The sequence below is a fragment of the Andrographis paniculata genome, unplaced genomic scaffold (assembly GCF_009805555.1).
Source record: "Andrographis paniculata isolate CXL003 unplaced genomic scaffold, ASM980555v1 Contig59END, whole genome shotgun sequence".
Lineage (NCBI taxonomy): Eukaryota > Viridiplantae > Streptophyta > Magnoliopsida > Lamiales > Acanthaceae > Andrographis > Andrographis paniculata.
Genome location: NW_026137594.1, coordinates 4,761,307 through 4,833,395, shown reverse-complemented (window position 1 = coordinate 4,833,395; position 72,089 = coordinate 4,761,307). Strand labels below are relative to the sequence as shown.

Genomic DNA, 72,089 nt, shown 5'->3' with positions numbered 1-72,089 from the left:
TTGCATATGTTAGAGAGTACTGAAAATCAACACAGTGCTGATTTTTCAATTCAGAATTCTAACTGTTCCCGTATCAATACACTTATATATATATGAAAAGTTGTAGGATAGCTACATAAGATTACATTTCTGCCCCTTGACCATATAACTTTTTTTAATCTTTAGTTGTCTAAATTTGTGATTTATATCACACCCGTGTCCAAAAATTCAATTCAATTAGTCAATGTCCCTTTGATCGAACTCACTTTTTGTCCGACTTAGATGAAACTACCGTTGACCTACTTGTTTTTAATGCTCCTCTTTTGACCGAATTGCTCGCTCAAACACCCTTTTTGTTTTGCATATTACCTTTTTTTTTTTTTTTTTAATGTTCATATATTAAAAAAAGGAAAACAATTATAAATATAAAAAATATCAATATGCATAGAGAATAATTATTTCAATATATTTCAGCACCACGCTGAATTTTCAAATCAGCACATATAATATATATATAAACAACACAATACATGATGTGTGTAATAAACGCATGTGTTGTTTGTTTAGAATTATATGTGTATTATATAAAAGTACGTGATGTACTAAAATCAACTGTTGTGTGTTGTATGTGACTATAGTAGGTGCAGTTAATTTATGTGTTGTATTTGTAATATATTAATATAAGAGATGTGTGGCCAAAAGTAATATAGTGTGTTGTTTGTTATTACATTGTGTGTTGTTAGTTTATGTGTTGTATTTTTATTATATTAATATAAAGGATGTACTACCAGAAATAATACATTGTGTTGTTTGTTGTTATATGGTTTGATGTTCATACTGTAGCCGCCGCCTATATTTATAATATCTTTTCTCTACGAGTAATTTTGTGAACTATTTCTTTCTTTCTTTTTTTTTTTTTTTTAATTAAGAAAAGAAAGTGTTTTTGAATTGATTAATTGAATAATTGACCAATTATATAATAATCAATATATGTTGGTAAGTAAATATATATATATATATATATATATACACGGTTATGATGGGTGTGTGAATATTAATATGTATAATATTAATGATAAATATATGTAATAAATATATATGTATGTATGTGCATTTATTATGTGTGAGTGAAAGTGAGTAGAGACAGACAGACAAACAAGTAAGAATAATGATAGAATGTTAATGCAAATGTAAGATTTTCTCTCATTTCGTAAACTCACTGCATATATATATAGGCATACAATTAATGCTTGAGTGAGTATAAATGCATTCACGTTTACAAAGCGTATGAATTATGTATTGACTACAAAACGCTATATGTATATTTTGTAATACTCCTTCTTGAATGTTTTTATACAGAGAATGTGCCTTATTAAAACCTTATTATGAAAAAAATGAGTGGAAAAAAATCATACTGAAGGAAAAAAAAAAGTACATCATTCTTGTATTAATGCGCTCCCCCTGTTTTGGACTTTATTTGATGTATTTCATTCGACGCATTTCAATTCCTTGCACCAGTTTGTTGAATGTTGCAGTTGGTAGCGCCTTCGTAAATAAATCTGCAAAATTTTTAGACGATCGAATTTATTTCACATTAATTTCACCACTTATTTGAAGATCGTGAGTGAAAAAGAACTTTGGGAATAGGTGCTTTGTACGATCGTCTTTAATATATCATCCCTTTAATTGAGCTATACAACTTGTATTATCTTCGAATAATGTTGTAGGAGGTAATATATCATCAGAAATCAAGCCACAATTTTTCTTAATATGGTGAGTCATAGACCTCAACCAAACGCATTCAGGACTGGCTTCGTGAATTGCTAAAACCTCAGTATGGTTTGAAGAAGTAGCTCATGTTTAGAAGATCTCCAAGAGATTGCGGTTCCACCACAAGTAAACAAATAGCCAGTTTGAGATTTTGCTTTATGTGGATTAAACAGATAACCAGCATCAGCATAACCAATTAATTTATTTCGAGATTCACTCGAATAAAATAGACCAAGGTCATGAGTCCCCTGAAGATAACGAAAAATGCGCTTGATACCATTCTATTGGCGCTTTGTTGGGGATGCGCTAAACCTGGCCAGTAGATTTACTGAAAAAGATATATCTGGTCTGGTACAATTTGCAAGGTACATTAATGCGCCAATAGCGTTGAGATATGGTACCTCGGGGCTAAGTATTTCTTTATTTTCTTCTCTTTGCCTAAATGGATCTTTACTGGGATCAAGAGATCTGATCACTATTGGTGTACTCAAAGAGTGAGATTTATCAATATAAAATTATTTTAATACATTTTGGGTATATGTTGATTGTTGAATAAATGTCCCATTATTAACATGATCCACTTGTAATCCCAGACAATATTTTGTCTTTCCAAAATCTTTGATCTCAAATTTTTTCTTTAGATATTCAACTGCAATTTGGATCTTTTCAGGAGTTCTAATTAAATTGAGATTATCAACATATATTGTAATAATGACAAAATTTGATCCATTTTTCTTAATAAAGATGCATGGGCATATTGAATCATTAGTATAACATTCTTTTATTAAACATTCACTAAGACGGTTATACCATATTCGCCCTAATTGTTTAAGTTCATATAATGACTTTTTTAATTTGATGGAATATAATTCTTTTGGGTTTATTTTGTATGCTTCAGGCATATTGAATCCCTTGAAAACTTTCATATAGATATCAATATCCAATGAACCATAAAGATATGCAGTAACTACGTCTAGAAGACGCATATCGAGTTTTTCTCGCATTGTTAGGCTCACAAGGTATCTAAATGTTATTCCATCAACAACTGGAGAATATGTTTCATCAAAATCTACTACAGGCCTCTGTGAGAATCCCTGAGCCACAAGACGGACTTTATATCTCACAATTTCATTATCTTCATTTTTTTTTCGTACAAACACCCATTTGTATCCAACTGGTTTTATACCATCTGGTATTTGAACAATTGGTCCGAAGACCTCCTTTTTGTTTAATGAGTCAAACTCTAATTGAATCGCATTTTTCTATTTTTGCTAGTCATTTATTTTTCGACATTCATGAACCGATTTTGGCTCTTGATCCTCGTTTTCTTCCACTATATCAAGTGTTAAACTCTATGCAAAGACATTATCAATAATTGCCTTTTTTCGGTTCCAATATTTTCTTGAAGTGACATAGTTAATTGAGTTTTCAATAATCTCATCATGTTCTTCAAGATCGTGCTCTTCTGGAGCAATTATTTCAGGGTTGACTTCCTCATTAAATTGAGGTTTATCAATGTTATTCATGATATTTTCATGATTATCATCATTCATTCATCTTTTCTTTTGAGGATGTTTGTCTTTGGAACCGAGTGGTCTACCACGCTTTAAGCGTGTCGCTGATTCATTAGCACATTCGTTCCTCTAACTGGAATTCATATTTTTTGTTACGAACAAAAAACAGAGAAAATATGAACAATAAGAATGATCAAAATTCGTAAAAAAAAAAAAAACATGAATTCCAGAGCAAATGAGTATAAATTAAAAAAAAAAAAGAATAAATTAGACATTGATCTCAAATATATAAATATATATGTAGATAGAATATAGATCATGAAAACTATATCATCTCACCACCCATTTTCTCTCACCGCATCACCACTCTATCACTTTTATCAAATTACTGTATTTTTTGTTTTATTAAATTAACTTATAAATATATTTTATTTTTTTATTAATATAATCATACAAATATAAATATAAATATAAATATAAATATTAATAAAAAATGATTTAAATTAAATAAACAAAATTGAATATAATTATAAATATAAATATAATACTTAATAAAGAAAATGAAGTAAATTAAATAAACAAAATTGAAAGCATGAATATACATACAAAATTAATCTAAAATTCATTAGATTTTTAAAAACTTTAAATTTAAATAAAATTTTTTAAAAATTAATCTAATTTTTTTTTAAATTTAAATATCACATGTTTGTTACTATAATTTTATTTATTTATATATGAATTATAATCTAATAAAAAATAAAGTAATTAAATATAAAAAAATTATGAGAATTTTATATAATAAAAATACTTAATTATAATACTAATAAGTGAAAATAAGAGAGTAGTAAATTGTAATTCTAAAAAACGGTACAAAAACCAAATAAAAAAGAAACAAAAAAGTCTCAAAATTTCAAGATTGCAAGATTGCAAAACTTTTAAAGAAAGTGGGATCTATATATACATATGATTAGTAACAGTTGATTCGTTCATCAGGAGTTTCACCAAAAACTATTAAACATGAATTTTTCATGGCGAAGTTCTACAAATTCCACCGGTTCTTGCCGATAACGGGATACCAACTACTAAAGATTTTAGAAAAAGTATACACATTCAATCTGATAATGATGCAGGACCTTCAAATTTGAAAAATGATCCACCTGAGGCATCAATTGGAAACAAAGAATTTAGATATATTGATATGATATGTAGATTCAACAATATGCTCCAAAGATGTTGAAAAACCACTTTATGCATATTGTGATGGAGAAACTCAGGTATCTATTGTTACGGAATTGATGTGCATTAAGTCCAATCACAACATATTAGAGTCAGCGTATGATGATATATGTAAGTTATTTGGACGAGCACTTCCCAAAGGTCATCAAATGCCTGTCAATTTCTATGGATCAAAAAATTTAACAGAAAAAATGGAGTTACCCACTATCAAAATAGATTGTTGTCCATAAGGATGCATATTGTTTTGGAAAGATGATGCGGCTTTACAAGAGTGTAAATTCTGTGGCGGGTCACGTTGGAAGCATGGTAGCGAGCAGAAGAATATTGTTGCATCACAGATGATATATCTTTCACTAAAAAAAAGACTGAAAAACTTATATGAGTTTGTTGAGACAACGAAAGCAATGACGTGGCACTATCATCATCGAAGCGAAGTTGGATTGATGAGCCATCCATCCGATACAGAGGAGTGGAAATATTTTGATCGTACTTATCCTGATTTTGCATGAGATCCACGGAATGTTTGATTAAGATTTTGCACAGATGGTTTTACACCTTATAGAGCATATGGGACAAATTATCATGTCGGCTAGTCATTCTTATCGCATATAATTTTCCTCCAGGAACATGTATGCGGAAGGAGTATATGTTCTTGTCCATGATTATTTCGGGGCCACATAATCCAAAGAATTTGATTAACGTATACTTACAACCATTGGTGGAAGAGTTGTTGCATTTATGGACAAATAGATATGTTGTCTATGATGCATATACTAAACATCACTTTCGGATGCGTGCTGCACTTTTATGGACGGTAGACTCTTCCCTTCCTATGGAATGGTTTCAAGATAGAGCATGGCGGGAATGTTAGGTTGTCCAGTGTGCATGGATAACAATCCAGTCTTTCGCTTAACCCATATGAGAAAGGTATGTTATTTTGATTGTCACCATCGTTTCTTACCGCAAAATCATTCTTTTCGTCGAGATAGACAAAGCTTCATTAGAGGAAAAATTGAGGATAGTGTATCTCGTGAAAGGCTCGATGGTCGTACACTACATGAATGAGTTTCTACAATGCCTTCAGTAGTGGTCAACTCAAAATGTCCTGAGCATGCTAGTTTTGCGGAGCACCATAAATGGACAAAACAATATGTTTTTATGGGATCTTCCTTATTAGAAAGATCTCCGTGTACGCCATAACTTAGATGTTATGCATGTGTATAAAAACATTTTGAAAATATCATACATACCCTTATGGATGTTTCGGGGAAAAACAAAGGATAACCTTAATGCTCGGAAGGACATGTCGATTATTTGTGATTGTCTAGAACTTTCTGTCGAGCCAGATAATGATGGTCCAAAGAGGAAGGCCTCTTACACATTGAATCGAGCATAATGCCGATTGCTCTCACTACAAAAAAAAAAATATATTTGTAAGGGAATTCCATCCCTAAAGTTCACGTAGCTAACGTAATTCCGTTCCTAATTCCGTCTCTAATGTCACTAGTAACGGAAAAAGTAGATTTAGAGACAAAAAAGTTTTGTTACAAAAATTATTTTTTCTTGTAGTGTCTGTGATTGGATTTTTCAGTTAAAGTTTCCGGATCAATTTATGTTCAACCTTAGGCGCTACTTGAATAGTTCTCGAGTGAAATTAATAAAAATGAAGAGTCACGATGCACATATTTTTATGCAACGGCTAATTCCTATTGCTTTTTGGACTTTTCTTCCAAGCTATGTGTGGGAGTCTATTAATGAGGTAAGTCTTTTTTTTCAAATAGTATGCAGAACTACTTTATTCATGGAGCAGTTTAAAAAAGTTGCACAAGAGCATACTATTGGTACTATGCAAGCTTGAGAAATTTTTTCCGCTGACATTCTTCAATAGTATGGAAAATTTAATGGTCCATTTTCCAGAGGAATGCATGTTGCCGAACTTGTTGTTGAATGTATCTTTTGAAAGGTAAATTTACTATTTATGAATTTTGGCTCTTAATTCAATTAAATTCATAATTAATTGAATTTTATTTTTTAAGAAGATTTTTACATGATTTGAAGCAAATAGTCAAAAATAAGACACACGTTGAGGCTTCCATTTGCTTAGCTCATGTTGTTGAGGAATTTGCAATGTTAGCTAGGATGTACTTTTTCCAAAAGAATGTTGAGCGTACTCTAAATTATAGAATATCTCCGTCAACAAGTTTTTCAATCTTCAATCATGTCGGAGTAGCCTCGGGGGGGGGGGGGGCAAAAAACAAGTATGTAAATGTAGAAGAAATTAAGACTGTTGAGATTTACATTCTCACAAATACTCCTGAGGCAAAAGAATTTTACCGGTATTGATTTAATTTACCTATTTGAATTTATTTTGAGAAATTGTATGATATTAATAAATTTTTTATATTGGATGAGGTTTTTACCGTGATTAGCTCGTACAACGTTTTAGGACGGATGAATGTGCTATTAAAATATGCATTTTTAAAGGCTATATATCTTGGTTTAAGTAATTGGTATATATATTTTCTAAGTCACTTTAAATTGAAATATTTTTATAAGTAATGAACATGTAAGTATGTTATATATTTTATAAATATTATAAGTCAATCAGTTTGATGCTATCCAGACCTCACCGGTGATACAAGCCTTAGCAGCAGTCATATCTATTAAGGTTATGTATTACAAAGAGTATGAAATAAATGGATTCTCTTTTAGTACATATGGCCGGAGAGTTGGTATAGATTCGCAACATTATGGTGTGTATGTGGTTACCGATGTTAGCTCTAGAAACTCCATGGAATACTACGGAATAATTTATAAGATTATTGAGTTTTCATGTGATTTCCATCGCATGATAGTAGTATTGTTTCGTTGTTGTTGAGCAGATCCGACTCGTGAGGCAAAAAGACATCAGACTTACAATATAGTTGATGTGAATTTTAGACAAGTTCTACGGACGAAGGAGCACTATATACTTGCACAAGAAGCTAGACTTGTATTTTATGTGAATTATCCAATGCAACTAGTGAGTGGTCTCATTGGCAAGCTGTTGTGCATACTCGACCATGAAATATTGTTGAAATACAATGGGTTGAATCTATTTTTCAATTTGACCAAGTTGGAGGAATGTCGATCTGGACCGATACAAATGAGCGATTCAGACTAGTTGATAGTTAGACGACTTTTGTAAATAATGTGTTGACGATGAATCACTTTAATGATTAATTTATGCGTGGTTTATTTTTTAATTTTGTGATTTTAATCAATTATTTATATTTTAATTTTTTTTCGAAAAAAATTAAAATAAATAAAATTTATAAATATTGATATACTCCCTCCGTCCCGTAACTAAGTATCCATTTATTTTTGCGTGTTGATATTTGAATATTAATTATTATATCAAAATGTATTATAAATCAAGGGTAAATAACAAAAATACTTCTACTAGTATCTTATAATATTAATATAATGATATTTGTACAAAAAATTATACAAATATAAGAATATTATTAATATTAAGTACAATGACGCATTAATAAATAGATACATTTTTATTGGGACGGAGGTGATATTATTTAAGTAATAATATAGTAATTTAAATTAAAATTATCCCTATGAATTTTTTTTAATATAATAAAATAATTTTCTTTCTTCCTATTTTTTTATGTTGTTACTATTATTATTTTTTAAAATTCAAATGAATTAACCCTAATGGATAGGAACGCAAATCTCCCGCTCCTAAAATCTTGCAAAAATAAAATTCATCCGCGCCGCAATAGACACCTCTTTCTCTTTTTCATCCATAGACGTCCCTCAAATTGAGCAAAAATTCATCCCCTGACGCCTGACTCTTCTTCATCCCTACTCAATCGACACCTACAACCGCCCCTTCCTCTTCTTGTTCAGCCGCGAAGCATAAGTTCGAAAACCGCTAGGCTCCACCTTCATCGTTGACTGTCTGACGCACATCTCCGTTGTCCAATGAGTCACTCCTCTTTCGGTTCCAACCTCTTGTGTTAAAGATTTATTCTCCTATATGCTTTTTTTTCTTTTTTACTTTTCAACAATTAATTATTTATTATCTTTATAAAATATGAACACCATTTTTGCATATACTTATAATTGTGGAAGGTGCAACACAAGGTATTATATAAAATACCTTTAAAATTGTTCATATATATACAGAGAATATAGATTATGGTGATTTAGTTTATTATTATTATTATAAATGCAACCACATTATAATGCTTAATGCATCATTATCTACCTTGGGTGATTTTTAAAGAATATATGATTTAGCTAATGTATTGAGATTCATAAATTTGGATAGGATTATTTGTTAGATTATCTATATTTTGGAGCCGGTTATAAACTATTGATTGAAAGTAATTTTGAAGTTCTAGATATAAGTAATTATTTTCTATTAATGAAGTAATTGGGAAATTAATCAAAGAGTTGTGTGTGGTATGGTCTGGTGTTGTCATGTCCTATTCATTTTTGGGAATTTACATTTTTCCTCTCAAAAAACGAAGGTTATGTTTACCTTCTCCTATATATAATTAATGCATTATGTTTGCGTGGGATCAAATGGAATTGCATTTTGATGTGTTAGTTTATTATAAGTGAAGTAAGATATTTTATTATATTTGTGATTACAGTTTTGTTTGTGTTTTTGTTGTGTCACTCTATCTAAAATTATGATTGTAATCACCTAATTTTATTCTTAAATTGGCTTAGATATGCAATTGACTCTGCATTAAGCATTAAAAATCATCTAAAGTAGAAATGTATAATCATTTCTATTTTTGTATTGCAAAAAATATAGATTATATCGATGAATAATCAACCACCTTTATTTACGATATCATCATTTGAAGGTGGAATGAAAGTAATAACTGCAAAGAAAATCAAAATGGTGATGAGGAATTACTTATAATTGGACACGGATTACAACGAGTACTTTTGAGTGAGTTTTAAAATTATGTTGTCATCTCTTTAATATTATTATTTAATTTTTTAATTATACATTAAAAATATGAATTCTAACAAAATGCAATATTTATTCTTTTGTAGTTCAATTCCAAGTTTGATTGAAAATATAGAAAATATATTTGATCCAAGTTTTCTGAACCATAGATTTTTATGAAACAAGTATCTAATTAATAAACAAAGAGACAAATGGTTTGAAATGTTTAAGGTATATGTAATATTGAGTGTGTTTTACTAACTATTTTATTATTGAATTTTTTTTAACTATTAAATTTCAACAACATTTTTATAGGTGAGAACTTTAGTATGAATCTGAGATTCGTGATTTATTTTTAAATAAAGTTAGTGAGTTATTAGGGAGAAATTTAGAGTATGCTCGAAAAAGAAATACTTGTCCGAAATGGATTTCTCTTGAAATTTGGGATAAAATGAAAGAGCAATGGGGTTCTAACGAATTCTAGGATATGGTTGAACAAAATAAAAAAAAAAGAAAAAAAAATCCGGCAATAGTTGCAAATCAATACCGTCGGGGCGCTCGATGTGTTGATTGTATTCAAAAGATTATTGTAATATTTGATTTAATGTAGTATGCAGATATAAATTGTTTTATTATATACTCCCTCCGTCCCAGAACTATAGTCGGGGTTGGGTTTGGCATGAAATTTAAGGAATATTGATATTATATTGGTAGTGGATAAAAGTATGGGTAAAAGACTTTTTTGCCCTTGTGAGTGTATTAGTGTAAAAAGTAATGACAATTGTGTAATAATAAAAAAAAGTAAGGATAGTTTTATAGTGATATGATTATTTATGGAAATGAGACTATTGTTTTGGGACGGACAAAAATGGTAAACATGACTATTGTATTGGGACGGAGGGAGTATATATCTCATAAAATATTTAATCATACTTATTTTGCAGAGCGACGAATTAGGACGCACACCAACAGAGATATAACTTTATTGCCACTGTTTAGTAAAAAAAAAATGAAGAATCTACTCAAGACATTGCAGCTCTCGAGAGTTATATTATCCTCAAATGACTAGTACATTTGATCCTTATAAAATGCGTACAGAGGAAAGTGGGAGTTGGACTAGTGAAGCGAGCGGAAATGAGCAATATTATGACAACAAAGAGGATGGTGAATACGAAAAAAACGATGATGATGTAACTATTTCGCCTACTCATTACTATATTTTTTGTATAATATTGTTTTCCTTGTAATGTATTTATATTGACATGAAAATTAATTTGAATATGATTTTCTTGTTATTTACTATTCGAAAAATATTAATATGAATATTTAATTTTATTAATTTAAATTAAATAAAAATTACGGTTTGCTATTTTGTTGCAAAATCCTGTGATAATTTGAGAATTTTGTTGATGTTTTGTTGCGGAAAAATGCAACAATTTGTTCAACATTGTTTCAACATTGTCGCGGAAGGTTGCAACAATTTGTTGCGGTCTTCTACAAAAATGTGTCATTAATGCTCTTAGCAATTGTCACTTGCAACAATTTGTTGCGGTCTTCCGCGACAATACCAATTGTCACGAAAAATCTAGCCGCGACAATTCCTCGACACTTAATTAAATTTTTTGTTGAACCATATACTTTCCGCGACAAAATTTTCCTGCAATAATAGTATATTTTTCTAGTAGTGTAGAGCATACACAACAGAAAATTCCTCATTTTCCTATGTGTCATCTAACCAAGTCAAATTCAATTGCCACCAAATCAATAAACACATAGTAATCTTCAAAATTTTTGCATGGCTCACAACTTGGATGATGTGTTATTTACACCAGATACCATTTATGTTGCCATACTTTTTTTAGCCTCTATAATTTAGTTGTTGTGTATAGTTTTTTATTGAAATTGATAATAAAAAAAAAAATCTCTTACGGGCTTTTATATATCTCTCATTGTATAAGCTAGAGGCTAGAGCAAATGCAACAGCTTATAAAAGGAGGTTATTCTTTTCATTTTAGTTGCAGCCATTGAAAACTCATACGCGCATCAACCCTCGAGTGGAGGAGGGAATTTCGACATTACTCCCTCTTGTCTCTTGCAGTCGAGACAATGTTGAAGCCAAGAATATTTATCTCTCCAATCATCTTTCTCTCTATTTCGCTCACTCATTCTCTTCTTCCCCCAACCTAGCATGTCTGCCTCTGATCTCCTTCATTTTCTTCTCCTTTCACTGCGACCGCCGGCCTATCCCGGCCGAAGCTTCTTCAGCCTCCATCAGAGTTGAGTTTTTTTTTTTCAACGGAGGTTTCTCTCATCGTCTCCTCTGATAAGTTTTCTGAATTGCAAAACAGGAGAAAGAGAAGGTGAAAAAATAGGGGAAAAAAATAACTGGGGAAAGGAGGATTTGTGAAGAAAGAACACGGAGAAATCAGTTTGATTTTGAAGCGAGTAAGGCCAAAGAGTGAGATTTTAAGAGAAAGAAATTGGGGAAGAAAATGACTTAGGTAAAAGTTATTATAAAACTTAAACCAAATTCATCGAAAATACAATTCCTTCGCCAGGATAAATAGGCAAAATGATGCATTTTTGCAATAAATCATTGTGGTCTCTCTCATATGGCAGTGCAACCGGTAGGGTGCACAAAATTATCTGTGTAAAAAGAGTTGCGCATGTTAATTAATTATGACTTTGAAGAAATAAAATAATTGTAGAAATGAGATGTCATAATTGCTATTGTATACAAAAATCTTTATATTCTAAATCTCACGATATCTTGATGAAATCGATTGGAGAATAACCAAGGTTTTACTTAGGGCACTTCAGAAAGCCCATAAGTGATATTTGATATTTGCGAAAATAGAACTTAATAGAAAATCTGTTGATATAAAGGAACAAGAAAAAGACTTACAAATAGAATTTCATTAAACCTGTAAAAGAAAGTACAAACAATAAAAAAAAAGGGATAAATATGCGGAAAAGGTAAAATATTGAAATATAAAATACTAGAAAAGTAAAGATAAAATGCTAAAAATATTTTGTTAATCAGATACACTTTCTTAATCTTTCCTCATCGGTTTATATAGTGTCTTTATGTAGAAAGATTTTCTTTCTTAAATGTTTGTAACATCCATCACCATCAATGCTTCTTACATGTTCTTTATAACCGTTAGAGCTTTGAATGAGTCATTATTTCCCTCAATTATATATTCATCATATTCTTATAATAGATGTCAAAATCTCTCTTTTTTCAATCATAACTTCATAAAATTCTCGTGGCTCTTAGATATCGCCACTTAAACGATAATATTTAATGTCAAGATCATTCTCAAGCCAATTAACACCCTACTTCTTTGATAGTCATTAAAGCTTTCGCAACCATTACCAACTTTCTGTAGGACAATAGATTTTTTTTTGCAGTGGGTTGAGTTTTTTTCAATGGGCCAGATCCTGAGCTATTTACTCTCTTTTTGGGCCTCTTCCGATTTGGTCCTACTCTCGACAATTGGGCTTTTTACTTAAGCTTTTCCAATCAATTTTTATCTTATTTTTCTTGGCCCAACAATTATTATTATGTAAATTGAAAGTTTTAGTTATTGCATAATGTAATTTATAAAATTATAAATATGATAATAACAATTCATTTAATACGGACTGAATTTCATTCCATTTTCCTATCCGACTCGAGCTTTTTGTGCGAGCACATATTAGATAATTGTAATTTGCTACTATAATCTTTTTTTCTTTAGATAATTGTAATTTGCTACTTTAATCTTTTTTTCTTTTTTTTATTTATTTATTCTTATATACTCCCCCGTCCGACTTTAAGAGTCATATTTACCTTTTGTGTCATTGTACTTAGCAATAAAAATATCTTTATATTTATATAATTTTTTGTGCAAATGTCCTTCTATAAGAGACTAATAGAAGTATTTTTACAATTTTTTTCTTAATTTGTATTACGTTTTGATATAATAACTAATATTCAAATATCAACACTCAAAAAGTAAATGAAACCCTTAGAGCCGGACGGAGGTAATATATAATTTCCAATTTTCTTTGAAACAAGAATTAGGGGTGTCAATTTCTTTTTTTTTTTTGCTCATGTTTGTATCGAGTTGAGTCATGAGTGTAACAAAAAAAATGTCAATCTGAACCCAAAATTTGACCAGAAACCCTAGAGCCGAATACGATATGAGTTGTTTTGGCTCGAATTCAGGTCAACCTGATTTAGTTTTAGGTCACTCGAAACCCGACAAGAACCCCGATACGAAACAAACTTGAATACCTGATTTACTATTTTATATTTTTTTTTGTAATTTAAATTTTTTTATATTATTTTATTTTTAATATAATATAAATATTATAAATTGAAATAAAAAAATAAATAAATTCTAGTCAATTTGAAACTTGAAATCCAAAATTCGACCTGATTTTTATATTTGGGGTTATCAGGTCGACCCGAATACAATAAAAAAAATTTTTCGTTTCGAGTTCGGATCAATCCGATTTTTTGTAAATCCGAAATATATAAATTCAAACCTGAAAAGTTTCAGATCGAACGGATTCATTTTTCGGGTCGGATTGAATTTTGACACCCAAGAATTCCAATATTTAATATGGTCAAAAGTGGACCTACAAACTATACCGTGAAAAGAGTTGCAATTGGTGGAAGAATTGCCAGGAAACAAAATCGATATCTAAACTACATGGTGGAATATTTGCGAATTTGGTTCTTTCCATACTACAGTCAATATGATTTTTGGTCTATCTTCGTATACAGTTCTAATTTTTTATTTTATATATATATAAATTTTTAAAATATAGTAATATTAAATTTATAAAAAATTATAAACTATTTATTTTTATTGTGATATTATTATAGGATTAGCCAATAGAAATATTAATTATCTCTACTGCTAACTACTATTTTATATAATATATGGTGTATATAAATATATGTATATATATATATGTATGCAGTAGATATATGTATAATATATATATACACGTTATGCATAATGTATGCAGTGTGTGTGCGTGTGTATTAGATATGGGTGTATAGGTGTGTGTGTGAATGTAGCATTAATTATAGAAGTAAAAGTGAAGTGAAGTGAAGGGGTGTGTTCATTCATTTCATTCTTGGTCCATGTTATACACACAACGAAACCCCACAATGAAGGAAATAAAAGCATACAATGACTACGTAGCATTTATGTGTATCGTACGTAGTTATTATAACACTCACAATTGGATGCTTTTATACAAAGAATGTGCCTCGTTAGAACCTTACTAGGAAAAAATCCTAGTGAAGGAAAAAGATTATAACATTCTTGTATCAATTTGCTTCCTCTGATCTGAGCATTATTTGAGATCCCTTAACCGACGCATCCCAATTTTCTTCACCAGTTTTTCATATGTTGCCGTCGGCAATGCCTTGGTTAATATATCCGCCAAATTATTATCTGATCGAATTTGTTGTACGTTGATTTCACCATTTTGTTGTAGATCATGAGTAAAAAATATTTTTGGTGAAATATGTTTCATTATATCTCCTTTAATGTAGCCCCCTTTTAATTGTGCTATACAAGTTGTATTATCTTCATACAATGTAGTTGGTGGAATTTTATTATCAGGTATTAACACGTAATTTTTTAGAATATGTTAAGTCATTGACCTCAACCAAACACATTCTCGACTAGCTTCATGTATTGCCAATATTTCAACATGATTTGAAGAAGTGACAGATAAAGTTTGTTTCATCGATCTCCAAGAGATCACTGTTTCGCCACAAGTGAATATATAGCCAGTTTGAGACTTGGCTTTATGAGGATCAGATAAATATCATGCATCGGCAAAACTAATCAATTCATCTTTCGAGTAAAATAACCCGAGATCAATTGTTCCTTGGAGATAGCAAAAAATGTGCTTAATCTCATTCCAATGTCGTCGAGTAGGCGATGAACTGAATCTTGCCAATAAATTTACAACAAATAATATATCAGGTCGGGTGTTATTAGCAAGATACATCAATGCGCCTATGACACTCATATATGACACTTCTGGGTCAAGTGTTTCTTCATTTTCCTCTTTTGGTATAAATGAATCATTTATTAGATCGAGTGCTCTGACGATCATTGGGATACTTAGCGAATGTGACTTATCCATAAAAAATTGTTTCAATACCCTTATGGTATAATTTGATTGGTGGATAAAGATTTCACTTTCTAAGTGCTCAATTTGCATATCAAGGCAAAATTTGTTTTTTCCAAAATCTTTGATCCCAAACTTCTTTTTCAAATATTCAACAGCTTTCTGAATTTCATAAAGAGTTCCAGTTAAATGAGATCATCGACATATACATCGATGATTACAAATTATGAACCATTTTTCTCTATGGAAACACATGGACAGATAGGGTCATTTATGTAACCTTCTTTTGTTAAGCTTTCGCTGAGACGATTGTGCCACATTCGGCCCGATTGCTTGAGCCCATACAAAGATTTTTGTAATTTGATGGAATATGATTCTTTTGGCTTTAATTTGAATGATTCAAGTATAGTAAACCCTTCTGGGATTTTCATATAGACATCATTGTCTAAGGAGCCATAAAGATAGATAATAACTACATTCATTAATCGTATATCAAGATTTTCGCGTACTGCCATGCTCACCAAATACCTGAATGTTATTCCATCCATGACCGGCGAATATGTTTCTTCAAAGTCAATGCCCGGTCTCTGGAAAAAACCCTGGGCTACAAGCCTTGCTTTATATCTTATGATATCATTATTTTCATTTCTTTTTCTCACAAACACCTACATGTAGCCAACAGGTTTTACATTTACAGGTGTTTGGACTATATGGCTGAATACTTGTCGTTTATTCAATTAGTCCAATTCAGACTTAATTGCGTCTTTCCATTATGCCCAATCATCTCTTTGCCGACATTCATCAACTGATTTAGGTTCATAATTCTCGTCACCTTTAATTATATCGAGTGTTACAGAATATGCAAATGCATTATCAACATTCGTTTTCTTTTTGTTCCAATATTTTCCATTGGTGGTATAGTTAATAGAAGTTTCAATAACTTCATTATCATTTTCATCAGAATTTTTAGTATCAACTTCTTCAGGGGTTGTACTGACCTTTTCAAGTATATGATCATTGTTGATCTCTTCACCAATATGTACAATTTTCTTTTTTCATGTATCCTTGGAACCCAACAGTCTACCACGTTTTACGCAGGTAGTATGTTCATTAGCACTCGGAATTTTCCCTTATGGGATTGTTACGCACGAAATTTAGAATTAGGTTAAAAGCCCAAGGTAAAACGAGGAATGGGCCTGGCAATAGGGTTGATTGAACTGGCTGAAGGACACCGTGAGGAAATCAAGGAAAATAAATTTATTTACTTATTTCTAAGGAAAATTCAGGACGGAAGGACCTCAGGTCGGTAGGTCCTCAGGACGGAAAGACCTCAGGACGGAAGGTTTTTAGGTCGGTAGGTCCTCAGGACGGAAGGTTCTCAGGTCGGTAGGTCCTCAAGACGGAAAGACCTCAAGTCGGAAGGTCTTCCGGTCGGGAGGTCCGCAAGACGGAGAGACCTCAAGTCGGACGGTCTTCAGGTCGGGAGATCCGCAAGACGGAAAGACCTCAAGTCGGAAGGTCTTCCGGTCGGGAGGTCCGCAAGACGGAGAGACCTCAAGTCGGAAGGTCTTCGGGTCGGGAGGTCCGCAAGACGGAAAGACCTCAAGTCGGAAGGTCTTCAGGTCGGGAGGTCCGCAAGACGGAAAGACCTCAAGTCGGAAGGTCTTCAGGTCGGGAGATCCGCAAGACGGAAAGACCTCAAGTCGGAAGGTCTTCCGGTCGGGAGGTCCGCAAGACGGAGAGACCTTAAGTCGGAGGGTCTTCAGGTCGGGAGGTCTTCGAGACGGAAAAGTTGTCGAGATAGGATATCCGCAGGTCGGGTAAACTGTAGGTCGGATAGAAGGCGGAGTCGGACAAACGCGGAGGCCTTTGATCAAAGACAGGGGGCGGTTGATATGGAGGTCGGCCCAAGTGGGGTCGGGCGAAGAAGTAGGTCGGACGAAGGACGAAGTCGGGCCAAAAGAGCGGAAGGTTTGTGGTCGGCTCAAGGAGCGAAATATAGGGAATTTTGGTCTGCTGGGGACACGTGTCAGCATGAGAAAGGTTGGAAGACGGTTGAGAAGGAGACGTTGTAACCGTTCGGGTGGCGGTTTTCAGTACGGTTTCCCAGGGAATATTTAAGGATTTGAATCATCGTTTGGCGAGGCATCTTCAATCAACTTCAACAAAGCAAAGTCAGATTTGGGGATCACCACTTTAAATTTCAGTCTTTTATTTTCCAGTTTAGTTTCTGTACGTTACAGTGTTTAGAGATTCCTAATCTCAGGCACTAATTAATCAAGTTTAAGGATATTTTCTATATCTTTGAATTTTACTTTATTTTTGTTGAAAAATTACATCAACAAATTGGCGACCACAGTGGGAGCAAGACAAAATTGCTCATTCCAATTCCGGCGATAATTTCATACGTCTTCGATCCGGCCGAATCATCGGAAGGGTCCATATGGCAGGGTCACAACCGCAAGCATCTTCGACACCGGTGGGAGAATCCGTTCCACCACCCATTGTGCCAAATGCCGGGGAAATCCCACAACCACCAACTGATTGGTGGTCTTATGTTCAACAAATGAACAACCAGCATACCTTGGTTATGCAGAATATGTTGCGTGAGCAACAAACGAACATGTTGCGTGAGCAACAGAGTCAGTTGCAGAACATGATAGATCAAGCATTGTCAAGGGTTAGTCTTCAACCCACTCAAACGCCACCAGGAGTGTCACCGTCCAGACCACAGGCAAATTTCGCAGGGCCATCCTTCGTGGATAGTACATTCCCAAGTGCCACAAATCCCAACCGAATGGATCGGGGAAAAACTCCTTTGACTTTTCCCAACAATGTTCCATTGGGACCAAGGGTTACCAGTTCGCAGCCGAACAATACAAGGGAGGACAGGCCTGAAGGATATATACATGATCCGATTCATATTCCTGTGCAGGATCCGTTCCAGGTTCCTGATCATCAACGCTTTCATGTAGATCCTGATGAGATTGCACATATATTAAGGGATCAGTATGGATTAACTCCTCAGATGGCTAACCGCCCTGCATATCAAAGACCTTTCCCAGAAAGGATCATTCATGAACACCCTCTCCCAAGGAATTTTCGACCACCCGACTTTCATGCATTCTCAGGGGAGGACGGATCTTCCACCATAGAACATGTTGGTCGGTTCACAGCACAATTAGGAGAGGTTGGCAATAACCCTTTTTATAAGTTACAGCTGTTTGGTTTGTCTCTTACCAGAACAGCGTTTTCATGGTTTGTAAGTCTACCTCCTGGACAAATTCAGACATGGGAAGGATTGGAGATGGCATTTCACGCGAGATTCTTTAATCCTTTACCAGTTGTTTCTTTAACTGATTTACTTGAATTGAGACAGTATCCAGAAGAAACTGCTTCACAGTTTATAGAAAGGGTGCGATTGATGAAGGGACGATGTCCTACGGTAATCAGTGAGAAAGAGATGACCAATTTAGTGGTCCGGAATATGCATAATCGTTTAAGAAAGGCACTCACTGCCCTGGATGTTGAGGATTTGGCAAATCTTGCATCCAAGGCAGGACGTCTAGAGTCTTTGTTCAGAGAGGAAGATCAGCATAACAGGCGTAATAGAGGCCAACATATGGCGAGTATGGGAACAGAAACATGCGACTTTGATTTTAATCAGTCAGAAGAGATGGCAGCCGAAATCCTTTCTGGAAAACCGTATGTATGTCCTAAATTGAAGCCAGTACCAGGATCTGAAGGAAAGGAGCAACCGACCTTTGATAGTGCGAAAGCTGATGAAATCTTTGATATCCTACTGACTGATGGGCAGATCCGTATTCCAAAGGGCCAAAGACTTGCCACTAAAGAAGAAATCAAAGGGAGACCATATTGTAAGTGGCATAATTCTTTCACACACACTACAAGTCAGTGTACTCATTTTAGGAAGGAAATTCAAAAAGCCATCAAGACAGGTCGGCTCAAATACATCACTTTAGGTGTAGACCAGCAACCATTTCCGAAAGTAACAACTGCAATGGTTGACATCCAACCAAGTTCGGAAACAAGGAAAAGTTCGGTCAATAGTGGACAAACAAGGGAGCAAACTCAGGCAAGTCCCGGAAAAAAGAAAGGGAATCAGCCAAATAGCAGCCGACCGGAAGAACGACTCAAGGTTGTTGAAAGGCCAGTCGCTGAAAAATGGGACCGTCCAGACGGTTCTTTTAATGTGGAAGTGAAGGAAAAAGTTTTAGTGAGAGACCACCCGACCAGAAAAACAGGTTCAGTCGGGAACGATTGGGCTCGAAATAAAAAGCCTTTACCCGTTGATATAGATCCTCGTTTCCCAGGTATGAATCGTACACAGATTCGCAATGCCAAACGCAGGTATGCTGCAAAGTATGGGAAACGAGTTCCTGCAGTGCAACAAAGAACCGACGAACAAAATGCGGCCGACCACTTGACAGGAGATCAGTCCATTAGAGTCTTTACAGAACAAACGACCGACGAGCAGGGAGCGGCCATTCAGTCTCCAATAAGTCGGTCCAGTCGGGTCTGGTCAGGAAAGCAACCGAAGGACGGATTAGGAGCTTCCGACTATACCAAAAGAAGTTCGTCGGGACAGGGGAAAGGTAAAGGAATGGCAGATGAAATAATTAAAGGTTTTAGATGCCAACATTGTGAACGGATCAACATCAATCCATCTCTGGAAGAATTTCGTGTTGAATCCTTGACGGTTCAATCTCGAAATGAGACGAAGGAAGAAGTGGTGCCTACAGAGGAAAATTCAAGATCTGTTAAATCTCGTCTGGGACCACGAATCCCTTGTCGAATGACAGAGGTTAACCAGATGAGTGATGAACCGACGTGGGCGAGTCTGGTAGATGATACTATGGACGAACCTTTATGGGCATTCTTGGCAGATGGCGAATTAGAGGAAACAGAGTGGGCAAAAATTACAGATTCTGAGCCTCAGTCGGAAGCACCTTCAATTGTGTTTCCTCCTATTCCAGAGGGTGCGAACTCCCATTTGAAACCCCTGTATGTTAATGCTCACATTTGTGGGAAACCAATCACAAAGGTTTTCGTGGATAATGGAGCAGTCTTTAATGTTATGCCATTGAAGACTCTCAAGAAGCTAGGGAAAGGAATTCATGATTTGTCCCCTGTGGAATTCGAAATGACAAGTTTTACAGGGCAGCCGACCAAGCCTGAAGGTATGATGGTTGCCACAATTGAGGTCGGACCAAAGAAAATTTCCACTGTTTTCTTTATTGTGGACGCAGATACTACATACTCTCTTTTGCTGGGACGAGATTGGATTCATGCCTCTCAATGTGTGCCATCAACCTTGCACCAACAGTTAATGTTCTGGGAAGGAAATCAGGTCTTTAAAATGGAAGCGAATGACAACCCATTCGATGTAACAGAACAAGTGGAAGAGTCAGTGTTTTATTCTAGTCACTTGGCTCCGATGTCTCAGTTGTATATGGCTAGGGAATACCCAAACAAGGGTTATAAAGTCACTGGCCAGAACTCGATGTTCTATTAAAAGAACACCTGTATTGTATGGCTCATGATAAAGCCACACCCATTTCTGTATAAGTTGTTTGTTATGGAAGATACAACTTTAGAAGTATGTAGTTCTCTTATTAATAAGTTCTATTTAAAACAATTATTACATAAAGTAGAAAATAATAAAGAGATTCTGGATGTTCACCTCCAAGAAGATGAACAATTTCGTTGGCCCGACTTATTAGAAAAAACAGAACCAACAGCTTCATCACAAGACCCGTTATTGGAGTTTAATTTAGGAACCGAATTGGTTCCAAAAGTGATCAGGTTAAGTGGTTATTTGTCTAAAGAGCAACAAACAATGATGCTTGAAGTTATTAGAAACAACATTGATTGTTTAGCGTGGGATTATTCAGAGATGCCTGGTTTGACAAGAAGTCTAATAGAGCATCGATTGCCCATCAAAGAAGGTTGTAAACCTTACAAACAACCTCCAAGGCGAATGAGTCCAGATCTGATGCCTCAAATCAAGGAAGAAATCCAAAAACTTCTCAAAGTGGGTTTCATTCAACCTTGCCGTTATGCGGAGTGGCTGGCTAATATTGTGCCAGTGGTCAAGAAAAATGGTAAGATAAGGATATGCATCGACTTCAGGGATTTGAATCTAGCTACCCCTAAGGACGAATACGTGATGCCTATGGCCGACATGCTGATAGATGCAGCAGCAGGGCATAAAATCCTTAGTCTGATGGATGGCTATGCAGGTTATAACCAAATATTCTTGGCAGAAGAAGACATTCCTAAGACAGCATTCAGATGCCCAGGGGCTTTGGGTATTTATGAATGGACAGTCATGCCATTCGGGTTAAAGAATGCAGGGGCAACTTACCAAAGGGCCATGAATTCAATCTTTCATGATTTAATTGGCAGATCTATGGAAGTGTATATTGATGATGTTATAGTTAAATCTGCCAGTTTTGACGAACATTTGAGAGATCTTGAAGAGGCATTTGAAAGAATGAAGAAGTACAAGTTGAAGATGAATCCAACCAAATGTGCTTTTGGAATATCAGCCGGGAGCTTTCTAGGATTCTTAGTTCATGAGAGAGGAATTGAAATTGATGCCAACAAGGCTAAAGCCATTCTTGATAGTCGGCCACCCAAGACGGTTACAGAAATCCAAAGTCTGTTGGGTAAGGTGAATTATTTGAGGCGTTTCATTTCTAATGCTGCTGGCAAGGTCAGACCCATTACTAAATTGTTGAAAGCTGGAAAAATTGCCTTTGAGTGGGGTCCCGACCAACAAACGGCTTTAGATGCTATCAAGCAGGCATTGGTTCACCCTCCAGTCTTGATGCCTCCCAAACAAGGTCGGCCACTCAAACTTTATTTGGCAAATACATATGAAGTGGTTAGTTGTTTATTGGCGCAGGATGGTGATGACGGGAAGGAAAGGGCAATTTACTATCTCAGTAAAACCCTTACAGGACCAGAACTGAATTACACTATCCCAGAAAAAATGTGTTATTCATTAGTCTTCGCTTGCACTAAACTCGAGCATTATTTGCTGCCCAGAAGAGTTGAGGTCATATCAAAGGTGGATCTCATCAAATTGATTTTACAGAGACCTACTATGAAGGGCAGACTCATGAAATGGGCCATCAAATTGGCTCCTTTCGATCTTCACCATTCCCCACTGAGGGCAATTAAGGGACAAGCAGTAGCCGACTTCTTGGCAGAATTCTCACAAGTCGGGTATTCTCTTTGTGATAGTGTCCGACCATTTAGTTGTGCATCATATCTGGATAATCTACAGGTCGGATGTGTGCCTTATATAAGTACCAGAACATGGTTGATGTTCTTTGATGGTTCTACCTCTGGAAACAAATCGGGGGCAGGGGTCTTTTTGCAAGGACCTGATGGTCAAAAGATCAACTTACAACTACGATTGGAATCCATGACCCATAATTCGGCAGAATATGAAGCTTTAATTTTGGGTTTGGAGGCTTTAATTGCCAGGAAGGTCCAGTCTGTAATCATAAGGGGGGATTCTCAATTAGTAGTCAACCAGGTAAATAATCGATATGTGTGCAATTACCCTCATCTTCGCAGATATAGGGACATTGTGAGTCGGTTACTGACAAAAATCTCAGAAGTAATAATTGAGTTCATTCCGAGGGAAGAAAACCAACGTGCTGATGAATTGGCTCAAAGGGCATGTAAAGGAATTCTGGAGGATATGTGGTCGGAGGTCAAGTCGGGCATAGAAGGAAAGACAGACCCAATCTGCGAAGTTACGGTCGGGCAAGAGGATATTGGACAGGAGCCCGACTGCGAAGTTATGGTCGGGCAAGAGGTTATTGGACAGGAGCCTGACTGTGAAATTATGGTCGGGCAGGAGATTGTCGGACAGGAGCCCGACTGCGAGGCCGTCGGGCAGGAGACGGTCGTTCAGGAGCCCGACTGCGAAGTTATTGTCGGACAGGAGTCCGACGGCGAAACAGTGCCCGATTGGAGAACAGAGCTTATCCTATATTTACAGAATCCAGGTTCGAGTGTTTCAATTGCGACACGACTGAAGGCTTTACGTTTTCAATTGATAAATGGAATTTTGTACAAGAGATCATTTGAAGGTTTACTTTTGAAATGCTTGGGGTCTAAAGAAGCTCTAGAGGTAATGACAGAAGTACATGGTGGGATATGTGGAGCTCATCGGGCAGGTCTGAATTTGAGGTGGGCCATTCATCGTTTGGGTTTTTTCTGGCCAAAGATTTTTGAAGATTGCATACAATTTGCCAAAGGCTGCCAGGAATGTCAGAAACATGGAAATTTAAACCATTTGCCAGTAACCGAATTGCAATTCTTGGCAAAACCATGGCCTTTTAAATCATGGGCTATGGATATTATTGGTAAGATACATCCTGCTTCATCGAAACATCATTGTTTCATATTGGTCGCGACTGACTACTTTACCAAGTGGGTAGAAGCAGTTGCTTTGAAAAATGTGGATCAGAAAGAAGTGATAGACTTCGTTTTGAACCAAATTATTTACAGATATGGTATTCCTCAGTCTATAACAACCGACCAAGGCCTGGTTTTCACAGGGGAAAAGTTCTCTAGTTTCTTGGCAGAATTCGGGGTTCGATTACATCATTCTTCACCTTATTACCCCCAAGCCAATGGACAAGCGGAAGCAGCAAATAAGATTATTATTGGGATTATAAAGAAGATGATTGAAGGGAACCCAAGAAAATGGCATTTGTTATTGTCTCAGGCTTTATGGGCACATAGAAATACCAGAAATACGGCCACAGGGTTCTCACCGTACCAACTTACGTTTGGCCAAGATGCTGTTTTACCAGCCGAAATTCGAGTATCATCCGGCCGAACAGAATTTACTGATAGTAATCTTACAAAGGAATACCAACAACTTATGTTGCAGCAGTTAGAAGATTTGGATGTTAACCGTCTCCATGCAGTAGATCGAAGTGTGAAACAGAGTGAAATCAGAGCAAGGAGTTACGGAAAGAAAGTTCTTCACAGGACATTCCAAAAAGGAGACCTAGTCTGGAAGACCATTCTTCCTACATATAAGAAAACTGATCAATTGGGAAAGTGGTCACCGAATTGGGAAGGACCATACATTGTTCAAAAAGATATTGGAAATGGCGCGTTCATTATTGTAAATCATGAAGGTAGAAGAGTACATGATTGTATTAATGCTAAATATCTGAAGAGGTATTATCCTGCCTTTTCAGATAACAAAACTGCCTGAAATCACATATTATTCAGAACCCATTTATGGGGGTTCGAACCTACTGGAAGGTTCATTTCTGTTAGTCATCGTGTAGTTGTGAGAAATTTTCTGTCTCTGAATCAGACTTTTCATCCCAGTGAGTGGATATTAGCTCTGGTTCTTCTTCAATAAGATCTTCCAAATCTGGTCGGTACCTTTCCCATTGGCTTTGCATTTCATCTAAATCTTGATGGGTACGTGCTTGCATGTCCGTTAGGGCTTGATGTTCACGGTCAACAATGGTACGCAATCTTGAAAAGACTTTTCGTTGATTGGAAAAGATGTTATCCCAACCAAGGTCTGGAAGTATGGTTGCTGCGTGATTTTCGATCATTTCCATGTGATGATGGAGGTCAGGGATGCGACCAAGGATGTCACGAAGAGGTTCATACCCCTCAATGACTTTTTCCATCAGGCGGATGACGCGATGAATGGTTCTTCTTCCTCGTTGGGAGAATCGGAATTTGAAGTCTAGTTGCTTGAGTATATGTAACAAGTCTTCTGCATGGCCTCCAATAGGGTGATTACCCACAAAGAAGGGTTGAAGAACACCTTGCCAGTTGTTTGATGGAACATAAGGTCGGTCATTTGCCATGTTTGATTTTCAAATTATGCCTTGGAATGTGTTTCTAAAATGTGAGAAACAGTGTTCTTTTAAAGAAGGAGTTTGTTTTGATTCCTACAAAGTTGGAAATGGAAGGTGATCCTTGTTTTGTGAGAGGAAGGAACAATATATATTACTAAGTCAAATGTTGTTACAAAGGGGGAAATATTACAACAGTGCCCCTAGGGCAGTTTTTATCTGTGTCCATTTGATTTCATCCCTGGATAGCCTTCTGGTGTTGGCAGCCGTTTGATATCTTATGATGAATTGGGATCGGGCTTGGGTTTTCAGCTCTTGATCCAATTCAGCCTCATTCTTGGTATATTTCTCAAGCAGACGCTGCTCATTGATAATTTGCTTATCCAGGGTAGACTGTTCTTTCCTCAGCTCCCGCAATTCTGCCTCCTTTTTCTGAATAGCTTCATCGACTTGAGCTTTCGTGCTAAGGAGACCACCCAGCCTTCCAGTAGTCTGTTGAAGAGATTCTCGAGTCTTAGCCAAAGAATTCTCCAGCGTTGTTTGATCGAAGTCGGGCTGGGGGGTTTCGGCTGACAGGAGTCCAATGACTAACACTTCAGTCTTGAGCTCTGTAAGTCTTTCCATCAGCCGATGCAGAATGGGGACGGCTGGCGATTCCGTTGGAGTGTAAAATAGAAGGCCACCAACCGTCTGAATGAGTTTGTCCAATAAGTCGGATCTCAATTCTGACAGGGGATGGTTAATGGCCTCAGTGAATATGGTTCGGGCCTCCGCCGGAACCGGAACAGTCGATAGGACAGCTAAGTCCGAAGGCCCCTGCAAGTCCGACATTGTCAATAAGTATTTCAAGGGAGGTGCAAATTTATTCAGATAAGATATGTGTTACCTCTGGGCGGACTGCTGTCAGTGAGGGGGGCAGCAATGAGGTCGGTCGAGTAGGGCAGACAGCTGGTATAACAGCAGCCGACTCGTCGGCTGCTGCAAATGGTCGCTGAGGTGCCGACCTGGGTCCCTTTGGAACGTGGTATATAAAACAGTTAGGGTTTTCTGAGGGAAACATTGTGGCATGAATTGGTGTAATCTTACCAAATTTACAGAAGTCTCCGAATCGGATGAAGAAACTTCTTCCATTTCTGGAGGTTGGGCTGCCACAGGTGGTTCTTCTGCCTGCCGCTCGATTGCTAGAGGAAGTGCCGCTGCTGGCTGGGCGGCTGCAGGTTGGGCGGCTGCTTCTAGAGCCGCTGCAACCGGGATCTCTGGGGCACCTTCGATTTCGGGATCAGCAACATCAAGGATGTCGTTTTGAGGGTCAGCTTCGGCGAGGGCAGTTGGTCTTTCCTTCGAAATGGATGAGTCTGATGCCATGTATGGCGGGCGACCCATCTGGGAAGTAGTCCCCTCGCTGTCTGAAGAGACCCCTGCTGCTGATGCGATGGGTGAAGGTGTCTGTGAAAAATCATGGAAATGTTGGTTGTTAAATATATCAAGGTTGATCATTAGAATCCTAAGTATTGCTGATGAGAGGACTTACTGGTTCTCTAGGCACTACTGGTAAAGATTGCCTCCTGGTCGGGTGCCTGGCCCGACCGCTCCTTGGTGCAGGAGGAAGAGTTTGCCTCCTCGTCGGGTCCTCCGCCCGACTGCTCATTGGCAGATTGGTCTGGACCAAAGGCCCGGTTGAATGGTCGGCTGGGGCTGGCGTCGGTTGTGTGGTCGGTGCTGCCAAGGTCGGTTCTGATGAATGATATGTGAAATCAAAGTTAAGATATAGTGAATTGGTTCACGGTTTTAAGAAAAATTACCTATTCGGGGTCGGATCCTTGCTGACGTCCTAGTTATTCCAAGGTCTGCTAGTGTTTGCTGGTCGGTCTCTGAGGTCGGGGGTGTTTGCAGCTGGGAAGTTTTTCTTTTGCGCGTGGGACCCCCAGATCCGATTCCCGGGGCGGTTGTTTGTTTTTGGGTGCTAGTATGTATTGCCGCCCCTAGAACCAGTCCTTGGGGAGGGAGGAGGACGTTCAGCAACCGACTCTCATCAGGGGATATCAGGGACCATACAACCGACCACCATTCATTGAATGTTTCTACAGTCTCAGGGTTGGAGCGGAAGGGAATATAAGAATTGGAAGTTATATACGTGGTGAGCTGGGAGATATAAGAAGGGATTGAATTCGGTAGAACTCGTCGGTCAGGGCTTTGAAAAATTATTTGCGGACATGCGACGGGTCCAGGGATACCTTGGCAACAGCCGAACTGGCGCGCCATGAATTGAGGTTCATAATTAAAAGTGTAAAAGGTTTTCTGCCCCTTTTTATCAAGTTTTTTGCTACTAAAAAGAGACCTGGGTTTGAGGGCAACGTCCCAGGCAAAAGGATAAGTGGAATGAGGACAAGGCTCAGGAGTCGGAAGCGGATTTGGTACTGGAAAAGGCCAAAAATGGTCGGGAGCATAGCCCGCATATTTTTTATACATAGAAAATCGAGAGTTACTGCGGGTATCTGTTAAAATGGCAGTTATTATTGGATCGGACGATTGGAGTTTATTGCGTCCTGAGCAGAGTCGGTTAAGGGCTAATCCCAAATGTTTTTCAGCTGTTGGCATAGTGGGCGGAGATCCTAAGTTAAATGCGTTGGGGAAGTAAAGACGGAACCAAAGTTCTAAAAACCAAAAAGGACCCGATGCGGCGGTGTCTAATTTTCTACTATCATTATCTGTCAGACGAAGGCTAACCCTGGTGAGTCCTTCAAACAGATTGGCTAAAAACAGGGTGCCAAGGGAGAAGAACCGACCTGACGCGATATGAATGGCCAGGTCGAGGTGAGAAGGAAGAACACTTTTGGAAGGAGAAACAATGATGTACCTACAAAGCCAGAATAGAATAAAGGCAGTATGCTCCCGGTCGGTTACAGGAGTCCCTGGGGCCCCTTGCTGGTCAGTTGCGAACTTTGTCCAACCCCATTCCTTCACACCTTGTAAAGACCATCCCGGATGGTCTTCTGGTGGCTCCTGCCCATCTAGGGCTCCCATTACAGGGTCTTCACCCACGACTGGGAGATGTGCGATCATGGCCACGTCCATAAGGGTTGGGCCAAAGGGGGCCGAGGGCAAAAGGAAAGTCCCATTTTCCGCATTCCAGAAGGCGGACATGGCTAACAGCACCTTCTCATGCAGGTTGATAGGCATGGTAGACAGTAGTATTGCTTGGTCGATCTTTTGGGATCGCCATTGGGTCTGGAAGTGTTCTGCTACTCGTCGATACCAAGCACGATACAGATCTTTTGGGTCTGTGAGATGGGTCTTGATGCTGTCTCGGATGCGAACTGCTTGGTAGTTGGGATTGTTGATAGCCAAGGCGTTGCGAGATTCCAAAACTTCCCTCATCCGATTTGAATCTTCAGGAGTAGTGCAATATGGACGGATCGTCGGAGTTAGTACTTTCGAGGCTGAAAATGGACCTTCTGGAAGGGTTCCGTCGAAAGGAAGGGCAGGAATGTATTGATTCGCCATAGTTAGAATGTTTTGGGATTGTGATTCACACAGGCTCGTATTGCGAAGAAGGAATAAACCAGGAGTGTTGCAGTAACTGGTGTAGTTGCTAAGGGAGTTTTTCAAGAAGGTAGTGCTTTATGAACTTCCAAACATTTATTGGCGTTTGAAAGTCCCTTGGCGGCGGGCAAGTTGTTACGCACGAAATTTAGAATTAGGTTAAAAGCCCAAGGTAAAACGAGGAATGGGCCTGGCAATAGGGTTGATTGAACTGGCTGAAGGACACCGTGAGGAAATCAAGGAAAATAAATTTATTTACTTATTTCTAAGGAAAATTCAGGACGGAAGGACCTCAGGTCGGTAGGTCCTCAGGACGGAAAGACCTCAGGACGGAAGGTTTTTAGGTCGGTAGGTCCTCAGGACGGAAGGTTCTCAGGTCGGTAGGTCCTCAAGACGGAAAGACCTCAAGTCGGAAGGTCTTCCGGTCGGGAGGTCCGCAAGACGGAGAGACCTCAAGTCGGACGGTCTTCAGGTCGGGAGATCCGCAAGACGGAAAGACCTCAAGTCGGAAGGTCTTCCGGTCGGGAGGTCCGCAAGACGGAGAGACCTCAAGTCGGAAGGTCTTCGGGTCGGGAGGTCCGCAAGACGGAAAGACCTCAAGTCGGAAGGTCTTCAGGTCGGGAGGTCCGCAAGACGGAAAGACCTCAAGTCGGAAGGTCTTCAGGTCGGGAGATCCGCAAGACGGAAAGACCTCAAGTCGGAAGGTCTTCCGGTCGGGAGGTCCGCAAGACGGAGAGACCTTAAGTCGGAGGGTCTTCAGGTCGGGAGGTCTTCGAGACGGAAAAGTTGTCGAGATAGGATATCCGCAGGTCGGGTAAACTGTAGGTCGGATAGAAGGCGGAGTCGGACAAACGCGGAGGCCTTTGATCAAAGACAGGGGGCGGTTGATATGGAGGTCGGCCCAAGTGGGGTCGGGCGAAGAAGTAGGTCGGACGAAGGACGAAGTCGGGCCAAAAGAGCGGAAGGTTTGTGGTCGGCTCAAGGAGCGAAATATAGGGAATTTTGGTCTGCTGGGGACACGTGTCAGCATGAGAAAGGTTGGAAGACGGTTGAGAAGGAGACGTTGTAACCGTTCGGGTGGCGGTTTTCAGTACGGTTTCCCAGGGAATATTTAAGGATTTGAATCATCGTTTGGCGAGGCATCTTCAATCAACTTCAACAAAGCAAAGTCAGATTTGGGGATCACCACTTTAAATTTCAGTCTTTTATTTTCCAGTTTAGTTTCTGTACGTTACAGTGTTTAGAGATTCCTAATCTCAGGCACTAATTAATCAAGTTTAAGGATATTTTCTATATCTTTGAATTTTACTTTATTTTTGTTGAAAAATTACATCAACAGGGATATTTATTTTAGCTGGTGTATTTACAGTTGCAATATATGATTTCGTAACTTTGGCAGCATCATTAAACACATCAGACAATTGATTTGTAATTTTCTGCAAATGCACAATTCTTTGAACCTCAAGTTCATTATGTTTCATACGATGATCAAATTCAAGTGGTACTTTCCACGAAATTTCTTTTTTCAGTTGATTACCGTCTCCCCCTAATGTCGGGAAATGAGATTCATTAAAGTGACAGTCTGCAAACTTTGCAGTAAATAAATCACCCGTTGTTGGTTCAAGATATTTTACAATCGAAGGTGATTCATACCCGACATATATACCCAACCTTCTTTGAGGTCCCATTTTTGTGTGTTGAGGTAGCGCAATTGGCACATAAACAACACACCCAAAAATTCGCAGGTGAGATATATTTGGTACTTTTCCAGATACCAATTGAATAGGGGAATGACAATGATAACTTGTCGGTCTTATTTTCACGAGGGCTGTTGCATGCAATATGGCATGTCCCCAACATGATACGGGAAGTTTAGACCTCATTAACAATGGTCTATCAATTAATTGCAATCTTTTGATAAGGAATTCAGCGATACCATTTTGCGTATGTACATAGGGAACATGATGTTTCACAGTAATCCCAATTGACATGCAGTAATCATCAAATGTATGTGATGAATACTCTCCAGCATTATTTAGACGTATTTTCTTTATCGGGTGATCTAGAAATTGTGCTCGCAATTTAATTATTTGTGCAAGTAGTCTAGCAAAAGTTAGATTGCGAGTAGATAACAGGCATACGTGGGACCACCGCGTTGATGAGTCGATTAGTACCATAAAGTACTTGAAGGGTCCACACGGTGGATCTAGTGGTCCACAAATATCACCCTGAATTCTTTCAAAAAAAGCTAGGGATTCAAATCCAACATTTGTTGGAGATAGCTTGATTATTAACTTCCCTTTGGAATAGGCAGCACAAGCAAATTCATTCGTACTCAAAATATTTTTATTTTTCAATGAGTGGTCATTTGAATTTTCAAAAATTCGCATCATCATTACATCGTCAGGATGTCCAAGTCGATCGTGCCAAATTTTAAATTCGCTAGTAGTCATTTGGTCTACTAGGTGATATGTTTCAATGGCACTGATTTTTTTAGTAATACAAGTCGGAAGAAAATGATGACAATTTTTCTTTCACAATTCTTTTGTTATTCACAATCTGAGTTATCAGAAGATACTCATTTTCTGTCTCATTCAATAGTTCAATGTGATACTCATTTTTTCAAATATCATTGAAGCTCAGTAAATTCCTTCGAGATTTGCTCGAGAACAGGGCATTTTCAATTGCCATTTTTGTCCCTTTAGGGAGAAATATAGTAGCCTTTCCTGAGTCTTCAATCATTTTCGATGCACCACTGATAGTATCAATAGTGGTCTTTTCCATATTCAGGTGGGAGAAATAACATTTGTTTTCCAGAATATTGTGAGTCGTAGCACTGTCGATAAGACATATATTGTCATCGGCTCCCAAATATTTGACATCTATATCTTTGCAATAAGGTAAAAATAATAAAATACATGTATTAGTAATATAATCAAAATAGACTTATATACAAAAAAGGATGGCAGAAAGCATCAAAATAATAAAAGAGATACAACAACATTTTATCATTTAACATCATCAGCTATGTCAAGCAGATCATCGGCATCCAAGTGCGTGATATTTTCATTCATCACATCATCAAATGTGTCATCGTGGGCAGCGTGATTTGTTTCGGGGGCAATTATTCCCTACATTTCCTTTGAGGCCCGATATAGTTCAGCCAAGTGACTAGTTGTGCGACAAACATGGGCCCAATGGCCTTTGATTTCACACCGGGTGCATTACTTGTCATTGTTTCTGTTTCTCCCGGTGTTGAACCTCTGTTGAGGTCTGTACGGCCTTCTGTCATTATAATGCCAATTTAGCACATATCGGGGTCTGTTTTGATAATTATTGTAATTGTATGTATTTGTCCGGCCCCGTCCACGATTTTGATTTCTATCGCGATCAATTTTTTGATTTCTAACCTGCCCACGGCCACACACCGGATTTTTCAGTTGTATTGCATTTGCCTCTGAAAATGGATTTGCACATGTCGGCCGAGATTCGTGATTTTTCAACAATAATTTGTTATTTTGTTTGACCAGAAAAAGACAGGTGATTAGTTCAGAATATTTCTAGAAGCCTCTTTTGCGATACTGCTGCTGCAAAACCATGTTAGAGGCATGAAAAGTGGAGAAAGTTTTCTCCATCATATCAGATTCAGATATATTTTCGCCACAGTGGCGCAGCTGTGATGTTATTTTAAACATAGCAGAATTATATTCTTGGACTTTTTTAAAGTCCTGAAGCCGTAGGCATTGTCATTCGCTTCATGCCCTTGGCAACAAAGTCAGCCTCAAGTGATCGCATCTTTCTTTCCATCTCTCCCACAATTCAAGTGGGGATTCTAGCGTGATATACTGCATTTTCAGTGCCTCATTGATGAGATGACACAAAAAGATCATGGCCTTTGCACGATCTTGACTCAAGGAATTTTTATTCCGGGCAATAGTATTTTCCAAACTCATTGATGCTAAATGCATTTTCACGTCAAAAGCTCATGCCATATAATTTTGGCCAGAAATGAGGAGAAAGGGAAATTCCTGTTTGAAAATGTTAGACATAATAAATAGATAAAATATAAATTATTACATTGTGAAAAATAAAATATACAATTGTGCTGATAGAATTAGGTAATAAAAATACTAATTATCTCTACTGTTAACCACTATTTTATATATTATATTATATTATAAATATTGTGTATATAAATATATGTATATATATAAATATGTGTATGCATTAGATACATGTATAATATATATATATATATACACGTTATGTATAATGTATGCAGTGTGTGCGTGTGTATTAGATATGAGTGCATAGGTGTGTGTGTGTGAGTGTAGCATTAATTAGAGAAGTAAAACTGAAGGGAAGGGTGTCTTTATTCATTTCATTCTTGATTCATATTTATATACACAACACAACGAAACCTCACCATAAAGAAATAAAAGCGTACAATGACTACATAGCATTTATATGTATCATAAGTAGCTATTATAACAATTTTTTATTAATCCCAAAATGTTACAAAATTCCGAAATTCTCTATCTTAGCGGAGTACAAATGTTTGAAAATAAAATGTACAAAGAACATATGAAAATACACCCTTGGGGTGTGTTCGTTTGTAAGATTTTTAAATCTTCCTATTCATCCCATTTTTTTTCTTCAAAAATATCAAATCAAACACTTATTTTTTATTTTTTATATTATACTAAAAATAAATTTTACATTCAAAACATCATATCAACACCTATTTATATCACATCATACAACTATTCAAATTCAAAATTTTTACTATTCAAATCCCAACTCAAAATCCAAACCCCCAAACAAAACACACCCTTAAGTTTATTTATCTATAGAAATTCCAATGGGATTGAGTAATTTCCTCTCGGTTGACTAGTTGTCAAAAGCTGATGGATGAAGACTCTCTTTACACAATATTTTAGAATTTTGGTACCATTCAATATAAGTATTATGTTAAATATTAATAATTTTCATCTAAGAAAATATCATCTTAAATATATTTTTTTTTAAAAAAAAATAAAATCTGTTTTTAAACAGAACCCAACTTATTATGCAGTTTGCAGGATTTATTTAGGGAATAATAGCTCAACTATAAATAATAAAAAATAATAAAAAGAAAAAAGAAAAAGATTAAGAGTTGAGATAATACGTAGCATGATGGATCCGAACATATGAAGGCCGAAATCCTCATCATCATATGGAAATGTATTTTGGCTCTTGAATATATATATATGTGTGGTTGTAATAACAACAAGAGTAAATAGTTGAAAACTAAAATCAAAGGAAGAATAAAAAGTCAAAAGTTGAACCTTGCAAGTTATAGTTAGTATACGAAGTCGTATTGCGAGCGCAGACGCGTTTCCTTCCTTGAAAACCTTGGCTACTTTTTTATGTATGTATGTACGTACTTATTATTACTGCTTCCATTGCGGGCGGCTCTGCCACCCCCTCCACCCTCACAGTCGGTTTTAAATAAATAAATAATCATTCATACCACATTAGCTGCAAACAAAATTGCGCAGTAATAAGTACTCCTACTTATTATGCATCCGGCCAATTATGACAATGACACAAATAATATAATCTTTCGCTATGTATATTTTTAAAACAAAAAAATAAATAAAATAAAAAATTTAAATACACATGGCGAAAGGTGATTGGTCGGCATAGGAAGAGCACAATACATTGCGAGTAGGGTAACAGAGCGACTGCACGCTGTGCTCGTATATATCATATCATATACAACCAATCGAATGGAATGGAATGGAATGAATAAAATGAATCTAATCTAATCTATGTACAAAAATAAGATGACGATAACGACGACGACACAACAAGATCGAAGCTAATAAGGAAAGTGAATCGAATCGATAATGAGTTAGTTAATTAGAAGCTAGGACGACGACATCATAGCCTGGAACTCCTCAAAACTGAGGACGCCATCGCCGTTGAGATCAAATTTGGCAATCATACCGACGCACTGATCAACGCTCCGCCGCTCTCCCAATCTGCTCAGCATTCTCTTCAAGCTCTTCGCCGTAATGCAACCGCTTCCATCCATTTCATACATTTTGAACGCCTCCTTCAGATCTCCGGCTTTCTCCTCTTCTCCGCACTCTTCCATCATCCTCACAAAATCCTCCACGCACAGCAGGCCGTCTCCGTCCGAATCCATTAGCGCCACAGCCGCTGCCGCCTCCTCCTCGCTCATCTCGCCGCCGATCGATCCTACGCAGTGCCGCAGCTCTGCCGGACATATCTTGCCGTCTTTGTTTGAATCGAAGAGCTTGAATACTCGCTCGTATTGATCGCACTTTCTCATTACGTACCTCTGAAATCTGAATTCGATCGAGAGGACTGATATCGAAATCCTGATCGCGGTTTTCTTCTTGCTCCGGAGTGAAGATTGATCCGATGGAGCCTCAATTATGTCTATGACTATATATAAGCAGAGCAGGGTTTTTTACGCGGGAAGAATATTATATATATATATATATATATTTATAGGTTTGTTCTTCTTGTATACTTCTGCTTGACCTACTTATAATAATAATAATAATAATAATGATACACCGCCTCCATTCCATTCCATGTATTATCCGAATTTGTATTTTATAAATTCTATTATTTTAAAAAATGAATGCGTTCCTAGGCGGGTTAATACGTGGCATTATTTAATTGGTAGAAAGGCTGATGCCTCCTACTGGTTGGGAACGAAAGAGGAAGCACATCCGCATCCACGTTAGAATTAATCAGAAGAGAAGGTCCAAGGAAGCATTCCAAAAGTACCCTTCCGGGAATTTTCATGCGCAATACGCGTACGACGTCGTATGTAGGTATTTCTGGCAAACTACTACTTATTTATCCTAGCAAGTTACTTTTATTTATTCGGTTTCTGTTTTCCACTGTAGAGAGTACATCATCATAAACACATGATGATATGTAATTAAATTTGTTCATTTTCAAAGTAAGATGATGGGTTTTGACTAATAATAAAATTAATGCGATCGTATAGTTGTTAGAAATTTTATCTAATAGTATATATATATTGTTAAACAGCAGCAGGATCACATGAATTAAGAATTCAATTAATTACTTATTAATAAAGCATCTTCTTCAAGCTTGTATTCATATGCTAATATAAACGGAATATGAGTGACGTACTCAATGAGGTGGGCGCCCTTTCTCTTTCTCTTTCTCTTTCGTGTTATACTGCTGCACCCCTTAGGCCTTAATTAATTACCTAATTAGCAGTTTAGTTTATTAAAAATAATGGTCATGGCTTACACGTGCCTTATTTAATTATTAGTGTAGCCTTGTATATATGAAAAAGGATCGGGTCATCCACGAGGAGCACACCGAACCGACACCCCACACCCACACCCACACCGACATATATATATATATATATATATATGGTTTTGGAGATAATAATACAATAGTTACGGCATGTGTAGTGTTTAATTAGTGTCATATCTATATTTTACAATTTACATTATTAGCTTCACCCATTGTATGGATTATTAATGTTTACGTACGCTTGCATGGGCATGGGCATGGGCTTGCTAATGGAATAATAACGTTGCATTTGCATGTGTAAGTAAGTGTGTTGTGTTAGGGCTTACTTCAGACTTTGTTCCTGCTGCCACCAAAAAATGATAATTATGCAACCATTGATTGTAAGGTTTTTGTCGCCAAGTTTGTCTTCGTTTTAGGGACCATACAGATACAGGCACTGGTACTGGCACAGCAACTCAAACAAAGGAGCTGTTTATTTGTAATAGATTAAATTGTTTTGAACAAAATGTCCAACGAAATGCCCGTCTAGCTCAGTCGGTAGAGCGCAAGGCTCTTAACCTTGTGGTCGTGGGTTCGAGCCCCACGGTGGGCGAATTTAATATTATTTTCTCTTTTCGTATTAATTTTTTGGGGTCAATACCAGCTTGAATTGGGCTTTGGGCTAGTAACAAATTAAAAATCATTTTTTTAATTTAAAAATTACTCGAACGAATAAAATTAGTTATATATTTTATATACGGCTGAAAACTGATTTATGAGTGAGAAAAAATGATTGGTCTCGTTAATTTTGGTTCTATTCAAAAAATTTAATGAAACGTGGTTTCATCCAAATGAAAATTCTCAACACAACCATCTCTGTTCACGGCTCTATTCTCAACACAACCAACTATATTGGGCCATGTTCACGATTCTGTTCTCAACACTAATATAATCATATTGTAAATCATGTTTATTATTATTTTTATTTCTAGGTTAAAATTATTTGATATATATATATTTATAATTCAACAAAAATATCTTGTACAATTATTTCATAATATAAAAAATAATTAATATTAAATATTTTAAAAAATAATACAAAAAAAATATAAAAATAATAATATATTAATATATAAGCGGTGTTGAGAAGCAATGAACATGCTCTAAAACATGGGTGTGTTGACAACATAACACACGGGTAAAAACACGACCGTGTTTAAAAGTATAGGATAATCAACACGGCTATGTTAAGCCTAACACGATTGTATTGGCTGCCTGAAAAGCCAGTCACCTTCCAAATCATTCAATACGGCTTGGATTAAAATTAATAAATTTTTATTTAAATATAATCAAAATTAAAAAAAATAATAAAAAATAAAAAAAATGAATAAGACCAAAATATGGAACAAAAAAATATGAATTTTTGCTCTTTACGAGTGTAACACGAAACAATCGTCAGGGCTTCTTTAAGTCGTAAAACATTGAATATGTAATCTGTCTACGTAGCATGAAATTCAACAATGCAGGAGGGAAGGGAATTCGGAAGCTCTAGTCTTGACTTCTCCTTTGTCTGCCGTCCACGTGTCAACTATCTGTCCACACGCTTTTTACCGTTCCAGATCTCTTGTCTACGATCGTTCCTTCTTGTTTCGTTCGCAGCACTGTTCTGGAAACCTCTCGAATTTTCATCTCCTCTCCGCCGCCATGTCCGCGCTCTGCCGGTTCGGACTGTCCACGCTCCTTTATTCTTGCGGGCGTCGGACGATTAGGCGAGGCTATGGATCAGCTGCAGCAGCTCTGTTCGACTGCGATAATTACCACTGGTTCGACGACGATGAAGAGCGTTGCAGAGGATCGTTGGAGGAATCCGACTCGTGGGGAAAGGAGGAGAGGGGTGTACAGTGGGTGATAATCGGTGATCCTAGGGTGAAGCGATATGTGTATGCTAATCGGCTTGCGAAGCTTCTAGCTGTTCCTCACATTTCCATGACTTCTCTCGTTAGGCAAGAGCTCAACCCTAATTCTACTCTGTATAAAAAGGTTCGTTCTCTTTGCGATACTCCAACCTCTAATTAGACCAAGGCTTCCATGATTGTGAAAACATTTACAGAAAATTCACATCGTTTAGGCACTCTACTGGATATGTATTTCAATTTCTATCATATCTGAATTGATAAAACTTGAAATCTATAACTTCCGCTTATAAGAAAGACGTTTAAATGGATACTGTTGCTAATGAAGATTCCGTTATACTTCTATCATGCTCATTGTTAACTGGCAGCTGTATAATATTCCATTTTGTTGCAAAGTAGCAATGATGATGGAGGAATTTCTTTTTGAACGGTTGTTTTTACTCTAGAAAAAATGACATTCTGTTACTTGCTTTTGATCGTAAACCAGATTGCTAGTGCAGTGAACCAAGGCAAGTTAGTTCCTGAAGATGTCATATTTGGTCTTTTGTCGAAAAGATTGGAAGAAGGATACTGCTGCAGAGGTGAAACTGGCTTCATTTTGGATGGAATTCCTCGAACAAGGATGCAAGCAGTAAAATGCTTTCCCTTCTTTTGCCCAACTTACCCTTTTCTCTTTGTTTAATTTAGAACTTCTGCTCGCTCGAATCATTGTTCCAGTTCTTTTTATTTAATATATTATCATGATCGGGGCTGTCAACCCTGAGTAGAATTAATGTGATGTTGGCTTGTTTGCCTTCATTCTGTAGAATTCATGCAGAAACACGTGCCATTTGTTCAAAGAAATTATCATGTAAATTATAATGTTAGCAGGAAGGCTGTCTGAACATTTTCTAGCGTAGTATTATGTTAATCTTCTTGTGGTTTTTTTCAGGAGATACTAGACCAAATTACCGATATAGATTTGGTGCTGAATCTCAAGTGCACAGAGGAGCCTGCAGTGAAGAAAACAACTTCAAGCAATAGACTTTATTCTCCTTGGCAAAAATTCAATTCCATTGCTACCTCCGAATTTCGCCACAGTCTTGAGGCACAAGCAGCTCATTTCCAACCTTTGGGTGAGGAGAAACTAGGAATGTATTCTGAGCAGGTACTTCCATAGCCTCTCTTCCTGGTAGCTGATTCTCATTCCCTGCCATTTGGGAGTATTTAATTATGTTATAGAGTGAGTTGGCTTAACTTGTTTCAATACAGAGGAAGAGCTTAGAAGACTATTACAATGGGCAGAGGAAGCTTGTCAACTTTGAGGTTGCTGGCGGACCTGCAGATACGTGGGAAAGTCTATTGAATGCATTACAGCTGCAGCACCTCACAAGGGTTGAGGCTGTCACTCCTGCTGATAGTTCATTGCACAAATTACCGGTATGATTTTATTACCCTTACGTAGTACCTTTTCATTTGCATCCGTTAAGGCTGTTCTTTAAGTAAACACATGAAGGCTGGATGCATGGTGGAGCTGAGTTTCTCTTCTTATGAGGTAGTGTAAGCGTATCCAATTTTGTAATAGATGTGAAAAGGCTATCATCTTACTGTAAATACAAGTGCATTCTGCCTTAACGATTTGTAGATAATAGAAAGTGAAAATTTCCCTCGTTGATTGGGATCTCTTCATTAGGACGACACAAAAATAAATAGATAACTCTCCAGTCCCATTCTAGTATTTCTTAGGGACTTGCATAAACTTTCCTAAGTCTATCTTAACAGAACAATTCCTGTATCTCAGTCTGTGGTCTGTTACATGACCCAATCTCTAACACAACCAACAGAATCAATACTGAAAACAAAAACAAAAATTCATTTACAATTGAACACTGCTGCAATAAAACAGTGAAGGTATTCTAGAAAAGAAAACAGAGTTGCTGTAGGTGTGTGTGTTTTCGATGGTTGCCTTAGCTGAAGCTCTGAGGGGATAGAGTCTCTGATTTCTGATCAGAATCTGCTGCAGTTTGCACTTGAGCTGCATATTGTAAGTTCCACAGGACACCCTCGAACGAGGGCCGGCTAGACGGCTCTGGTGATATGCATTTGTTTGTGATGGATACCACAATTGACAAAGATTCCTGCGAGCTAGTTGTCAACACGATAGGATCAACAATTTTTCGCCTGCCATCTTGGCTGCTGAAGGATGTCTGGGAACCACAAGAAAACATCATCTCATGAGACAGGTGAATACTTTATAGCATTAAGATTGATGTCTGCGTTAACATACCATTTCATTTAGCAGAAATGCCTCTCTTTTCCCATTTAGATTCGGACCCACAAGTGATTCCAATAATATGAACCCAAAGTCATACACATCATCCTGCAATTTCTCTACTTGCCTGCAATCAAATGTGTCTATTAACCTCAACTCCCAAATAGCTTGTGGTTAATTATTTAGCATGGAAGGGACGTTTCTTTTTACCCTGATTTAGCCATGTCTCCTTTTCCCTACAAAATACACATGTATTGCATTTGTTATAGCTTTTAGTATTGCAAGAATATATACGATACGCTAAAGAGTGCTAGCATACCTCAGTTTTTTCAGTTTCATCCATAAAAATGGACATTCCATAATCACTAAGCTTTGCAACCCCATGCTCATCAAGCAGTATATTGTTTGTCTTCAATTGATTGTTCGGACAAGGTGGGATGACCCCGGTATGCAGAAAATGGACAGCCTTGGCTACGTCGATTAGAATAGATAATCTGTCTGACCATTTGAGAATCTTCTCTGGACTTGCCTCTGCAGTAGAACCAACAGGATCATTCACTATTCAGATAGAAGAGGAGGGGGACATATATATCTGTCTTCTAAGAGATTATTTCACCTGAAAGGTGCGAGCGCAAGCTTCCATTAGGAACATATTCGTGCACAAGGAGCAATCTGTGTATAGTCGAGTCCTCTTGCGTTCCACCATCAATGCAATGGCCTAGAAGGCCAACCAAGTGAGGATGACACAGCTTTGATAGCATATCGAGTCGCAACTTGAGGTTCTGGATAGAGTATTTTCTGGATAGTGCCAAAGATCGTATTGCGACTAGGGTGCCATTTTCAAGTCTTCCTTTGTAAACCTGAGAAAAATGAAGGCACAACAACATAAGAAAAGTTTCAGAATAACACCAGTTACGGTAATTCTTTGTAACATATGTAGCAATACCTTTCCAAGAGAACCCTCCCCCAATAATGTAGTTTGATCGAAGTTTTTTGTGGCTTCTTCCATTTCGCCTACAGAAAACACCTTATAGAGTGGAGAACTTTGATTCCCCATGTTGGAGCCTTCAGAATTGAGCCCTGGTGAAGTAGAAATCGATAGAAAATCATATTCAACTTGAAGGATTCACAATAGACTTTCTTTGAGAAATCACAAAACTAGACAACAAGAACTCACTGGCATTTGCAAATAGTTCCGAGGAGATTCCTGAGGGCGAATGATCTTGCTTAACCTTCGGTGCAACGTGCAAAACAAAACTCTCCCTTCTGCATTGCCTTCTACGGAAAACCAGAAGACCAACAACAAATACGATTGCAACGATCACAACAACACCCCCTACAACACTTGCTAGAATGCTGATTTCCCTCATTGTGGATCCTTTTCCACCCTTATTGAGGTCTTTGCAGTAGGCAGCAGGATGCTGATTCTCAGCATCTTTGGAGAAGCAATTCCCAGAAACTCTAACTACTCTGTTCTCACCATTAGTGTTCAAACAACCTGGAAGCTCACCAGTAAATCTGTTGTTGGAGACATCAACAAGACTTAGAGCATCCCCGCATGTAAGGCTCCCCGGAAGTGATCCGCCAAGAGTGTTTGATGATAAATTCAAGTAACTTATATTCGGTAGTGAGAAAAGCTGCACCGGTGGGATTCCGATCAGATGGTTCCCTGACAGGTCAAGATGCTGCAGTTCATTCATTTTGCCAAACTGCTCCGGTATTCTACCCGAGAATGAATTGTTGCTAAGGAAAATATTAGCAAGCACGTTCGGCAGAGGAGGCAATTCAGATCTAAAGCTGTTGTTTCTCAAATCCAGCAATTGTAGATTAGAGAGGGCGCTCAGATCGGGTAACTCCCCAGAAAGCAAGTTGTTTGACAGAGCTAGCTCAGTCAGTGTGGTAATTCTCGAAACTGATGAAGGAACTTCACTCTTCAACTTGTTGTTCTTCAAGCTCAATACAGTGAGATTCGACAATGAATCCAACCATTCAGGGATTGTGTTATTTAGATAGTTTCCATCGAAGGTCAATGACCTAAGCTTCACCATTCTCGACATTTCAGGAGGAATTGAACCGAAGATGTAATTCGAACTCATGTCTAGAGCTTCAAGCGAATACAATCGATGGATTTTTTCAGGTAATGGTCCCCAAATACCCAATGAGACTAAGCTTACGACTCTTAAGCTAGACAGCCTTGCCAGAGTAGTAGCGAAGGAATCGATAGAGAAAATTGGGGATAAGGTCTGATTGGGGATAGCATATCCCCTAAATTCGTTCATCACCTTGGCGATGTTCTTATCACCTGTAATGCTGATCTCTGTAACGGTGTCGTTTTCGCATTTGATGCTCATGTGTGGTGGAGATGAGGAGCTGCACAAATCACCTGTGTGGGTCTCCCAAACGTTGAGAGGCGATGGGTACTCGAGATGCTTCCTCAGCTGAAGAAGAGCCTGCACTTGATAGCTTCGCAATTGATGAGTTCTCCAAACCAGCAAGAGCAACGAAAGCAATACAGAAATCAAACTAGTCGAATTCCTCATCTTCATATCAGTTTCCTACTGGTAAGCTGCCGTAGAGCTTCAGCAAAACCCTAGAAAACCGTTGGAAATCCAATCCTGGACTTTAAAAGCAAACTCTGGAAAGAGCATCGAAGCATTCATCATTGCTCTCCTCTCTTCATGCGAAACCATAGAAGAATTCTGCGAGCGTCGGATCTAAGGCTGGGAAAAATACAAAAGGCAAGCGATAAGATGCCGAGAGAAACCATAAAAGGAGGAGAAAGAAACCACAGAACGCAAACGAACAAGGCGAAATAATAATGTTGATATTCCTTCCTGCAGAAACAAAAAACACAAAGGACAAGGAGAATGGCTGGATGGTTAATGGGGACAGATTCGATTCGATTCGATTCGATTGGAGGAATTAATATGTAGATGAAGCTGCTGGCGCTGCAGCAAATTACCAAAACTCAACTGATTTCTGAAGATGGAAGAACTCGAAGCAGTGAGTGCAGTGCTGATAATGGAGGGAATTGACATTTAACAACAAACACCTAGTGACATTAATTACAAAATTTGAGGAAAATAAGAAGGCTGTGAGTGAGTTATGAGACGGGAGACAAGACAGTCAGAAATCAGAATTAAGTAGGGATTATTTATTAGTGGTTATTATTCTATCCATTTTTAATACTCCATGATGGGTCCGGCCAGGTCTTGTTACAGAGGGCACAGAATTATCTATTGATTGGCTTGGCTTGGCTGCTCAAGTAGACAAACATTACAGTACAGATTAGTACACCTATCACCTATGCTACGCTGAATATAAAGTAAATATATACTCCCTCCTTTCCCTCCTTTTCTCGCCGAAATTAAGTATTCATTTGTTTTTTACATAGTTTTAGAAATATAGTATTATATTGAAACATAGTAGAAATAAAGTAAAAATGATTAAAATAATCTTATTAGTATGTATGATATAAAGTAATGACATTTGTGTAATATATTGTAAATTGTAAAGGTATTTGTAATGTTAGTTAAAAAATAAATAAATATTTTGTTATAATAAAATGAATTAAAATAAAAAAATAAATATTTTGTTATGGGACGGAGAGAGAAAAAAGAGTATATGTATATAAGACAGAGAAGGTGATAAATGTAATTATGTAATGTAATGTGATGTAATCATGTTCATAAAGGTGGTTATTATTGGGAATTGGAATTGGGCTGACCAGTCAAGGCTGGGCCCACTATCCAAGACTAGACTTTAGGTTTGTAATTTCTCTCTCCACTCCGACTGTGACTGTTCAATAAAATTGGGGGAGTTAAGATAAGGAGTTAGGAGCATTTCATTTATTGGTGTAATAGATTGATGGTTAATTAAATTATTGCATCTAATGGTTAGCATTCGGATTTTCATTAGTTTGGTGCTCCATCCAATTTTGTCAAATTTGAATCTATTTTAATTTTTGAAATTTTTAAAGAAAAATCAATTCAACTCAAATCAAAATGTCCGAGATTTGAATTTTTAAATTTTAAATTATAAAACTCGAATCTAATCCGAAAAACGAAAATATAAAAATTCTAATTTAAATTATAAAATCGGAAACATATAGAAAATTTCAAAATTACATAATATGTTTTAAAATGTAAAAATTTGATAATGATTTGTTTTTTTTTTTATTATGGAACTATTATTTTATTTAAATATTAAATCTATATATAATAAAGTTAATTAATATATATATATATCTATTATATTTTGGACTTGAGATTGATTTAACATTTTATTTTAAAAAATATCTGAAAATTCAAAATTATAAAACAAATTTAATTCAATCGAATTCGAACTAAATTTTAAATCTAATTTTGCTCGGATAGAAAATTCGGATGTATTCTTTTTGTGAAAACAAACAAATATATTTTTTTTAAAAAAAAAAAATAATTTATACGCACCATTATTTTTATATTATCTGCACAATATTTTATACCTCGTATAAAAAAAAAAAAAAATCTTTTAAACCATTTTACAAAATAAACACACCCGCTTTGAATTCTCATCCTGCCTTTGTTTTTTTGACCCACAGGTGGTTTGAAAACTTCCCTGTATTTTCGTAATATGCATAAAAATTTTATTTTTTAAAAATAAATTTATACAATTTTTTTAAAATATAAATGAATTTTATTCAATTTAAAAAAATTTGAACAATATCTTCTACAAATTAAAAGAGCCTTATACAATACTCTCTCCCTTTTTTATTCAAATTTATTTTTTTTTTCTTTTTTTTTGTTATTCAAATTTATTTTCGTTTTTTTAGTAAAAAAATATTATTTTTTTATCAAAAAAAAATTATTCTTACATATTATTTTTAAAACTCGTATCCGGTCAAATAAACACACAATTGGACGACGGATAAATAGTAAAATTAATGTCAAATCAAAAGTGAATTATAAGTCCAATGGACAGTCCTCTGTCTCGGTAATCTCCCCCTTGGGTACAAAAAGTACGCCCTAATCAACTTTACCTTTTATTTTTTGTGCTTTGTTATTGATCTGAGTCAGGACTTATTCCTTTTAAGACTAAAAAGAAACGAGTTTTGTTGGGGTTGTGTTTTTGTTTTAATCGAGGTTTTGTTTTTATTTGTTATTTTTATTCCATATTTAAATAATATTTTTATATTATGTTTTGTAAAATATATTTTTTTTATCTCAATTGAATTGTTATTTTTTATTGATGATACTTTATTTAAAATAATAATATTTAATTAATTAATAATATTTATTTATTATATCAGTTTATTATTTTTTATATAATTAATAATATTAGTAGTTCTATAATTTAATATATATAACTAAAAAAATAAAATATATATTTAAATATTTTAAAATTAGATCACAATATGTTTATTTATTATAATTAATATAAACTAATTTATTTTAAGTACTTATAAGATAAAAATATTACTTTCTTCGTTTCCGAATTATCCATGCTACCGTAAAAACAAAAATTTAGATAAAGTATAATTAATAAGTAATTAAAAAGTGTATTAATAAAAAAAATTATTTTTATTATAAAAATAATTATTAAAATTAAGATAATTAAATAATATAATTAAGATTTAAAAACTTATAAATTATGAAATTTAAAATGTATAATTATATTTAAAAAAAAAGAAAAAGAAATTATATGGGACTGACGAAAATAAAAAATATGGACAATTTATGTGAGACGGAGATAGTAGTTTTTTCTAGGAGAGAAATAAAAATAAAGCGATTTTGAATGGATCCTATCTGATATATTATATTATATGTCACGTAGTTAATTAAATTGATTTATATTTCTAAGTATATTTTAATTTATTAAAACTTATTCAAAATAAAAAAAATGTCAATTATTACAAGACATACAAAAATGATAAATGATCAATTAAGATGGAACGAAAAGAGTATTTTTTTTATTGAAAATTTTGATTAATAAACAATTGGTTTTAAAATCAAAACCAAGATATTCTTGTTTTTTTACCTATATGTATATTTCATCCGTTCTGTTTTAAATGTGTTTTTAATTTAGGACATAATATTTAAAATAATAATATTTAATTAATTAATAATAGTAATTTAGGATATTATTTTTAATTTTTATGTAAATAATATTATTAATAATTTAAAAATAAGAATTAATATATATAATTAAAAACATATTTAAAATATATTCCTCCGTACTAATACAATAGTCTTATTTACCATTTTTGTTCGTCCCAAAATAATATTCTTATTTCCATAGATAATCATATCACTGTAAAACTATCATTACGTTCTCATTATTATTATACAATTACCACTGTTTTTTACACTAATACACTCACAAGGGCAACCCGTATTTTTTACTCACTATCAATATAATATTAATATTTCTTAAATCTCGTGTCAAACACAACTCAAACTATACTTTTGGGACGAATGGAGTATATATTTAAATATTTTAAAACTTATATCTCAATATATATATATTTTGATGATGTGGGAACCCGCAGCCGCTACTCGAAAGTGCGTACTGAGTAAACCCCGGTCGAACCTAATACCCTGCAAACTAGATCCTACATAAAAGACACACTAGTCTATTTTAGGAGATTTTTTCTTTTTCAGAATTTTAATTTATTTTTAAAAAGAATTAAGTGGGCCCTGCCAATATATACTTTATGAGTATAATACTCTCTTCGTTCTTAATTTTTTCATTTAATTTTTCTGTACAAATTAAGGTAAATTAATATTTTTTACATATATAATATAATAAAATAGTGTAATATCTATTTTTACGTTTGACATTAAAATAAAAACAATATGAAAAATAAAAAATAAAATTATTTTGATATTTAATTAAATGTTAATTTTACTAAAATAAAAAATAGATTTTTTTGATTTGAACAGCTAAAATAATAAAATGAGAAATTTACTTAATGCACATAGTAAATAATAATTATTAATTTAATAACTTATAACTAATAATTTTTGTTTATTAGTATATTTTTATGGGGTTCGAATCTCCTATCCGGCACATCTTCCCGTCGCTCATGTCCATCCAATTGCAAAGCTACGGGTGCTTCCTTACTTTTTTTTCTTTTTTTTTAAATAAAAATTAAATTTTTATTACAATTTACAATTTTACCCCTTAATTTTAATAGCTATTTTATTTCTTTTTCAACCCAAAATATAATTTTACGCAGCAATTCCATCTCCTCGCTCGCCGCCTGCCGCCAGTCGCCGACTAGGCCGTCGCCGCCGCTCTCTTCTTTCCGGCCTCAAGAGATCCGAACCCGAATTATACCATTTTTCACTTTTACTTGTTTGAGCTCGGTTTTCACGGTTTCCTCTATGGTATTCATAAATCCGGAGACTTTAATCAGGAAACAGGATGCTGAAATCGTTATTTAATCTCCTAGTAATGGAATGGCCAGAATTGCATTCTTCGGTGGCTGTAAATTCTCACTCAGTCACTCATCTTCACCATTTGCTAAGCTCCTGGAAACCTGCACGAAATCTAGGTCATCAACGGACGTCCGGGCTGTCCATGCTTCCATTGTCAAGTCTCAGTTCATTCATGAAGTGTTCATCAACAATAGGCTGATCGATGTGTACGGAAAATGTGGGTATTCTAAATACGCCCGTAAGTTGTTCGACAAAATGCCTACAACAAATGCCTTTACTTATAATTCAATTATCGGTGCATTGACGATGTCTGGATCGATAGATGAGGCTGAAAAGGTTTTTGCTTCAATGCCTGAATGTGATCAGTGTTCCTGGAATTTGGTGGGCTCTGGTTTTGCTCAGGCTGAGAACTTTGATAGATCTTTGGAGTATTTTGTGAAAATGCATGAAGCAGATTTCATGCTAAATGAGTATAGTTTTGGGAGTGCACTCAGCGCTTGTGCCGGATTGCGGGACTTGCTAACGGGTATACAAATTCATGCTTGTCTTGCTAAGTCAAGGTTCGAATTGGATGTCTAGGCCGGTCGCCGACTAGGCCGTCGCCGCCGCTCTCTTCGTAGCCTCTCTCCGTCGTCGTTGTCCAGTCGGTTGCTGCTCTATCCCCTTTCTCAAACCGCCCACCATCAGAAATCTTCCTGCCATCTTCTAATCGTCTTGTCGAGCTCAAGATGGGTAGGCCATCTTCTAATCGTCCTGGAACTGCGAACCTCGTCATTGAGGTTGGCGAGGCCGAAAACCCTCCCACTGGATCTATAGGGGTTTACTCCAAGCCTGAGGTACCATTTTTTTTTTTTTTTTGAAGTATTCCTTGTTCTGGGTAATTATGTACTATGATGTTTACCGAACTAATAATATCTATGATTGATCATTTGAGTTCTTTGCTGCTGGTAATTTGAAAATGCCTATAAGGTGCTGAGGGTTAGCTATAGAAGATTACATTAACATTGTGTTTGGAATGTCAATTTCTGAATTGAGCTAAATTGTTATGTTAGGTTTCATTTTTGCAACTATGGAAACAATATTTGTTCTAGCCGAACATAATCAACCCAGAACCTCAAGGAAAATGTTGGTTATGGCTGATATCATTATGATGATTAGGACTAGAAAATGAAGGATTGTGAATGTTGATTTGGTCGTATTATTCTTTGTATTTCCGAATGAAAAATGGATGCCTCAGTTTACATGTGAATTGACAGTATTATTAGTATTGAAATTCTAAATTGATCTCATAGGCTAGATCTTGGTCTCTGGAAGGGGCACTGAAACTGAAGAATTTGCTCGGATATGGAGATATTTGGGATGGTTCGGTTGCGTGTGGATGGGGTCAGGTATTGGAAGTTAGCGCGGGACTCTCTTTACCTCGATTTAAAGGAATGTCGACTCCTTTGTCTTGGCAAAACCCACGATTATGAATCATATATTATGTATCTTTCAACTATTCTGCTGGGAAGAGGTAAATGATTAAAGTTCATTTTTGGTGTAATTTTTATGTGTAAATCAAAGTTAAAGTGTTGTTCTAAGATTGCCGAAACTTGAAATAACTATGAAAATTAAGGTGGTGTTAAAGAAAAGTTGTTGAAAACTGAGATGGAGAATAAAGTCTTGTGCTCGTCGAATTCTGGAATTAAATTAGTATTTCTTATGCTTTATTTTACTCTGTTATGTTGGTGAGCAAATGAAGAAGCATGAAATTAAAAATTTTGTTGTGTTGGTGTTAGGTTAAATGAAGTATATCAGTACTCCATCACTTAAAAAAAGTTCATTCAATATATTATTTTTAGTCTTGGTTCCTATGAAGCTCAGAATATTATTGCAACTGCATGATAGTTATGTTTTATTTTGTATGTCTTTTGATAATTGAAATCGAATGACATTATTTATGTTTTGTACTTGCCATCATTTAGGTGTGCAAGCTTATATTTGCATGTCCAAATTTGTTTATATTTGAACTTTAACTTTGTGCAGGGACTAAAGGCTTATATATTGAGTGGACTTGATTGGCTTTCAAAAGAAAGTCAAATATGCAATTAAAGAAGAGGAGACTAGCTCAATTAATTAATTACATTGTCAATAATATATATATAATCCTGATAGATGATTTTGAGAAGAAACCTAGTTTGTAATAAGGTAATGCAGGCCGACTATTAGATTGTATTAAGCTCCATTGGATTTTGTTATGTGCAGCAGTTTGTATACATACTTATACTTAATTCCTAATTATGCAGAGTATTATTACTATATATATTGCATACATATGTTAGTTGTTTATTTATATAATCAATATGATACAATCAAAAGTGTACTGAATTAAGAAGTATTATTATTATTATTATTATTATTATTATTATTATTATTATTAATTATACAAAACCAACTCTCATAATAGCATTAAACAATAAAAAATTGCAAGCATAACTTGTTTGCATGAAAGATTTATTACCAATATAAATACAAAGACTCAAAACACAAAAATAAGATTCAAAACAATAAAAATTCAAGTTGTAGAATCATTCAAGTTAATAGTTGAAATGTTGTTCCATCATCTCTCTTTCTTACAAAATTACCAAAAGATATAAGAAAAGTGTCATCGGCATTGGAAATGTCTGCAAAATCATTCCATCTAAAGATAAAACTTACAACTTCGCACAACAAAACAAGTTTCATTCCAACCTATTATATGTCACAAGATCCATGACTACGGGATGACTAAACCTGTATAAATGTAAGTATTAGTACTTGAGCGAAAATACAATAATTTAAATCATAAAATCACGACATGAATTATAAAAACAAATACCTCAAGTAATTGAGTGAAATTCAGAGCATATGTCGAATCACCAGGGCATTGGGAATGCAAGTTTGATATTGAATTAAGTGTTTCGATCTATAATTAAATATATAAATTAGAAAAAAAAAAAGAAAAAAAGCACAACATTAAAAAATGAAATAAAAATTCAAAATAAAGTACAAAAAAGTAAACCTGTTGCGGGGCTATTTGATCTTGCCTCAATAGAATGTCATATCCTTCAACACGTGTCTCATTTATAGATGACTATTTAAAAAATAATATAATTATATTAATATCAAGTAAAATAATGTAAGGACAAATACTAAAATTAATGCATTTTTTTTTCAATTTAAAATGGATTTTTTTATACCTCCGGTTGTTTTTTTTTTCTTGGAATTCTTTTCCAACCCACTTTTTGGTCTTTTACCGGAACGTATTCTTGCTTTTGTCTTTATGCCCTTCACATGTACGTTGCCTTCTTTCTCCGGAGCTGCTCCCATCCTCAAAGCTGCTTGAGTATCGCTCACAGAAGATCTCTCACCCAAATATTCATTCACCTTCTCAGTGGTCTTCACAAATGATTCTTTCGCCAATTCATATGTTTCTTTAGATTCTCAAGCCCTTATCATCAATTTGTTGAAAAACAAATTCAAATCCCTATACCTAATGCCCGCCATTTTCTTAGGATCATCCACGTCATCTTCCAAGGAAAACACCACTCCACTCTTAGTGTGTTTGTTTGGGGGTTTGAATTTTGAATTGAGATTTGAATAGTAAAAATTTTGAATTTGAATAGTTGTATGATGTGATATAAATAGGTGTTGATGTGATGTTTTGAATGTAAAATTGATTTTTAGTATAATATAAAAAAATAAAAAATAAGTGTTTGATTTGATGTTTTGGGGAGGGGGGAAAATGGGATAAATAGTGGAAATCTAATCAAATTCCCCAAACAAACACACCCTTAGCAGATTTTGTCCATCTTTTCATCATATATTGCTTTGGGATCTTAAAAACATTATTATTTGTCAGGACTTTCAACGCATGAGCGCATAACAAGCCGCCAAATTCAAATTTCCTACAACTACAAGAAACGATCATCTAAAGAGTTAAAGTTCACAACATGATACATTGACCTTCCCAAGTAACTGACATGATAAACTGCTACTGTTTCATCCATGCATTAAGAACCACCGCACAATCATAAGCTTTTCCTAGTTCCTTTTGAAAATCCTTAAAAACTTCAGTACACACTTGCAACATGTTTCAAAAGTTGAACAGGTAAAGGAAGGACCGGAGCACTCGTACGTGCTTTAAAATCAGCAATCATTTCCTCATATCGGCGAGATTCAATTAAAATTTCGAATTGTTCAAAAAATACTCGCAAAGGGTTCTTGGAACTCACGTACCTTTTGATAACACTATTCATGCTTTCACGACGCTGTGTTGTAGTAATATTAGCACAAAAGAATTGGCGCCCATATACCAATGCCCATTTTTCTTTAACTCTAAACAACCTCTTCAACCATTCGTTCTCCATTATATCATACTTCTCCAACATTGCATCCCATTCATGCAGAAATTCATCTTCTTCACAATCATAAATACACCTTCTAAAATGATGTGCAAAATCATTATATTTTTCAAAAACTCCACTTAAATGTATTGCACCATTTTGATAGATATGCCAAAATACATAGCCTGTGGCAAGTTTCAGGCCATCTTGTACCTAATGCATTCGCCATAGCATGATCCTGATCTGTCAGAATAATGATAGGCTTTTTTCCACCCATGGTGTCTGCGAATGTATCAAACAACCATTCAAATGAAGGGATTGTCTTATCATATAAAAGTGTGGCACCAAAGATTATTGTTTTTCGATGATGATTGACACCGACAAATAATGCAAAAGGGCGGCTTTCTCTGTTTTTTCTATACGTAGTGTCGAAACTCACAACATCTCCGAAATCAGACTAATCTGCTTTCATTCTGCCATCTGCCCAAAAGATATTAGTTATCATATCATCTTCATCAACTTGAATTGAATACGAAGAATTCGGATCTTTCTTTTGCATCTCCTGCAAATACTCAAGCACTCCACCGGTATCTCCAATTTTCATATTTTTTGTTCTCTTTGAGCGTAAATAATTCTTATGGTCTTGCTCAATAAATCCTAAGCTGTCTCGGCCACCGGCTTCTTTAACCATAAGATTATGAGAGAGTTTTGGAGTAAGTCCCACAGATTCTGCCATCTCAATCTGCTTAGCATGGGCATCATTTATCCTCCTATGTGACCTTAAAAAATGTGTTTCTTAGGGGCCAGTAAGATAATGCGTATGTTGAGAAATAAACTCAACAACCTGATATTTTTCATTCTCTTTCAAACAAATCTTTATTCTAGCATTGCAATCAAATCTTGTTATTGGCCGTGGCGCTTTCACATTAATACTTCTCATATCCTCCTCCCGTTTTCCTTCAGTACTACAAGCTAAAATTCTGGATATGATTTTACCCTTTTTATCTTTATGCATCTTGTGTCTTTTGATGCCAAAACCTATATTTGTAGCATAACTTAGATAATATTGATATGCAGCTTCCTCTGAATCAAACAACATTCCAATTTCAATTGTTTTGGTCTCTGTTTGAGATGGCGAGCCTAAATTATCAAATTCGATACCTGTAAAGTAAATCACAATGAAATAAAAAAAATACCAAATTTCAATGGATTTACAAACAAAAGCACATACAATGAATGATTTTCAAAAAATAGTTTAGCATAATAATAATAATAATAATAATAATGTACCTATTTTTTTGTAATTAGAGGTTGAGAAAGAAGCTGTAACTACGATGGAAGACCAGAGTGCGTGCAGTAAGAATATGTCATGAGAAATTTTCCGACGATGGCCGAAAGAAGAGAGCGGCGGAGACGGCCTAGTCGGCAACCGGCGGCAGGCGGCGAGCGAGGCGATGGAATTGCTGCGTCGTTCAAACAAAATAAAAATTATATTTAGGGTTGAAAGAGAAATAAAATGGCTATTAAAATTAAGGGGTAAAATTGTTAATTGTAATAAAAATTTAATTTTTATTTTTAAAAAAAAGGGTAAGGAAGCACCTGTCGCTCTGCAATTGGATGGACAGGAGCGACAGGGAGATGTGCCGGAGAGGAGATCCGAACCCATTTTTATGTGTTATGATATTTGTTATGTTTTGATACTAATAAATAAATACTTATATGATATTTTAAATAAAAATAAATATAACATCCTCTCCATCATAGTATAATTTACACATTTTGTAGTGGACACAGTATTTAAGATAATGGTATTTAATTAGATAATAATAGTGACTTATTAGTATTATTTTCTTATATGATTAATAATATTGGTCGTTTTGAAATAAGTTTAATATGTATAATTAAAAATTTTATAATAATAATTTAAATATTTTAAAAATTATATCTTAATAAAAAATATATAAATATGAATATTATTTTGTAGAGAATAAAATTTTATATAATACAATTAAATAAAAAAATACATTTGTTAATTTATAATTAACATAAACTAATTTTATAAAAGAGATATAGTATTAAATGTAAACAAAATATTTGTTTTTAAAAGAGATTAAAATAAAACGATTTTAAGTGAGTCCTACATGGTTTATAATGTTATATATTACGCAGTTAACGAAGTTGATTTATATTTGTTAAGTATATTTTAATTTAATAAATTTTATCCAAAATAAAAATGTGTAAATTAAAGTGAACGGAAAAAATGAACAATAAAATGTCAATTAAGATGGGACGACGGAAGTATAATAATTTTTGGAAGAAATATTTAATAAAAATAAATATTTTTTAATAATATTTAATTATTTGATATGATATAAATAAATATTAATATAATACTTTAAATTTATAATTAATTATTAGTATAACATAATAAATATGTTTGACTCAGTATTTTTAGTAGAATATCTTTTTAAAAATAATAGAAAATCACCTTTAACAAACACAACCACATGCTATATGACATATTAAATGAAAAATAAATATGTAATGCTATATATTTTTTTTTTAAAAAAATATTTAATAAAAATAAATATTTTTATCTATATTTTATTATTGTTATAATTAAAATATAATAAAGTACTTCCTCCGTGCCAATACAATAGTCTTGTTTATCATTTTTGTCCATCTCAAAACAATAGTCTTATTTCCATAAATAATCACTCGTACGTTTTTATTTTTATTACACAATTGTCACTACTTTTTACACTAATGACCTGTCGCGTGGTCAATCACAATTTAATGTAATACAAGGGAAGTGATCGTCTCCACGGATTGTGTGATTCACTCGTTATGTGTTTTAATGCAGGAAATAAAATGGGAGAATTTTCTTTTATTAACTAATGAAGATAAAATAACAAAAAAATTAAATTAAATGAGAACTTTATGACACTTGTGTTTTATCATTGATTCAATAAAGTTAATTCTTATTTAAAGTATCAATAAATTTTGTGTTTTATCATTGATTCAATAAAGTTAATTCTTATCAAAGTATCAATAAATTGGTTATAGTTATTAACAAGCTCTGACAACCAATTTTTTCTTACAGTGTAGGTAATTAAGGTACGACCATTAACTCCCCTAATTAAGCAAATAAACCTAGGTGCGCCCATAAGAAATATTTCCTAATCGCATTTTAATCTAGAAAAACCCAATTCAAAACAATTACTACCTAAGAGGAGCAATTAGATTTGATTGTCTAATCCCCGAGAAGGAACTATTCAACCCGGTTGTCACCTATTCAAGTGCGAATACAATTATGGATATCCTACCTGAATTGACTTTAGATTATCAGACTAATTCATATATCGGTACCAAAATATTCAATTATTCTAACAATCACAAACGTTATTTTCAAAATTAGACAAATATTGATAATAAAAAAGAACTTTTATAAAGAAAATTAAGAATCTACAAAACAAAAGAACCAAAACATTATTACCCTTCAAACCAGAAAAATATCTACTTCATAATAAAATAACAAAGAACAAAAGAGAAAGATAAAGTCATAGTGGGAGGGGAAAATCTTCTTTGTCGATTTGCTCCTGCGCGATTTATGAGTCTGTCAGTCTTCTGCTCTTGTGCGTATCTGCTCTAGCCCCGTTGTATCTTTTGAAACGTGTGATCGCTCCCCTTTTATTTAATTTTTGTCCTAATTATTATGTAGCTGGGCTTTTGGGCCTTTAAATAAATTCTCATATCAGAAGGGTATAGTTAGTCATGATCATGACTAACTTGATGGTGCAAATCTGAATTTCTCTTTACTTTTTTTGCCAATTACACCAAATTTGATATTTGCCCTTTGCACACAGCAAATAAACAATACAAATATAAATTAGGTAGAATCCAATCAAATATTGCATATAATATGAACATTTAACGCATGCAATTTCTAATTATCAACTAATACACTCACAAGGGCAAAAAAATCTTTTATTCATACATTTTACCAACTATCAATATAATATCAATATTCTTTAAATCTCGTGTCCAACCCAATTAAAACTATACTTCTGGGATGGAGGGAGTATAATATTATTATATCGAATGATTAGATCGGATAATATTATTTATTTCGACCTAATGTAATATTTACTTTAATATATTTGGGTCCGAGATAATCACATGTCGGATACACTAATACCCATTTAAAGGATTATTAATCTAATCCAATACCATAGTATTATTCAATACAACTTAATAAAATTATTAAACTACCCTTAGTCTTAGTTTTTTTTCTTCCCTATTTATTTCATTTCCTTTACTCTCGCATACGTTTTCTTCGTATAGTTCTTCGCGCAATTCACTGTTCTTTTTCAAGCACACAATAATATTAGAATTTTGTGATAATTCATAAACTAAGAGTTTGTTGAAGTAAAATTGTTAGAGAAATAAGTATTTTTAATAATTTATTTGATAAATATTATAGTGATAAAATATTAGAATTATTTTATATGAATATAAGATGTGCGATCATGGCCACATCCATGAGTGTTGGGCCGATGGGGGCTGTAGGAAGGAGGAAGGCGCCCATCTCCGAGTGCCAGAACGCCGACATCGCTAAAAGAACTTTCTCATGTAAATGACATGGGAGAGTAGATAGAAGTATTGCTTGGTCGATTTGTTGGCGTTTCCATTGATCTGGAAAACGTTCTGCTACCCTTTTGTACCAGGTGCGGTAGGGATCTTTGGGATCTGTCAGGTGCGTTTTGATACTGTCATGGAGACAGATAGCGTTGTAGTTGGAATTATTGACAGCGAGTGGGTTTCCTCCCTCCAAGACTTCTCCCATTCGGTTGGATTCTTCAGGAGTGGTGCAGTATGGGCGAATAGTAGGAGTGAGCATTTTCGTCGCAACAAACGCTGTTTCTGGAACTGATCCGTCGAAGGGAACTGCAGGTATGTATTGATTTGCCATGATTTGGAGTTGCAGAGATTGAAAGACAGCAAAAGCCAATAGCGAAGATGAAGAGTTTTGTGGCACACAATGTGTTGCAGTAACTGGTTGCAGTTGCAGGGCGGTTCCACAGAAGGGGTATTGTTATATAAATTGCGAACTTCCAAACGGCGATTGAGGAGTGGCGTTTGAAAGTCCGATGGCGGCGGGCAAGTTGTTACATCTGAAATTTATAATTAGGTTAAAAGGCCCAAGTTAGAAGAATATGTGGGCCTATAATTGGGTCTGTTAGACTTATTAAGGGGTATTTCAAGATAATTGGGTGAACTGGACGTATTTCTAAGGGAATAGGTTGGTCGGATGGTCCACAGGACGGTTGATCCGCGGGTCGGACGGTTTGCAAGTCGAAAAGTCTGCGAGTCGGACAGTCTACAGGTTGGACGGTCCGCAGGTCGATTGGTCAGCAGGTCGGACGGTTCGCAAATCGGAAAGTCTGTGAGTCGGACAGTCCACAGGTCGGATGGTCCGCAGGTCGGTTGGTCCGCGGGTCGGACGGTTCGCAAGTCAGAAGATCTACGGTCAGATAGGCAGGTCGGATGATCTGCAAGCGGATAGGCAGGTCGGATAGTTCGCGGTCGGATAAGTAAGTCGGAAGGTCCGCGGTCGGATAGGCATGTCGGATGATCTGCAGGCGGATAGGCAGGTCGGATGGTTCGCGGTCGGATAAGTAAGTCGGAAGATCCGCGGTCGGGTAAGCAGGTCGGATGATCTGCAGGCGGATAAGCAGGTCGGAAGGTCTGCGGTCGGACAGGCAGGTCGGTTGATCCGCAGTTGGACGAGCAAATCGACTGCTGCGGAGTCTGAGTGAGAACTGTAGTTTAGTTGGTCGGGTAAAGCGTTTGGCGAGACAGTTAAAGACACGTGTCAATAAAGGAGGAATTAGCGGGCAGTTGCTGTAACCAACTAGGCGACGGTTCTGAAACGTTTCCTTGGAGGAATATTTAATGATTGGGGTCAGCAACTGGCAGACGATCTTCAATCATCTTCAAACGACAGCAAAGTCAGTGATTCGGGGATCATCATTTAATTTTCAGTTTGTAGCATTTATTTTCCAGTATTTTCTTATGTATCCTGCAGTGTTTAGAGATTCCTAATCCCAAACACTAATTATATCAAATTCGAAGATAATTTCCTATTTTCAAATTTTATTTTTTTTTATTATTAAAAAAATACATCTAACAACTATTATTTTTATTTTACTTTTTTTGGAAGGAGGCAGTATCTATGGCAACCTTCGCTTTGAATTTTTCAAATTTTATTTTTTATGTTCATATAAATAAAAGTGGGGTTCACATACATAGTAACAATAATGGTTTTGACTATTTATTTTGGACCGAACTAATTACATACAAATAATAATAAAAAAAAATTGTTTTTATGATTCCACATTAAATTTATTTGCATAAGCCCATACAGGGCGGTGGTAATTCCGATCGGTCAGTTTTTATGCCAATTCGGCCCGACCTAATTTTAAATTGGGCCTAGACAGCTAGGTCCGAGCACGACCAATTTTGCTATCGGATCAATCTATTTTATTTTTTATTTTTATTTTAAATTATCTTTTATAGTTTTTGAATTAATTTAAATAATCCAAGTGAATTAAACTCACAGCCAAATCTAAATAACTAAGGACTTTACCATAAAGCTATATTTAAATTTTTATTATTATTTTATTAGTGTTAATATATAAATATATCAAATATTGAATATTAATTTTAAGGTTTATTGGCGGGGCCAAGCACGATCTGAAAAATTTTGGTTTATTTGAAGATACCTAAACATAATTTTTTTATGTTGGATTCGGACCGAATTTTCGAGTTATCTATTTTTTCCACCTCTATGCCCATATCTAAACTTTAATTAAATGATATATATTTATCATTCGACAAGGATTTTAATTATGGCGCTTTCATAATTTTGAAATATATTTCTAATATTTTAATAAATTTGGATAATTCATTAAATTATTTTAGAAAATTAAATTTTGTTCAAAAAATAAATAAATGGATAATTAGAGATTTGTTAAAATAAGATATGATTATGTTGAACTTGCTAAACCTAAATTATAAAAAGTCTATCTTATGTTATGTTGTAATAATAATATAATGGTAAGTATAATATATATATATATATATTTATATATATATATGGACGTGTTGTGTGTATAAGTATTGTATATATATATATATATGTAGATGTGTGTATGTATGTATGGGTGTTTATATTTATCTATATATATATAATTATAGAGAGAGATAAAGATTGGGATAGAGAGAGAAAGTCAAATTGGGTGAAAGATTAAACTGCATTAATTGTCTATTTATTCATTTCGTACATGTATATTTATAGGCAACAAAGTGGAATGGATGTATGGTTGGTAAAGTTGCCAACAAGGCATCCATACCAATATTTACATATACATTTTGTAATAGCTACATGTATAACACTCTCCCTTGGATGCCTTTGAACAAAGAATGTGTCTCGTTAAAACTTTACTATGAAAAAACTCTGTGGGAAAAAAATCATAGTGAAGGAAAACTAGTACAATATTCCTGTATTAATACGCTCCCCCTGTTTTGGACTTTATTTGATGTCTTTCATCCGACCCATTTCAATTCCTTATACTAATTTGTTGAATGTTGCGGTCGGTAGCGCCTTTGTTCATAAATCTGCAAAATTTTCAAACGATCGAATTTGTTACACATTAAATTCACCACTTTTCTGAAGATCGTGAGTGAAAAAGAACTTCGGAGATATGTGCTTTGTCCGATCGTGTTTAATATATCCTCCTTTTAATTGAGCTATACAAGCTGCATTATCTTCAAATAATATTGTAGGAGGTAATATATCATCGGTAATCAAGCCACAATTTTTCTGAATATGGTGAATCATAGACCTCAACCAAATAAATTCACGAATGGCTTCGTGAATTGCTAAAACCTCAGCATGGTTTGAAGAAGTAGCTGTTATTGTCTGTTTAGCAGATCTCCAAGAGATTGCGGTTCCACTACAAGTAAATAAATAGCCAGTTTGAGATTTTTCTTTTTGTGAGTCAGACAAATAACCAGCATCACCATAACCAATTAATTCATTTCGATATTCACTCGAATAAAATAAACCGAGGTCATGAGTCTCCCCTGAAAGTAACGAAATATGTGTTTGATACCATTCCAATGGCGATTTGTAGGGGATGCGCTAAACCTGACCAGTAGATTTACTGAAAAGGATATATCTGGCCTGGTACAATTTGCAAGGTACATTAATGCGCCAATAGCGCTGAGATATGGTACCTCGGGGCCAAGTATTTCTTCATTTTCTTCTCTTGGCCTAAATGGATCTTTACTGGGATCAAGGGATCTGACCACCATCGGTGTACTCAAGGAGTGAGATTTATCCATATAAAATTGTTTTAATAACTTTTGGGTATATGTGGATTGATGGATAAATATTTCATTATTAACATGATCCACTTGTAATCCCAGACAATATTTTGTCTTTCCAAAATCTTTGATCTCAAATTCTTTCTTTAGATATTCAACTACAGTTTGGATCTCTTCTGGAGTTCCAACTAAATTGAGATCATCAACATATATTGCAATAATGACAAAATTTGATCCATTTTTCTTTATAAAGATGCATGGGCATATTGGATCATTAGTATAACCTTCTTTTATTAAACATTCGCTCAGACGATTATACCATATTCGCCCTGATTGTTTAAGTCCATACAATGACTTTTCCAATTTGATGGAATATAATTCCCTTGGGTTTAATTTGTATGCTTCAGGCATATTGAATCCCTCACGAACTTTCATATAAATATCAGTACCCAATGGCCATAAATATATGCAGTGACTACGTCTAAAAGACGCATATCGAGCTTTTCTCGCACTGTTAGGCTCACAAGGTATCTAAATGTTATTTCATCAACAACTGGAGAGTATATTTCATCAAAATCTACTCCAGGTCTTTGTGAGAATCCCTGAGCTACAAGATGGGCTTTATATCTCACAATTTAATTATGCTCATTTCTTTTTCGTAAAAACACCCATTTGTATCCAATTGGTTTTATACCATCTGGTGTTTGAACAATTGGTCCGAAGACCTCTCTTTTGTTTAATGAGTCAAGCTCTGATTAAATCGCATTTTCCCATTTTGGTCAGTCATTACTTTGCCGACATTCATGAACCGATTTTGGCTCAGGATCCTCGTTTTCTTCTATTATATCAAGTCTTAAACTGTATGCAAAGGCATTATCAATAATTGTCTCTTTACAGTTTTAACATTTTCTTGAAGTAACATAGTTAATTGAGTTTTCAATAATCTCATCATGTTCTTCAAGATCGTGCTCTTTTGGAGCAATTATTTCAGGGTTGACTTCCTCATTAGATTGAGGTTTATCAATGTCATTTCTGATATTTTCATGATTATCATCATTAATTCCTCTTTTCTTTCGAGAATGTTTGTCTTTGGAACCAAGTGGTCTACCACGCTTTAAGCGTGTCGCTGATTCATAAGCACTTTCAATTTGTCCATCAGGGATAATTAATTTAGCCCGGAGCATTAGCAGCTTGGATATATGATAGAGTGACTTTGCTCGAGTCATTGAAAGCATCCGGTAAGTGATTTGCAATATTTTGAAAATGTATAATGCGTTGAACTTCTAGTTCACACTTCTTTGTACGAGGATCACAAAAATTCAATGGGAATTTCCAGTTAATATCCATTTTTCGGTTCATTTCTGTCTCCCCCTAATGTCAGAAAATATGATTCGTCAAAATGACAATCTGCAAATCTTGCAGTGAATAAATCACTCATCATAGGTTCAAGATATTTTATAATTAACGGTGATTCATATTCCAATATACGTTGAGGACCTATTTTTGTACGTTTGGGGGGTGAAATAGGAACATAAACAGCACATCCAAAAATACGTAGATGATCTATATTTGATTCGTGACCAAATATTAACTGCATTGGGGAATAACTATGATACCTTGTCGGCCTCATTCTTATAAGTGTTCCTGCATGTAAGATTGCATGCTCCCAAGTTGAAACGGGCAACATAGACCTTGTAATGCCCGGTTTTTGAGTGTATAAAATAATATTATTGTAGCAAAATTTTTTTTTATAATATTTTGGGATCAAGAAATTAATATTTTAAAACAAATTTTATTCCTATTTTGTATATCGATTGTAATTATAGAGACTGTTAAACGGATAAATATCGATGAGGATAAATATAAAATATAATATATATATATAATAATAATATAATAATAAAAGTGATGATGAAGAAGATAATATTTATAATAATAATAATAATAATAATAATATAATTATATATATAAATGAAACCTTACTTGCGAAAGTAAACTAAGGCAGAAGAACAAACGCGAAGGAGAAGAAGGAAGAAGGGAAAAAAAGAAAGAAAGAAAAAGATTTAGTCATTCGATTTTGATTTCGACTTTGGTATTATTTTCGTTGTTATATGTAGAGTTTAATTATGAATTTTAATATGAATTTTGATATTGGGCATATTAAATTGGAAAATTTTCAAAAATTCATAACCAGCTATTTGGCTATTTAATCGACTAATTTCTTTAGTTGATAACCTATTCGTAGTCCTAGCGTTATATTTTGAGAATTTCATATCAATCCGAGTCGAATTGAAAATGGCAGTGTACTGCACATGTCTGTTTATTCATATCTTTAAGTATTTTTATTTAATAATCGGGCGATACAAATATTATGAGGTATAAGAATTTTATAGCTAGAATATCGTATTCTACTAAATATAAAAGTTTGAAACCCAACGAGCTAATTATATAAATTAGTTTTTGAATAAGCAGGTAGCTCATGTGAATAAGCATATAGCTCATCTGATTTGAGTAAATAATGAGGCAGGTGTATTTTAGAGGAGATTTGGGTGAGATTGCAAAAGCTAGGGAGTGTCGATAAGAGGTAAGCAGTAAGGAATTAAATCTAATTTTAAGAAATTAGGTATGCATGTTGCATGTGATTCTGATTAATATGCTAATGTGATATTATGTTAATCATTTTGTCAGTGCATGTATATATTTATATAGATATATATATGTGTGCGTATGCATGTGAGAGACTTCACGGTTTATGATATTTGATATACGTATTTGATCGCGTTGGTGAATTTATGAAAATGAGGATAGGTGAGCTGTCTCGCTAGCTCTTTTCGGTAAATTCACTTATTTGACATGTTGTACACATATTGCACGGTTTATCGGATATGTTTTATGGATCTATCGTCTAGTCGCCGTGTGCGGTAGTGCTAGGCGAGGGCATCATCTGGGGTTAGGATATTCGACCCCGATGTACCGTAACACTTTGGTGATAGTAGACGATAGTAGTCGGACAACTGGGTGACTTAGTTGCACGGTCATTAAGGGATTAGACCCATGGTAGTTGAGACGTATTTGGTCTAATCATTCGTGCTAGGTGTTGTTCCACTCATTCAGCTGGCCACTTGTGAGGTCTACTGGTAGTTTAGGATCATATGCCAAACTCCAAACGTGATCTCGTTAGGGCGCGCGATGAGGAGTAGAGTTTCCGGGTTTTCCTTGGGTAATTCCAGGTTGCACGGATTCTACTACATTACACGGATAGGGCTAGTCAATGGGGGTCCTATATTCGCTATCACAGACTATAGGGCGTCTTGTGGTTAATTGCGACAACGTTCGGCTATCCATGTATTGATTGTGGGAGTCGTATGGTGGGTATATGAAAGTGACCAGATGACCGTTATATTATTATGGGTTTATCAGGTCCTTCATTGAGCCGAGAATTTTCCAGCTATTTATTGATGGTGGTCTAGTGAGCTTGTTATTACGGGACCGAGGTTATTCCAACTGCTCACTTAGACAGATGTAATGAGCCTATTATTATGGAGCCGATGTTATTCCGGTTTCTCACTTCGGCGGATGTATATATATATATATGGATGTGCATTGTTGTCGAGTTTGATATCTTTGTTGCATCATTTCACTATTGGCATGACATGACACGTACTTTATGATTGACGGAAATTAGACTTTATTTTAAAAAGGTATTAAATGATATATTTCACGTTAGTTCTTAAAATTGATTTAATTTTAGACTGCTTTTTAAAAAAATATTTGTTTAAGGTATGCATGACACCTCCGGGACAAGAGATGTCTCGAGATATAGAAAGACGGGGTGAGTGAGTGAGCTTACATCTATTGTATTATATATAAATTTTTAATCGGAAAAACCTCTTGTTTAGGAGTTTGTTTTGTAAATATTCATAAATCAAATTTTGTTATATAATAATGCGCTTTTATGGTTAATCTAGCCTTAACACTGTATTGTGGGGCCCAAAGTAGGAGATGACGACCTTATGATACAATGTGGCGGTAGCATTTCCAGTATGAGCCAACTGGGGGTGTTACAGACCTCATCAGTAATGGTCTAGAAATCAATTGCAATCTTTTAATAAATGATTCTGCCAGACCATTTTGTGTATGAACATGAGCAACTGGGTGTTCTACATTAATTCCAATCGACATGCAATAATCATCAAATGCATTCGATGTATATTCACCAGCATTATCCAGACGTATAGTCTTGATTGGATTATCGGAGAATTGTGCCCGTAATTTAATAATTTGGGCAAGCAATCTCGCAAATTTCATATTGCGAGTAGATAATAAACAGACATGTGACCATCTGCTAGATGCATCAATAAGCACCATAAAATATTTAAATGGCCAACACGGTGGGTCTATTGGTCCACATATATCCCCGTGTATTCTTTCCAAAAATATAGGTGATTCAATACCTACTTTAGCTGGCGATGGCTTGGTTATCAATTTTTCCTGAGTGCAGGCAACACAGGTTAACTCATTTGAGTTTAACACTTTTTGACCTTTTAATGAATGGTCATGCGAATTCTCAATTATTCGCCTCATCATTATATGCCAGGATGCCCAAGGCGATCATGCCATAGTTGAAAATCGGTAATCTTTTCATCTACCGTGAGGTGTGTTTCAACAACACTTAATCTGGCATAATATAAGCCAGTAGAGAGTGATGGTAATCTCTCAATGATGCATTTCCTTTTATCAATGATATTGGTGATCAATAAAACTTCACCATCGGTATCACTCATAGTTTCAATATGATAACCATGTTTCCGAATGTCCTGAAAGCTCAGTAAATTTCTTCGAGCTCTAGTGGCCTACAGTGCATACTGTATCACAATTTTCGTCCCCGCGGAGAGAAATATAATGGCTTCTCTAGAGCCTTCAATTAATTTTGCACTGCCACTTATTGTATTGACATTCATTCTTTCCCTTTTCAAATGGGAGAAATATTTTTCGTGTTTCAATATAGATGTGTCGTTGCACTGCCAATGAAACACATATTTGCATCATTTTAATTGGCATCCATTTAACCAAAAATAAAATAGACAAGAGCCTTCGTACTGATAACGTGTTATGTAATAATAATAATATAATGGTAAGTATAATATATATATATATTTATGTATATATATATATGTGGATGTGTTGTGTTGTGTGAATAAGTATTGTATATATATATAGATGTGTGTATGTATGTATGGGTGTTTATATTTATGTATATACTAGAACACGCTCTTGCGCGGTATACCGCGCGACTATTCTATAATGTAATGTAGTGAAACATTATTTATTTGAAATATAAACTGTAAAACAAAAATACAATCGAATTATTTGCGCTCAGGTCGGTTGGTCCTCGGTCGGTTGGTCTGGTCGGTTGGTTAGCTGTCGGATAGGCAGGTCGAAAGGTCCTCGGTCGGTTGGTCTGGTCGGTTGGTCCTCGGTCGGTTGGTTAGCGGTGGGATAGACAGGTCGGAAGGTCCTCGGTTGGTTGGTCTGGTCGGATGGTTGGCGGTCGGACAGACAGGTCTGACGGTCAGCAGGTCGGACAGACAGGTCTGATGGTCTGCGGTCGGATAAAGTAGGTCGGCTGGTCTGCGGTCGGATAGGCAAGTCAGCTGGTCCGCAGGCAGATAGATTGAGATAAGAAGGGTGACCCTGCATCTCTAGTTTTGAAATGTCAAAAATAGCAAAGATATTTCAACTTTGATAATTTTTACGCACAAATAATAATAATAATAATAAAAATAAGGATAGCAGGATCTTAAAGGAAGTTAGATACAAAGTCGGGTGGAAATGGAGAAAAATTTGCGCTCAGGTTGGTTGGTCGAATGGTCAGATGGTTTGGTTAGCGGTCGAATAGGCAGGTCGGAAGGTCCTCGGTCGGTTGGTCTGGTCGGTCGGTTAGCGGTGGGATAGGCAGGTCGGAAGGTCCTCGGTCGGATTGTTAGCGGTCGGACAGACAGGTCTGATGATCTGCGGTCGGATAAAGTAGGTCGGCTGGTCTGCGGTCGGATAAAGTAGGTCGGCTAGTCTGCGGTCGGATAGGCAAGTCAGTTGGTCCGCAGACGGATAGATTGAGATAAGAAGAGTGACCTTGCATCTCTTTATGAGTTTTGAAATGTCAAAAATAGCAAGGATATTTTAACTCTGATAATTGTTACGCACAAAAAATAATAATAATAATAAAAATAAGGATAGCAGGATCGAAGTTAGACATGAAGTCGGGTGAAAAAGGAGAAAAATTTGTGCTTAAGTCGGTTGGTCAGGTGGGTTGGTTAGCGGTCGGATAGGCAAGTCGGAAGGTCCTCGGTCGGATGATCAGGTCGGTTGGTTAGCGGTGGGATAGGCAGGTCGGAAGGTCCTTGGTTGGTTGGTCCTCGGTCGGATGGTTAGCGGTCGGACAGACATGTCTCATGGTCTGCGGTCGGATAAAGTAGGTCGGCTGGTCTACGATCGGATAGGCAAGTCAGCTGGTCCGCAGGCGGATAGACTGAGATAAGAAGGTGACCCTGCATCTCTTTATGAGTTTTGAAATGTCAAAAATAGCAAGGATATTTCAACTTTGATAATTGTTACGCACAAAAAATAATAATAATAAAAATAAAAATAAGGATAGCAGGATCTTAAAGGAAGTTAGACACGATGTCGGGTGGAAAAGGAGAAAAATTTGCGCTCAGGTCGGAAGGTCCTCGGTCGGTTGGTCCTCGGTCGGATGATCAGGTCGGTTGGTTAGCGGTCGGATAGGCAGGTCAGAAGGTCCTCGGTCGGTTGGTATGGTCGGCTGGTCCTCGGTAGGATGGTTAGCGGTCGGACAGACAGGTCTGATGGTGGTCTGCAGTCGGATAGGCAAGTCAGCTGGTCCGCAGGCGGGTAGACTGAGATAAGAAGGGTGACCCTGCATCTCTTTATGAGTTTTGAAATGTCAAAAATAGCAATGATATTTCAACTTTGATAATTATTACGCACAAATAATAATAATAATAATAATAATAATAATAATAATAATAGTAATAATAATAATAATAATAATAATAATAAGGATAGCAGGATCTTAAAGGAAGTTAGACACGAAATCGGGTGGAAAAGGAGAAAAATTTGCACTCAGGTCGGTTGGTCAGATGGTCAGGTAGGTTGGTTAGCGGTCGGATAGGCAGGTTGGAAGGTCCTCGGTCGGTTGGTCTGGTTGGTTGGTCCTCGGTCGGATGATCAGGTCGGTTGGTTAGCGGTCGGATAGGCAAGTCGGAAGGTCCTCGGTCGGTTGATCTGGTCGGTTGGTCCTCGGTCGGATGGTTAGCGTTCGGACAGACAGGTCTGATGGTCAGAAGGTCGGACAGACATTTCTGATGGTCTGCGGTCGGATAAAGTAGGTCGGCTGGTCTGCGGTCGCAAAGGCAAGTCAGCTGGTCCGCAGGCGGATAGACAGGTCGCTTGGTGGGTGCGGCCAAGGAGTCTATTGGTCTACCGATTGGTCTCTGGATTGGTTGGGTGGGCTATTTGAGTTCTGGAACTGGTGGAGGCGTTTGGCGAGGCGGTTGATGTAACTAACCTGACGACGTTCCAAAACGTTTCGTCTTGGGCGGTTGACGACGGTTCCAAAACGTCTTTTCAAGCCAGTACAAAGGTAGGTTAAGGGCTAAATTGTCATTTTTGAAATGAGGGGCAAGATAGACTTTTCAAGTGGCAGATCCGTACAAACTCGTATTTATAAGATATAATATATAATTATAGTGAGAGGTAGAGATTGGGATAGAAAGAGAAAGCCAAATAGGGTGAAAGATTAAATTGCATTCATTGTCTATTTGTTCATTTCGTACATGTATATTTATAAGCAACAAGGTGGAATGAATGTATGGTTGGTAAAATTGCCAACAAGGCATCCATACCACTACTACATATACATTTTGTAATAGCTACTTGTATAACATCTTAGTTATAAAAGAAAATAAAAAAGTCTATCTCAATTAAATATTAGGGTTTTGGTCATCATAATGGGAGAGATCGGAAAGATTAAGCCAAAGTATCAAATCAAAATTATCCACAACAAAAATTAGAATGAGATTTTCGCCCAATATTGCGCAAGTTCGAAAAATGAAGATTCTTGTTTTGTTAACCGTCGGATCAAACAAAAAGTTTTAGAAAATGTTCATAGTTCGTTGTTTTTTCAATTCAACGGTAGAATGTTTGACTGGATGACTGTAATTCGACTAGAAGTTTACCGAATATGACAGATTTTTTTGTTTATTATTATTAAATTTGTGTTTTTCGTTTGTTGATTGAATGGTGATTGAGTATATTTATATGCAATCTTGAAGAATTTTTATATCCAATTTGATCATAATTGATTTTATTTTTTAGTTTGGACTACCTGTGCTTTTTTCACTTTATTTTGAAGGATTTTTCATATGAAAACTTATCGCATCGTTTTTATATTTATTATTTGTATTATAATTTATTGTTGCTTCTCATATTCTTGTAATTTTTGTATCTCTTTCGTATTTTATTTGCGTATATAATTCGTTATTATTATTCGTATTAATTTTTAAACAGATTGTATTTTTCCATCAATATATAGATAGAAAAATTATTATAGTAAAATTCTTTCTTTCATTTTAAAAATTTTAAATTTGATTATGTTGAAATTGACTATCATATTCTTTTTTTATTAATTTTTATTCTTATTGTTATGTATTTATTTTATTTCGATTGTATTATTCTTATTTTAATGCACTTTTTAAGATTAATATAGTTTCATATTGTATTATGATATTTTTTAAAATTTATAGATTACTTTTAAAATTCAAATTTTGATTTGAATAAATATCAGAGAAAATTCAAACAATAAAAATAATGGTAAATTTTATTATAAAATAAATATTTTAATTTTAAAACTTAAATTTTTTATTGTGTTCAGAAATTCAGGAAAAAAAGTAAGAAATATGTAAGAAGAAGAAAAGAAAATAGAAGTAAAAACTATTAAAAAAATGATGAAGAATCACGTATGATTTTTCTGTTTATTTATTTAATTAATTATAATTAATATTATGTATTACTTTTATTATATATAAATAGTATTAAATTATTTTTAAATTTTTACTGATAGATTATATCTCATTATTATTAAGAATGTATATTATATAATTTATTTAGTTTCAAATATTATATTTTAATACTATTGCTAATTTTGTAGAATATGTTAAAATTTTAAATATTTTGATTTAGAAAAATATTTTCAGTATTAAGTTTTAATAAATACAAAAATATTTATGTTATTACTTTTAGTTTTATTATATATATATACTTTTTCCGTCCTAATTCAAAATACCATTTTTATCATTTTGTTCGTCCCACTCTAGAGTATTTATTTTCTGTTTTAGTAAAAATAATCATACACTAATACCAAAATACCATTAAATTTTACCTAAATTACAAACATACAATTACACGTACAATTACTTTATACTCTACCTATTATTTCTTAATCTATTATAAAATCTCACATAGCCCATTTAAAGCGGGACGGAGGGAGATTTTTTTACTCCCTCCGTCCTAGCTATTTTATCCAATTTAGGTTAGGCACAGTTTTAGGTATTGTATAATTAGTAAATAATTAAAAAATGTATTAATGAAAATAATTATAACTTAATAAAAATAATTATATATTAAAATTAAAATGACTAAATAGTTTAATTAATATAAAAAAATTATAAATTGTGAATTTTAAAATGGGATTAACATGTATAATTATATTTCTAAAAAATAAAATAAGAAATTATGTGAGACAAACACAAATAGAAAAAATAGATCAGTTAAGTGGGACCGAGCAAGTATTATCTATTATGATGTTTTTATTTATACTAATATATATTTTTTTCATTCTAATCCTAATATGTGTTTTTTTCTATTGATTTGGTTTCGAGTTTTTATTTTATAAACATATTGAAAATTTCATTAATAAAATTATAATAAATTTTAATATATAAATTTTTATTTTAATTTTAATACTTCATTCTTATTGTCTATGTGTTTTAAATTATATATTCTGTTTTCTTTTTCTACTTTTTAATTATTTATTCTCATTGTCTATTTATTTTTTGTAGTTGATTTAGTTTTGATTATTATATTTCGATATTTTTTTTAAAAAAATTATATAATATGTTTAAATTTTCAGTCTTTGCATTTGAAAAAAAATATTTTAAAAAATCCATATATGTTATGTTTTAATATATAAAAAATTATTTTACTTTGGTATTTTTATTTTTTTGATGTGTGTATATTTTTATTTTCTATTGTGTCATTTTTATTTTTTATTAATTAAACTTTTTTATAACTGTGTATATATTTTTTTCATTGATTTGTTTTCAAGAATTATATATATATATTTAATTTTTTAGAATATGTTTAAATTTTGGGCGAAAAACATATTAGGAGAATTCATGTAGAAAATTATACTAGTACTTAATAAGTTTTAATATATAAATTTGATTTTTGATTAAACTGATTTTTTTGTCTCTTAACTAAACTAGTTTATCATTTTAGTCCCGCAACTAAAGCTTGTCGCAAGCTAATCCTGTAAGTGAAAATTCTTTTGCAATTTTAGTCTTTCGGCGCCGGGTATGCCTACGTGGCACCCGCGTGGCTCGCCGAATGACACATGTCCATCAGGTTATGACACGACCACACTTACACTATACTACTAATACCAATTCACATATAAAAAAACGATAAACATGCTATAATCCTTCTTAATTATTAACATATATAACCACCTGTTCATCTGCTATAATATTTTTTTTCTCAGCAAAACATAACATAACTCAACAATAGCCTGTTAACATTCACCAAAAGGATCTCAAATCATATCAAAAACTACACCATCGACATACTATTTATAACAACACCATACAACTTCTAAAACACACGTAATATAGAACAACAGAAGCAAAACAAGCCAAGGTCCTGCCCACAGGTCATCATCTATGTACACGGTAACTCAAAATGCCTGTAAGAACGCCACGGCTACTCCAGTCTGTCCACCAAGTCATATATCATCATGATTGCCTACAATGCATAAACTGTGTGAGATTTATAAATCTCCGTAAGTAAAAATTATGCATTATGTGAAGTTTATCTCAAAATTCTCACTATGTAGAATGTGCTCTCGTTTGAAATCACCAATTTATTTATGAAATACTCTCCAGGCTCCTAGACACACTGCTATACACCGAAAGGAGCTTAATATCTACATATTCAAATCAAACGGTGGCCTACACCAAGTAGCCTACACCGGGTTTCCTTGCAAGGTTCCCCCGGGTCGCTTATTCCTAGGTTGCCTCTTCCGAATGCATTGTTTAAGCATTGTATATAAAGTGACAATAGACGGTGGC

General features: G+C 35.2%; 3 protein-coding genes, 1 long non-coding RNA gene and 1 other non-coding gene across 5 annotated transcripts; 3 read left to right on the top strand and 2 right to left on the bottom strand.

The window, feature by feature from the left end:
- Window positions 1-34,628: 34,628 nt before the first annotated feature.
- On the bottom strand, window positions 34,629-35,490 carry LOC127258072 (putative calcium-binding protein CML23). Its single transcript, XM_051284711.1, has one exon. It carries the CDS (start codon window positions 35,368-35,370, stop codon window positions 34,942-34,944), a length of 429 nt encoding a protein of 142 aa, XP_051140668.1. The 5' UTR covers window positions 35,371-35,490; the 3' UTR covers window positions 34,629-34,941.
- A 1,376-nt stretch (window positions 35,491-36,866) lies between these two features.
- Window positions 36,867-36,939, top strand: TRNAK-CUU (transfer RNA lysine (anticodon CUU)). Its single transcript has one exon. It is a non-coding gene; the product is annotated as a tRNA-Lys (tRNA).
- A 944-nt stretch (window positions 36,940-37,883) lies between these two features.
- Window positions 37,884-39,893, top strand: LOC127258071 (probable adenylate kinase 7, mitochondrial). Its single transcript, XM_051284710.1, has 4 exons — window positions 37,884-38,366; window positions 38,727-38,870; window positions 39,171-39,386; window positions 39,491-39,893. Exons 1-4 carry the CDS (start codon window positions 38,031-38,033, stop codon window positions 39,662-39,664), a joined length of 870 nt encoding a protein of 289 aa, XP_051140667.1. The 5' UTR covers window positions 37,884-38,030; the 3' UTR covers window positions 39,665-39,893.
- Window positions 39,894-40,027: 134 nt separating this feature from the next.
- Window positions 40,028-43,561, bottom strand: LOC127258070 (probable inactive leucine-rich repeat receptor-like protein kinase At3g03770). The gene is made up of 7 exons (XM_051284709.1): window positions 41,668-43,561; window positions 41,437-41,570; window positions 41,107-41,350; window positions 40,810-41,021; window positions 40,701-40,726; window positions 40,506-40,617; window positions 40,028-40,425 (listed from the first exon to the last, which is right to left on the bottom strand). The coding sequence occupies exons 1-7, from the start codon at window positions 43,034-43,036 to the stop codon at window positions 40,186-40,188; spliced, it is 2,337 nt and encodes a 778-aa protein (XP_051140666.1). The 5' UTR covers window positions 43,037-43,561; the 3' UTR covers window positions 40,028-40,185.
- A 4,183-nt stretch (window positions 43,562-47,744) lies between these two features.
- Window positions 47,745-50,168, top strand: LOC127258383 (uncharacterized). Its single transcript, XR_007840299.1, has 3 exons — window positions 47,745-48,747; window positions 49,204-49,424; window positions 49,937-50,168. It is a non-coding gene; the product is annotated as an uncharacterized LOC127258383 (long non-coding RNA).
- The last annotated feature ends 21,921 nt before the right edge of the window (window positions 50,169-72,089 follow it).

Coding starts and splice junctions, on each gene's coding strand:
- LOC127258071 (XM_051284710.1), top strand. CDS start 38,031: ATGTCCGCGCTCTGCCGGTTCGGACTGTCCACGCTCCTTTATTCTTGC. Junction 38,367..38,726: donor ATTCTACTCTGTATAAAAAG/GTTCGTTCTCTT, acceptor ATCGTAAACCAG/ATTGCTAGTGCAGTGAACCA. Junction 39,387..39,490: donor TAGGAATGTATTCTGAGCAG/GTACTTCCATAG, acceptor GTTTCAATACAG/AGGAAGAGCTTAGAAGACTA.
- LOC127258070 (XM_051284709.1), bottom strand. CDS start 43,036: ATGAAGATGAGGAATTCGACTAGTTTGATTTCTGTATTGCTTTCGTTG. Junction 41,022..41,106: donor CTTGCGCTCGCACCTTTCAG/GTGAAATAATCT, acceptor GTTCTACTGCAG/AGGCAAGTCCAGAGAAGATT. Junction 40,426..40,505: donor CATTTCTGCTAAATGAAATG/GTATGTTAACGC, acceptor TGTGGTTCCCAG/ACATCCTTCAGCAGCCAAGA.
- LOC127258072 (XM_051284711.1), bottom strand. CDS start 35,370: ATGAGAAAGTGCGATCAATACGAGCGAGTATTCAAGCTCTTCGATTCA.